The sequence below is a fragment of the Vipera berus genome (assembly GCF_964194415.1).
Source record: "Vipera berus genome assembly, chromosome: 8".
Taxonomy (NCBI): domain Eukaryota; kingdom Metazoa; phylum Chordata; class Lepidosauria; order Squamata; family Viperidae; genus Vipera; species Vipera berus.
This window is the reverse complement of record NC_138211.1, coordinates 10,250,544-10,322,270: the sequence shown is the minus strand read 5'-3', so window position 1 is coordinate 10,322,270 and position 71,727 is coordinate 10,250,544. Positions and strand designations below refer to the sequence as shown.

Here is a 71,727-nt window from a genome sequence, read left to right as displayed (position 1 = left end):
TGCACTGTGGAAATGCAGATGCGATGGTTTATGAACCAAGATGGTTTATGGCTTATGACTTTGTGTATTTAGTGAACTAAGCCAGCTGGGGATTACTCTACAAACTAAGGATAAGCAAACCATAACTTAGTGCTGGGTGAACCCAGCCACTATCTAAAATCAGTGATGGTCAGGAGATGGGAACACCTATTCTGAAAAGTGGGAAAGGAGGAGAAATAGTACAAACAGAAGAAAATATTTATAGCTGAGGATTGAACTGTGAGGTCCTTGGTGGTCTCTGACATCAATGCTGAGGTTACCTAATTGGATATTGAAACATCTGCAAGAAAACAACGAAGCTGAGAGAGCACCAAGGTCACTGAAGAGAAATGGGTTGTTCTTCTGGAGATAATGTAGACCAGGAGTCTTCAGACTTGGCCCTTTTATGACTTGTGGACTTCAACTCCCAGAATTCCTCAGCCAGGTACGCTGGCTGAGGAATTCTGGGAGTTGAACTATACAAGTCATAAAAGGGCCAAGTTTGAAGACCCCTGATGTAGATTATGGATAAGATACTTCAGGTCTGTTGAGCCTAAGGAAAACTGTGTCCTGAAGAGATGGGCAGCACAGGGTTTTTTTCCTCATATGTTGGAACTACTTTACAGTGGAGAATTTGAGTTTTATTATCAATTATTGCATGGCTTCTGTTAGAACTCAGTTTGGGTCATCTGGCTACATTTTTCCTGCAGCTGGAAAGTGCGGGATGGACTTTGTTCTACAGAAGTGCACCAAAAGGTGGAGAGGCAATGCCATGACTCATTAGTAGCCAGGTCAATCTTCAAGGGTTTCAGTTACACTGTCATGGCCCTCATACTCTGAAATAACATTCCCCCCCCAAGATAAAGAAGGTGCCCTCACCTCTGGGGTTCTGAAAAGTCCTTGACTTGGAAAGAAAACTATTTCTTGTCAGTGGACTGAACTCATCTCTTGCAGAGAATTTCGGAAGTTGAGTTGAAGGCCTGATGGAGTTGTAAGGCCACAAATTGGCCACGTCTCCTATCTACCATTCCTGACCCACCTGGCCTATTCTTTCATGGATATTTTGGCTTACTTCATCAAACTGTGTTTATCATGATAAGAAAGAGAGAGTGAGAACCCCTCCCCCCCAAAAAAAAAACGTCCTTGCTGTTTTTCTTGGGAAGATACCAAAAGAAAATTGTACAGGCAGTGTTCTACTGAATCGCTCACCGATTACATTACTTTCAAAAGGATTAGAATACCTGCATTTACTCACATTACTTTCAAATCACATTACTTTCACAAGGATTAGAATACCTGCATTTTATCTTTTGGCACATCTTCAGTGTTTCAATGCTTCTCCACCCCCATAAGCCCTCACCACAGACTCTCTGGCCAGAAGCCAGTTCTGTTCTCTCTGACATGGAACGTGCAGGAGGGGAGCATTCTTGTAAATCTAATATCCAATGATAAGACATTGAAGCTGATCCTGAATCATGCCTTTCTCCAAGTCCTTGCTAAGCCCTAATATATGGTGCCTCGAAACACTATAAACTATTGATTACACACGTTCCAGTTAATCCCCCCCAAAGGATGCAAAAAGGAAATGGCTTCAGGAGGGATATTTTTCTGATGGACCTATTGTAGGTGACTAATTTTGTTTTGATCTGAAATTAATCATCTCTATTAATTTTCCTGCTCTCTCCTTCTCCCACCTTCACATATGAAGGGATCATAATACACACACTCATGTAAGCATGATTTGAAATTGGTTGTACCAAAACCAGGGCAGAAATCCAAAGTCTGACTGGATTATTTAGATCAGGCACTGGGAATAACAGAGTTCCAAAAATGTGGTCTAAATTCCAAGGCTAAGGGAGTTGAGGATGATAAGGATGCAAAATTTGCAGAATAAAATCATTTAAGGTTTTTCTTGCAGTATCTGACAATGTGGCTCAAAGCCAGAAGAATGGATCCACTGATATTTCTACTTATTTATACATAAGATAAATCAAGTGATATTTCTGACTCTGCATGTTCTCTCACAAACACACAACCTTCCCCAAATAGGAAATTATTATCCTTGTCCTAAAAAATGCTTCCAATTTATATTTATATTCCTGATATTTCAGCTCTGCAATACATTATCATTATAATATCATATTATGGCTAAACTATTGGAGAGATGTTGTCAGCAAAAGCCATTGTGTAGATATTTCCAGAAGGCTGTGTGTTTGAACACAGGAGATTTTTTAAACTTTTTTTTTAAAAAAAGACTTCATATCTCATTTTATTATTTCTGAACCTTGCAGGATTTGTTCTATTTGAAGTTTTACATCCTCATTTCCTGTCAGTTCTATTAAAATTGATTTCCGCCATCAGAAAGAGAAAGATAATACAAAATGAGCTCCTGTGAGAAAGGGGGAAATATACTTATCCCCAGAGGAGACATTACAAAAATGTTATATTATTTGAACTTTCTTTTCCTTGTTGTTTGCCTTAGAAAAGGAGAAAATCTTATCTTTGGGCCAGTTAGAGAACAAATACAAATCTCAAGGAAAAGTTGTGAGGAAAAATAAGCCAGCATTGTGTCCGATGTCGAAAATAAATGTGATGGAATCTCTCTCTATCACAATGAATAATTGGTTTTTATTTTTGCTTACATGTTGGTTTTGAACAGGAGCTGGTTACGAACAATGCCAGTGTTCTCTGTCCTTGAAAACACAAAATACAACAAGAAATAATGGAATATTGGACGTGGAACTGAAATAGGTCAGTCATAAAGTTTGAAGGGGGACTAGTTAAAATAAAGGGACTCCATGGCCAATTTGGTCCAGCGGTGGTTAAGGCATCAGAAAGCAAGAGACTGTGAGTTCAAGTCCCACCTTAGCCATGAAAGCTGGTTGAAAGACTTTATTTATTTATTTATTTATTTATTTATTTATTTATTTATTTATTTATTTTATTACATTTATATACTGCCCTTTCCCGAAGGACTCAGGGCGGTTTACAGGGTAATTAAAAACCAAGATACAAAAGTTAAAAACAAGTTTAAAAAATTATATTTGTCCCTTTGAGCCAATCACTGGGAGATGGTGAGTTCTAGTTTCATCTTAGCCATGAAAACCAGTTGGATGTCACTCTCAGACCAATTCATTTCACAGGGAAAATAGGAGGAGGAAGGAGGATTAGTTATGTTCGCCATCTTGAGTTATTTGTAAAAACAATAAAAGTTATAGTATTTCAAAAACACTTAGCAGGAAGGGTGAAAAATAGCAGCCTTGCCAGGAGCCCTAAGGTAGGGGTGTCAAACTGCCGGCCCACTGGCCGGATGCGTCACACCAAGACTGTGCCCACCCCATTGCTGGCAGTGGCAAAAAAGTCACGATACGTCGCGACACGTCACGTGACGTCATGAGTTTGACATCCATGCACTAAAGTAATGAAAAGCAGCCATTTATTTCCCATAATGCTCTAGAAGATGTTAACTTTGGATGTTGTGGAAAGGCAAATTAAAACAGTGGCTAGACTTAGGTATCTAGGATTGCTGAAATGTCTGGGCAGTTTTTATTTTTTAAAACAAATATGGAAAGCTCGGGGCAAATGTCACTGATGTCTTGGAGGCTTCCCCGTTTTAATTAACTTTAACATGTTTATAATTCATGCACTTTATTTATTATTTATCATTACCAGACCCCAGACTGCCAAGTTCTCTACATATTCTGCAGAACGGATTAAAAATATAAATCAGCAAGAAAAAAACCACAAATATATAACCAACATGCAGGACAGAAGTGCAGCTGGTTAAGATCAACCAGTTCGGGGCCACAAGGAGTAAAACAGCATGTTTTTGACTGGAAAAGCAACAAAAAAGGGTGCCAGGCAAACTATACTAGGAAAAGTGTACCCCACAATTAGGATGACATGTCTCTTAGTGGCCACTAAATTTTTCTATCTCATCTGAAAATAGATGAAGATCAGGACAATGGAGAACGAAGAAGAACGGAAGAAATTGAGATGCTTCAAAGCAAAGTAACAGCCTTCAGCACCGTCTTCAATTTCATTATACTTCGGGATTGCCTAAGTGTGGCTATCTGTCTCAAGACAGAAAAGAGAAAGAACGAAACAAATATGCAAGTAGGAAGCAGGCCCCGGGACAGGAGGCAATGGTAGGAAGCACACCCCGCCATTTTAGTTTGAGGTAACTGGGTGTTTTGTGGCTGATCAAGTTAATGACTCGTCAGTGCATTTTGAGATTCGCAGTATGGCTGCTGTTTGGGGAATGGACCAATCCAGTCCATGGTAGCCATTGGGCCTGAGCATCCATAATATGGTCTGACATTCTAAAATGCATTGACCCAAAATTCTCAATACCTTGGAGTCCATTGAGAACTTCCTGCTTTAAGTCAGATGTTTCTAGCGCATTCCTCTTGATACATGCAAAGCGTATATGAAGTTGCTTTGGTGCTTATTATATATTTTCTGGATTTTTTTTTTTTACTTTTCCCTTCTCCCTTCCCTTCCCCTTCCCCTCCCTTCTTTTCCCTTCCCTTTCCTTCATACAGTGAATTTGCAGTTTTCTCCAGTAATTCTAATTTATGTTTGTATTACAGTACTAGAATATGTTGAATTTCCTCGGGTCCACTTACATTTAATAATATATATATATATTAAATAATATATATATATATATATATATATATATATATATATATATATATATATATATATATATATATATATATATATATATATATATATATATATATATATATATATATATATATATATATATATTAAAAAGAGTTATGTGAAACCTGCATATTGTGTGCTCAGTGATTATGAAGACACTGTTAAAAGAGGCTCCCAGACTGGCTGGATAAATTTGTGGTGCCTTTTCTCAATAGTATCACACAGCCCATCACCGTGTAGAGTTTTTTTTTTTGCTGCATTCTGATCATTTCTGCCTCTGCTTCTTTCTAATCCATTCAACAAAGACATTCATTAGTTTTATCTGGACATTGCCAGGAAAGCCGGGGCTGGACTTGCAGCTTCGCATTATACCCTTGGCAATGGCTACGATACAAGGCTATTATGAGATCAAAACAGGAATGCCGACTAGCTGGTGTTCTAAGAATATCTTAGCTGAAAACTGTGGCCTCCTGTATGTTGCTGAACAGCAATGTTTACCATTCTTCACGTTGAGCATGTTGAGTCGAGCTGCTGGGATTTGCAGTTCACCAACATCTCAAGAGCTTCAGGTTCCTCCACCCTTGCCTTAAACAGGAGACTGGAGAGAAATAGGATAAAATCCATGAGAAAGTAGCTGAATATTAATATGATGTCTCTTGTTGCAGGTGGTGAACCCTGTAGGAAGAAAAGCCTTCGGAGAAAACAATAAGGGGAAAATAGAACTGCTTAGAATTTATAATTTATGTGAAATTAAAGGCTTAATTTATGGAAAGAGAGGAGGAATGGAGTTCTTTTCTCTGTGTGTCTCCTTATCCCAGAGCTCTCTGCTTTAATTGGGAGACAAAGTGGTCCATACGGAACTCTGATTTCAGATGGCCTCTTTGAGAGTTTGAGAGACAGCCTGCCACCTCGTGGTTGCATTGGGATGGCAAAGCGGAGTTTGTCTTAAGAGAATAATTTAACGCTACTTCCAGTTAAGCACCATATCTACAGGGCATGAAATTAGTTCCAGCAAGCAGCTAATAAAAATATTTAGCAATTCACTAGGCTTTAAATCAGCAGCAGAATGTTTCTTTATTTGCACCAGTGCTTGTTTCTTCTCGTTCTAATATTTGATGATCAAGCCAGAACGGCACTAGTAAAACTATATAAATTCCCAAGTTATATCTTCATGCAAAAAAAAAAAGTTTGGAAGATATCATGTATTCCTTTAGGGGACTTTCAAACGGGGGAGAGGGGAAGAATCATTAGCAGCGCAAATACTGGGACTGCTCTCCGTTCATAGGTAGAAGGTAAGACCTCTAGCCTGAAAACATCTGATCAATGGCAGCATTCATCACCTCAACTTTTCTGAACCTGGGAATTCCCTTCAGATGATCTAAAACATACGATTCTTGGAATTCCACCATCAATAGGGGGCGATTCGCAGAGCTGGCCTCCTAACACTTCCAGAGCAGGTTGGAGAAGCCTAAGAAATGCACAAGCCACGTTAATTTAATCCCACTCTTCTTTCTTCCAGTCCAAGACACCAGTCCACAGTTGCAAACTTGTTTATATCTTTGACGGATGACCAAAGCTCACACGTAAGAGAAAGCAAAACTGATCAGTTAGTTCAGCCAGTTAAATGCCTTTTGTTCTTACCTCTTAGAGCTCTTGGTTTGAATCTTTGGATATCCAAAGATCTTTTCTTTTTTTAAAAAAAAAAACAGAAACAAAAACGGAAACACAATCAGTCTCTGCTAATGAGAAAATAGACTGTGCATAAACTCTGCAGGGATGAAATTATTTACAAGAGAATACCCGTTTGCTCTGGTTTTAAATAAGCCACGGCAGGGACAGAAATAAATTCACTCCAAAAAAAACCAACAACTGTTGTGAAATCAGACAATCCCCAGTGGCACAAAGGACTTGGTAGGTGGACTGCACCAGTCTTGTCCAATGAGCATATTATTTTTTATTTATTTATTTATTTTAATTCCATTTATATCCCGCCCTTCTCCGAAGACTCAGGGCGGCTTACAAGCTTAGCAGTAGCCTTCATTCTATGGATATGCCTGCTTATTAGGGCTTTCACACACACCCCAAGCGGCATTATTACAAAGTCAGCTTAATTGCCCCCAACAATCTGGGTCCTCATATTAGAAGTGTAAGAAAAGAGGTAAAATCTTAGTCATGTCAGATCCTGAAAAGTGGCGTTTCAGTGGTCTCTGCAAGTTTTGATCAACTCCTGTGTCTTTTTTCCCACAGCCTCAATCATGGGACTTCGTTCTAGGATACTTTTTCTCTTTCTTCTATTCTTTCTGAAGCTCTAAAACCCATCTTTTCTCTTAAACCTTTAAGTTCCTCAGTGTGGCCCTGTGAACGACCTCCTTTGTTCATCCATCATGTTCTCTGCTTGATGCGAGCTATAACTTTTTCAGCTATTTTAATTAACTTTTTCTCACAGTGTGCACACATTTCTATATACAGCTAATCCTCGACTTACAACAGTTTGTTTAGTGAACGTTCAAAGTTACAACAGCACTGAAAAATGTGACTTATGACCGTTTTTCACAGTTATGACCGTTGCCACATCCCCATGTTCATGTGACCAAAATTCAGACGCTTGGCAACTGACTCATACTTATGACCGTTGCTGTGTCCCAAGGTCATGTGATCCCCTTTTACAACCTTCTGACAAGCAAAGTCAATGGGGAAGCCAGATTCCCTTAACATCCAGGTCACTAACTTATCAGCTGCAGTCCTTCACTTAACAACGGTGGCAAGAAAAGTCGTTAAATGGGGCAAAACTCACTTAACAAATGTATCACTTAACAACAGAAATGTTGGGCTCAGTTGTGGTGAGAAGTCAAGGACTGTTGTTGTTGTTGTTAGCTGCGAAGTCGTGTCCGACCCATCGGGACCCCATGGACAACGTTCCTCCAGGACTACCTGTATTCTTTGGGCTAGTAACTTTCCTTTTTAGCTTCACCGGCTGAATGCAGTTACTCTGATTAGCCATGCTCTGCATGCCTGCAGTATTTATTTTGACAAGAGACTAGGCCAGGGGTAGGCAACCTTGGCTCTTTTATGACTCATGGACTTCAACTTCAACTCCAAGCTGGCTCAGGAATTCTGGGAGTTGAAGTCCATGAGTCATAAAAGAGCCGAGGTTGCCTACCTCTGGACTAGGCCTATCCAACCACAGACATGCTGCTATTATGGATTGTGTATTTTGGAATGGTAAGTTTTGTTCTTAGGTCCTGCAACCTATGGCCTCCAGAGCTTGCTCAACTTTCGTTCCTATCCATCTTTGCAGATGATGGTGAATGGTAGGATTTGTACTTGAAGAGCACCTGCAACATCTACTAGTCAGCCTCTGCTTTCTGATAAGGATCCATCAGCTGAGGATGTAAGAGAAACAGTTAATATTGTTTCAACACTCTGAATATACTCTGGATGTCTAGCAGCTTTCTGTCTGTTAGAGGTTTTCAGAAACTTGGGTTTCTGCTGCCTATTCCCTTGCTGTCATTTTTTTTCCCCTGATCATAAATGGCTAGAGCATTCTCCTTCCTCAAAGTCTTGTGATAACTGACAAGAACAAAGAAATCAGGCCTAGGAGTAACAGCAAAGACTTCTCTGCTTGACTTTGAAGATTTACAATGAACTCTCTCCCACGATCCCATCACCATATCAAAACTGTTTTCGTTAAAACACAATGCAGAAGGCTCTCGGGTTTTATTTCTGGCTCTCTTGCCTCATTTTGTTAAACTTACTTTGGGGAGGGCAGGGCAGGCAACCCGTCTCAGATTATAAAGATGTATTAAGCAAACAAACACACAAAACAGGAGCAAGGACAGAGCTTTTCAACAGCTCAGACAACAGCATCTCCTTTCCTTCTCTCCTTTTCCTTGTCAGGCATCAGATGCTGTTCCTCTGAACGCACACTGCTTAGATGGTAACAATGCAATTTGCTATTTTTGTTCAACTCACTTTCTTTCCATAGAATTTCAGTTAATTAAAGCATCCTTTGCAGAGATTTAAATCAGCTCTTTGATCACCTTGTGCTGATTGTGATTATATGTTTGCACATCCCCAGCAGAGTGGGAGGGAGACAAATGGGGACAGCCTGGGCTTAAGGTCTTATATGTGCAGGTTGATACTAAGTGCTGACTTTGACCGGAAGCCAATAACCACCTTCAGATCTTCTGAAGGGTCATTGTATTGAGGAGGGAGTAGACTTCTTTGTTATTCTAAACTAGTACTAGAACTAGGAGTGGTAATTAAAAGAAGAATGTTTTAGTTAAATAATAGGGAACAGTTAAAATGCAAATTGTTTGGAAGAAGGAAGCAGGAAGTCTTGGAAGAATGGTTTCTCTTCGCTAAAAGTACAGTATTCTCCAGATATCTCTAAACAAAGCATGTTCTGTGTCATGGGCTGTTGACCATCACTCATTCTTGTTTTCTCCTTTCCCTTTCTGTTGTTGTTGCAGCCCGTTAAGTGCAAAAGAAGCTGGAGATATGTCAACTCTGTTTGATGTTGGCGTCATTATTGGTGTGTTGGATTGATTTCATTGGATCTTTCTTTGCATTTTTGTATTAGAGTCTGGGAAGAGAGGAGATGTTGAAGGTGTGAGTTGACAGCCTAGAGCAAGGGTCTCCACATTTGGCAACTTTAAGACTTGTGGACTTCAACTCCCAGAATTCCCCAGCCAGGTTGGGTGAGGAATTCTGAGAGTTGAAGTCCACAAGTCTTAGAAGTTACCAAGTTTGGAGACCCTTGGATAATCAAATGTCCAGAAGATGGATGGATATTTACCAGGGAGCTTAGTACAGGTCCTATACTTAGAACAGGATTGAACGTGATGTCCAATATTCCTTCTAGAACTGGTTTTATGATCTAAGGTTCTTTACTAGCCTTCATTATGCAGAAATCAGTGATGGATAGATTCTAACAATAATCTCTTGATGGATTTTGATGCGAGAACCAATTACAAAGATATGAACTGCAGGGGAAATTATTATTCTTGTCCTTCTTTCTGCAGCTTTTTCTTCTTCAAATTTTAGGGTTGCCTTTTGCAATCCAGGTATGACATCTCTCTCTTGAATTTCAAACTTTACATTACAGCATTCTTTTATCTAGACTATCAAAATGTCACAAACTTGCATGAACATTTTTGAGATCTCCAGAATTGATTAATATGTTAGGTACAGCAATGGTTTCAGATTCTCCAGGAATATTTTTTTAAATCTTCAGGGGTAAAGAAACAATAATTGTTTGTTCTGAACAGGATATACAGTTGTGAGGCCTATTATTTAGCTGGTCTCTACTTTTAAAAGTATAAAATATATTGATTGCCTGGAATTGTCTTTGACCTTAGAAAAAATTTCCTTTGCAAGATTTTTTTTACTAAGAATTATATAACTCAAAGAGAAAAAAGTTAATTAACCTCAAATCTAAAATGCTTTAAAACATGGATTTATCAGGAAAAAACTCTTTGCCTTTTAATTTCTAGATATCCAATGAATTAGGAAAGGTTAAGCATACATTAATATTAGGATATTTGCATAGATAATCAATAAAATAGATAAAGCTTGATTTGTTAAGTAGACATATACAACAATTCTTCTGTGCAGGTCACTATAGTTAAATAGCTAAGGTAAAAGTGAAATATTCTATGGTTCAAAATATTATAAATTCAGTCCTGTGTAGATAAATCACATAAAATGTTGCAATCTGGAAATGCATGGAACAACTGTGAAATGCCATTTTAAGACGCCAACACAAGTATATTATGTTAATGCTGTATTTATTCTGCTTTGTTAAAATTAGCATCACAGTCTTCTATTTTCTGTCAGCATAAGGCTTCTATTTAGATGTAACATCAGCTGTTGTGATTTTTTTTTAAAAAAAGATGCCCAGCTTTATTTTATTATTCCACTTCTGTTCTACAGGTGTTCTACAAGCTCAGCAATTGATTAAGACCACAGAAGGAGAAGGAGAAGGAGAAGGAGGAGAAGGAGAAGGAGAAGAAGAAGAAGAAGAAGAAGAAGAAGAAGAAGAAGAAGAAGAAGAAGAAGAAGAAGAAGAAGAAGAAGAAGAAGAAGAAGAAAGATAAACATAGAAGAATCTCCCCCTCAATTGTAGCATTGAGTTTTCTTCGTTATGATGTGATGATAAATTTTTGAGCACCTTCAGATATGTTAGACCTTGTGTTGCAAAAGGAAAGGTTAAAACAAAAATGGATTCAGGGACCTGAACTCTGGTTCAGGATCGGAACTCAGTTTAAAACATTAGTTCAAGGTCTTCTTGAATACAGATAGTCCTCCATTTACAATTATTCATTTAGTAAATGTTTGACAACGGCACTGAAAAAATGACTTGTGACTATTTGTCACATAACTGTTGTGGTATCCCCATGGTCACATTATCAAAATTCCGATGCTTGGCAACTGGCATGTATTTGGGGCTCAACTGGAGTCACTCGATGAGGACTATCTGTACATCCAGTGAAGGAAAGTCACCACTTTTCTTGATTTGATTCTTGAACTGTGCTTATTCTTGGGGAGCTTTTCCTAACATTCGCCTTGAATCGGCAGCCTTGTATTTTGAGAACATTATTCCATGTCTTTCACTCAGGAATTATATTGTACTAAACAAACCTTGACCAGCGTCTATGTGAGATCTGTTCAGGTATTTGAAGGGTGCTATCATACCTTTCCCCCACTCCCATAAGCCCTTCAAGGAAGAGAAGATCAGGAAACAGACATCACACAAACTAATGTAACTCTACTTTCTTGTTATAGGGAATAATAACAGACTCTTGAAGGCCTGTTAAGAGGTTCTTGTTCCCCCCTCTTATACTAAAGACAGTCAAGATGGAGCAATCTTGAGTTTCTCCTCCTCCTCCTCCTCCTCCTCCTCTCGATCTGGGCTTATTGGATGCTTGAATTTCTTCAAGGCCACCTCTGTGTTCCTCTACAACATGATATTTTTTGTCAAGGCTAAACATTCCTAGTTTTCTCATTTTAAGTAAAAATTAAACACAGAGATCATTTTGAAGAACTATGTATATGTATCAATAGCCTTGTCCAGCTGATACCTTTCTTTACTGAGCACAACATGATAGTGGTGAGCAGACCTTTTCTGAGCCAAACATCCCTGTATGTTGGATGACACCAGGCTAATGAGACTACTGAAAAGCTGGTTCTGCATGAATACAGCATGACTGTAGCAGAGATTTTATATATATCCAGGGCAATGTGAAAACCACTGCATGGTTGCAAAGTCTCCACATTGTAGATAATCACACTATCTCCATAGATGGCTTCCTGCTTACTACAGTTGTCAGCCCCATAGATAAACCAAACTAAGAAATCAGTTCCATGGGAAGACTAAAACTACTTTTACTGAGATTGGTTATAATAGCAGAATCTTGTAAGTTTAATTTATGCTGTACCTCCTGTCTTTTCTTATACTCCTGTAAATTGGGGAACAGTTTGTCTGAGCAGCTTATAATTACTACTATCTTCCTGTTGTGGACTTAAGATTTTTTTTTAGACCTCATTGCTTTGGTAGGAGCTTGCATCTCTGTTAAGGTCATTTTCCTTACTCTCTGCAACTGTTGTCTCAATACAATTTGAGGATTTTAGAGGTGGGTCTTATCTATTCAGTTTTATATGCAAGCCTGTGGTAGGGAGCTTCGTTCCTCATCCAGCTGTAATGGCATGGTTCTTATTGTAGTGAGAGGTGATGATAGAGCATTGGTCTTCAGAAAACTGCAGTAAAACTCCAGATCTGATACTCAGAAACTTGATATCCTTCATTTTAGGGAATAGAACTTTAAATTAAAAGAACTATCTATCCAACAGAGAAATTCATCGCCTGTGTAAATTTGAAAAAGGTCAGAATAATCTTTCATTTTCACAAAGTAAAGACTTATTCTTGAAGCTGTCTTAATATTAGCATTTATAAGGCAGTCAGTCCCTTAGGGCATTTCTTATGAAGTACTGGCAAATTCACCCAGCAAGGAGGATAAATTGTTCATAGTTAAATGGATATTTGGCAGTTTTAGATTAAGTGAATTATCCAGATCTGGAAGGAGATTATTTCACTTCCACTGCACCAAATTCTAGGGATGGTTGGAAGGCAGATGAGGAAACAACTTGATGGGAAGAGAACAGGGTGTGATCAAGCAAAGTTTGGGCTCTAAGCAAGAATGGCAGTTCATCATCATCATCATCACCATCACAACATATGTCCTGCTCCTATATCCCATTTAGTAGTCTAGCCCAAGGAAGAGGTCTTCTCAGAACAAGGGCTGTATGTAGGCATGCTAGATACAAATGCAATTTGCAGCAAGAAAAGCAGCCAAGATTAAACAAGTCCCACTCCTGATTAAATTGGCTAAGATTTTGAACTAAGGTGTAAGAAGCATGGTGGTGCAGTAGTTAGAGCACTACTGCAAGCTAATTCTGCCCAGTGCCAGGAGTTCGATCCTGACCAGCTCAAGGTTGACTTAACCTGCCATCCTTCCAAGGTCAGTAAAATGAAGACCCAGATTTTGGGGGGCAATATGCTGTCTCTGTAAAGGACTATGAAGCATTATGAAGCAATATGTAAGTTTTAAATGCTATTTCTATTGCTAGTTTATTTAAATATAGTTCATTGAATACATTATAATGGCTAGCTTTGCACCTCACACTAAGCTATTCATCTTCAACAAACTAAAGTGGTTCTGTTCACACACAGCATGAAGTCATAAGCACAGTTTGTTAATGGTTGATGCAACATGCCATGACTTAACATGCATAAAACAAGATGTAAGACAGTTTCCAAATACACCAAAATGGCCCTGCAGACTTCATGAAAACAAATTCAAACTGTACTTTCTCACCAAACAAAACAATCTCAGACTTAGGAGGAATAAAATTGCAACTAAGTCTGAATCAAACTGACTTTTGAAGTTCAAACACATTTTACACTGTTTGTGCTTCATACAAAGTATAAAATACAAAGTTCTTACACATATACAGACTTTCTATTGCAGGAGAATTGACAAGGGCCAATTTTCAGCACAGAATCTCTCTTAGGGGACCTCATGATTAATTTTGCTTGCAGGATTCCCCTCTACACACAAACACTTTGGCTCCCTATCAGCCCTAAGCAGTTTTAAGTATAGGGGTTGTATTTGTTATGCCCAGGTCCTCTACCCATTCTCTTTATTGACTTTATGCTTGAATGATTTACATTAACTTTTTAAGTTTTGACACCAAGAAGGTAACTGTATCAATGCAACTCTGAAGATGGAGGGAAAAATAGATACAACAAATTATTTCACCATTTAAGGAAGGCATCAGGAGATTGCTATACGTTGGAACAAGTTGTTTGCTTTCTAGCTCACTGTTGTTTCAGTTTTAAAACATTAGTTCTTCAAAGGTCATTCCAATCATCTATTGCTTGGCCTTTCGGTAGATCAGAAATAGCAAGTCCTTGTGAATTTCTGCATACAGGCCTGGTCTACCTCTGAACTACAGTCCCACCCTCTAAATATGAGATACTTTATCAGCTTATGTTCCAATAATTTTGGCAGTCAAATCGAGAGGAAAGCTGCATTAATGGGAAAGTTTATTGGCAGCATGTTTTCACTCTTAAGTGATCACTCAGGAAGGAAGTTGCTAATCTGGAATGTATAATGAGTTCCACTTTGTAGCTGAAATGCCTTTACAAATTTCTCAGATTCTTTTCTTTCCCTGTGTTCCTCTTTGCTGTAATTTGGGTGAAAGAGGAAGGGTCTTCCTTCAAAGATTTGGAGTGTGAAAACAGCTTCCTCAATTTTATCCTACATCTTTGGTATTACTGAGAAAGCTCTAAACAGTTTTAACTCAGATTATCTGAAGAAAGACATCCTATGTTTACCTACACAAATTCAGAGATATTCATTTGAGGATCTTTCCAAAGTACCCTAGGAAAATGAATAAATGGAGAACAAAGGGCCTCTTCAGCATTAGCACCCCAAATTCTGAATGTCTTCCCAAAAGCAACACATTTGTTTTATTGGCTTATGTGGGTTTCATGGCAATTTTCATCTGTTGATTTGTTACACATGAAATAAATATGTTTTTCTTTTGCTCATCTGCTGGATTGCAACTGCTTAAATAATAGTGGTAATGGTTCAACTACCCAAGTGGCATGCCTTCCATTTCCATGCTGCCATTGATCCTGGCTCTGGCATTCATCTGAATCTGAATATCAAAGGTCTATTTAGTCCAGCATCTTTTATCCTAAATGGCTGATCTCAGATTCCTCCAAGGAACCCGAGATTGTTCTCCCATTGGTGTTCCTTTCTGCCCCCCAAATTAGCATATATTTCCAATATGCTTAATGACAATTAATAGATAAATGCAAGGAGAAAGTTAATTCCTTCCATTTTGAGGAGGCCTGGAGGTGATATACAGAATACAAGCTACTCCCGTGATCTTGTATGATTTAAATATCTGATGAAGTTTAAAACAAACCAGAAGGATAGCAATTCCTTACACATATCTGAAGTGGGGAAAAAAGGACAGATGGCAATTTTCTCAAATTGATATTACAAGTGTTTCTATTTTAGATGTTCCCCTAATGTTGAAAATAAGCAAGCAAAACAAGTGTGAGATGTTTTCCTCTTATAACATTTTTAACACATGCACACACAGAGAGAGACAAACAAGTTCTTAGAAAAGTGGGATGAAAAAAAATAATAATTGAAGAATGATCCCAATTAGCAGAAGTTTTTAACAAAGCCCTCCCCAAGAAGGGAGGGTTTCTTTTCCAAGTTAAGTTTGGCTGGGCGCTATCACCTATTCGTGTTCCTGATTTTGTATTATAGTTTGTTAAAACACCTTAAACCCCCTACAGATAATATCTACACCAATTGGAAAAAAGGAAGCTGTTCTTTTTGTTATTTCTGTTAATGCAACCTGTTCTTGCAGGTGCTTCATTTTGACTTGCCAGGATTTGGTGTGTTTTTTTTTAGCTAACCCTGAGTGCTAAATTAGCACACACTTCAGTGCCATTCCTTCAACCAGGTGAGCAAACAACTGGGCAAGGCAAAGAAATAAGTTTGTAAGGTAAATAACTTTTATTAAAGAGAGAGAGAGAGAGAAGGCGACGGGCGAATTTTTGATCTACAGTAGAAATCGTTTGATCAACAATAGAAATCCTGCAAAGAAATTCTCTAGCCAGACTCTCAAAAGCATATTCCCAGAGGTTGGGGGTTTTTTTGGGGGGGGGACGCTGACGTCACGCCGAACGGGCAAAGGCGATTGGTGTAGACGCGGCTCCTTTAAACCAATCCGTAGTCCGATTCGCGAGGGAAGGCGCGCTCGCGCTTCCTCTGCCTCTCCGCTAGGCTTCGGGTTGCCCCGAGCGACCGCCAATCCGATCCGAGAGTGAAGAAGCAAGATAAGCGCTTATTGGTTCTCTCGGGAGATATCTCGTTCAAAGCGTTCCCGGGATTGGCTAAGCATTGCAGGTTTTCGGAGGGCAAGGACTTTGGGGATGGGGTAGGTTTGTTGTGGGGGGAGGGCGGGGGGGGGAAAGAGGGGCTTCGCTCGTTATTTTTACTGTTGTTGTCGTTTCTGTCTCCTGGCTGGATCCTTAGTTTAAAAAAACAAACCTAAAACCCCAAACCAGGCAGGAATTCCACCGGGGAAGCTTTGGCCGTGATGGTCTCTGCCTGCTAGATTTACAGTCATGATTGCTTTTCATCCTGTTTGTGCTCTGGGGGCCCCTTTGGCTGGTCCGGGTGAGGGGAAAGAGAGGGAAAATGGAAGTATTTCCCCTTTGAGGCCCTCGATTAGGAGCAGGGAGAGGCACTGGTTTAAAACATACAAGAGTTGGGTACACCAGACCGGCCAGCTGCCTTTTAAGGGCACCGTGTTGTGTGAATCCAGCCCTTCTTTAGTCTTCTGTTGTACTGTGTATTGTGCAGATTCAGGGGATTCCTTTGGGAATCGTGTATAACGGGGCTCTTCAAACTTGGCCCTTTTATGACTTGTGGACTTCAGCTCCCACAATTCCTCAGCCAGCTTTGCTGGCTGAGGAATTGTGGGAGTTGAAGTCCACAAGTCATAAAAGGGCTACGTTTGAAGGGCCCCTGGTGTATAAAATGAGAATACAGCCATCGAGCTGTTTTTTTCCCCTGGGGATTAACAGAGCCAGGCTGCAAAAATCCACAGACTCTGGGCTGCCATCTCAGGATTATCAGATTTTTTTTGCAACCTGCAGTCTCCACTGAACAACCATTCATTTAGTGACTGTTTAAAGTGAAGCGGCTCTGGCTGTTTTTCACACTTAGGACTGTTGCAGCATTCCCCAGGGTCACCTGATCAAAATCCCGGTGCTTAGCAACTGACTCGTACTTATGGCCATTATTGTGTCTTGAGGCTCATGTGATCATCTTTTTTAAACTTCTGACTTTTTAAAACTTTTAAAACTGTTTTAAACTTCTGAGAAGCAAAGCTTCACTTAACGGCATTAGTAACTACTGCAGTGATTCACTTAACAACTGTGGCAAGAAAGGTCATAAAATGGGGCAAAGCTCACTTAACTCTATTGCTCTAGCAACAGAAATTTGGGGCTTAATTGTGGTCGTAAGCCGAGGGCCTCGTGTACATCTTCCTTTACTTGCAAACTTTCAACCACGATGTTATTACCTGGTTTTTGACTGACCTGTTTCACAGGTTAAGAGAATTTTATGCAGGCACTCGAACCATTCTATGCTACCCATAGGAAGAGGAAGAGGAATAGTAGCACAGAGGAAGAGGAATAGTAGCACAGCACCTAAGTAAATGAAGCAGCGAAGAAGAGTGGCATCTACTGGTTTATTTCCCTACAAGGTTGCCATGCAGCTTGGAAAGCAGGGGGATGTTGATACAGATGGAAAAAGAAGTGACCGTTTAAATACATTAAATAAAAACAACAGTGGTCTATGAAGCTTCCTTTATCTTTTCTTGACCTTCCAGAGAAAAGGATGACCGGGACAATACTTGGAGTTGGGCCTGGAGTATTCATCTTGGCAGTAGTCTGGGTCTTGACTTTACTGCTGTGTGTGTTGCTGTCTAGAGCTTCTGGACTTGCTAGGTAAGATCCCTATTACTGGCAAAATAAACAGACGGGAAGCTGCTCCTCGTATGAATTTCAGGCAAAGCTTAAGAAAGCAGGAGATTTTCGTGCAAATGCTGGAGATTCTTAACCTGAATTGTCCTAACATTAAACAAAGGAGATGTTAACAAAGAGAGACTTTTCATGGTGATGAATGCTGGTAATCTGAGCAGCAATGAGGTGTTTTTTTATTATTATTATATCATTCAACTCTCTTGAGCAGGCATGTCAAACTTGCGACGTCGTGTGACCTCGTGCAACGTATCGTGACTTTTTCCCCATTGCCGGCAATGGGGAGGGCGCGGTTTCATCATGATGCATCCGGCCTGCAGGCCGGCAGTTTAACATGCCTGCTCTGGAGTATTAGCTCTGTAAGTAATAATAATAAGTTGGAAGGGACCTTGGAGGTCATCTAGTCCAACCCTCTGCTCAGGCTGGAAACCTTATACCATTTCATACAAATGGCTGTCCAGTTCTTCTTAAAAACTTCCAGGGTTGGAGCATTCACCACTTCTGGAGGCAAGTTGTTCCACTGGTTAATTGTTCTAACTATCAGGAAGTTTCTCCTTAGTTCTAGGTTGCTTCTCTCTTTGGTTAGTTTCCATCCGTCGCTTCTTGTCCTGCCTTCAGGCGCTTTGGAGAATAGCTTGCCTCCCTCTTCTTCGGGGCAGCTCTTAGATATGCAGAAAGTGATCCAGTCCCCAGCATTTCCTTCGCAGCATTTGTTCGGCTCATTCACCAGGTTCTGTTTCTTTCCACTGCTGAGCATATTTCTGTGCTCTTGAGTTGGCTGTAGCAAAATGCTGCGGTGAACAACTGCCTGGCCCTAACAGTGAGATTTTACGTAGCCTGCCTCACTGCAGTTGCTGGTTTCTGGTCCAGTGGAATGGTCCCGCTTGATCATGTTAACTATTGACTTGCTGACCTGTGTACAAAGGTGATTCAATCCTTTCAACAGAATCATTTCTCTCATTGGGCTCCTGCTGTTTCTCATTAATGCTCCTGTTGTCCTCTGTGAATTTTCTTAATCGTATCTGGCATTCTTTGTATTAGTGTCACATGTAAAGCTTTATTTGAAGTAGGAAAGCTTTTATACAATTTCAAACCTCTTCGCTCTGTGCTGTAGCTATATAGCTATGTCCACTTGCTATTTTCCCCCCCTCTCATTCTGACTTCCTAGTGAACTGTTCTCTGAATATCTGGAGAGGCTATTCCAATGAGAATATAGAGCCTGTAATAAGCAGTTGTTCAATAATAGGTCAATTCTTCTCAAGCGAATGGAGCATTCTGACATTGCTTATGCATATTTAGCATTTCAGTAACACAGAGCCAAACTAGAGCTGCTTATGGTTGCTGTAAGTATTTCATAGTATACAAGGTTAGAAAGTAGTTGAATTAACTACTTCTTGTAACGCTGAAGGTGACTGTTAAATTTTAAAGAACCACAGTGTTCCTTTTTTAAAACCAGAAGATTAATGTATATCACTTTAATATTGTTTGGATGAAAGCATAAGCAATTTTTGGAAAAAAATTGCACTTTGTGTGGAATTCTGGGAGTTGAAGTCCACAAGTCATAAAAGGGCCAAGTTTGAAGACCCCTGATCTTATGTCTGGCTGATGAGCAAGAACTAATCTAGGTTATATATCAAGTAAAGGATGCTGCCGTTCAAATATGCTGATTTCTGCATTAACTTTCTATTTCTCTAGGTTTTCCGTCATCCTGGTTTTCTTTGCTGCTGTGATCATCACTGTAACCTTGTTGCTTTTTCCTCGTTCCGGCAAGTTTCCAGCACCAGTTACAGAAATCAAGGTAAAAGTGTCTGAAAAATCAAGGTGTTCTGTCTCAGCTGTTGAAACCAAGTCCAATGCAGTCTTTGAGCTGATTGAGCACATGAGCTAAGTATAGTCTCAATGAAATACATCACCCCAAGCAGAGAGTTAATTGCCTGTTTCTCAACCACTGTTGGAACAAGAGAAGCATTGCTGGAGGTTATGACAGTAAGAACCAGAGTTAAAATGCTAGTGCTGCCCCCAAGTTATTAAAAGCACTGGGCTGGGCTTGGCAGTTGGGTATCAAAGACTAAGAGTGGGTGGGTACTTTGGATTCAGGTTGAATTTATGGCAGGCTAAGAGCTCAAGGATAGGATTCGATTTTGGAGCAAGTATCTGGCAGTAAAGAAGGAAAATGAAGTAGCCTCTCATAGTGAGCAGTTTGAGCAAAATCAAAAATACTTGAAAGGAGCTTCTTTTGTTTGCCTGAAAATCTAGAAGTCTGATCAGACATTAAAAGGGAAGATTGTTTATCGAGTTTAACAAAGATTTAAGCCATCCGGTTTACTTGTCTAAATTGCCAGGTGATTTTTGCCATTGAGAAACTTCTGCTATTTCTTACCTAAAGAAATAAAAAAGGCAGTAAGAGGCATCTTTGGAACAGGAAAATGAAATTAAGCTCTGAAACTCTGAAACGGCTCTTTATTCCCCAGACGTGGAAAAAAATCAGCTATAAAAACTTAAGTATTTAAGCTGGAAAAAGAAAGGTTAGAAAGAATGCTTGCTTCAACCTGTTAGGAGAGAGTAAATGTTTTTACACTGAGGTTGTTTGCAAAGGGAATGTGCTTCCATGTTGGGTTATTCATAGATTTTTTTCCCCCCATTAGATACAGAGAGTGCCTCACTTTCCTAGAAGCTGGTTGCATCTTAAAAGAAACTTCAGTTATAATTGTTTGTTAAACTTTTGGAGAAACCTGTCTCATTTATGCCTCAGCTCTTTTCTTGTTTTGATGAAAAGATTCTTCAACAGGGCCACACAATTATATTTGCATTCTGAAGCTTTGATTTGGATTCATACAATTTCTTGCTTCCTGTCTCCTGAAATTCTATTCTGTCTACCTATGAATCTGGTGTGGGTCAGTCTAATAACACCTAACGCTGTAGCTTTTTGTTAATTTGGACTTCCACACATATTTGATACGATAAATAGGGATAACTAAATGCACTCCTGATGTGAATCATCAGCACTTCTGTTGTATTCATTTAAAATGCTGATTTTTCCAGTGTCCTGTTTTGTCCTATACTTCTTGAACCACAGGTAGCACATAAAAAGGTGAAATACAGTGGCACATATTATCATCAGTCATGGTTTGCTTAACAACTTGTTTTCAGGCTTTGCACATTGTTCCAAACATAAAAAAACACCTGTTCTATAAATGAAAATAGCTGGGTTTACATACCATGCCAGGCCTTGTTTCTTCCCTGTGTACAATTTGTTGTCCTCTTAGCTTTTCACGCCACTATTTTATTTCACTTTAACTGTTTTCAAAGGAAATCATAATTAACTCCAAACACCATTTTCTCCAGTTTGTTGTTAATTAAGTGACCCTAAGGCATATGAAAGGATATGAAAACAATGACTTTGTGTTATCTTTACTTACTAATAGCTGGCACTCAGTTGAATATTGTCTCTGATTATAAATTTTTCATTAGCCATTTAGCCATTATGGCTGCTGTTTATTATTAGGGTCAGCCAATCTAGGTTTGCTTTAATTTCTTTAAAGCCAGTAGTCTTTGCTATAATTTGCAAGCAAGTTCTGCTAGTATTGTATCCATCCAATATTATGAAAATTGCCCTTAATGAATTCTCTTTTTTTTTCATAGCTCAAGTCAGCGCTATTCCTTTTATGGGACTCTCCCATACCTGCCTCTTAACATAATGATGTGCCTGTCATAGTCTCAGATAACTAATTGTACAATTAAACAGGGAAATAGGTGCTTTATTATAGCTTTTATATATAAAAAAAAGTCTTCCACACCGAAAAGTTTTTAACTGTCTGAAGCTTCAGATTTTTTTAAAAAAAATATTTTTTAATCTAGACATAAGACCTACCATCTTTTGCAAAAAAAAAGTTCCATAATTAGTGGGCAGTAAAGGTGTGAACTTTGAGCACTGATAATGTTACCTAGTCAGATAATGAAACATCCGCAAGTAAATCACCAAACTCAGAGAGCATCAAGGATTTCAGGTGAACCTTAATTGTGATGAAGGCAACTTGTCTTCTTTAATCTCAGGAGCTGCTTTTTTATTTCTCAAGGTGCAGATCCTCGGCTGGGGCTTTTACCTTATTAGAGTGTCCCCTCCCCCTCCCCATCTTTTCTTTAGTATCATGTATAGTTCTATCTTTTCCTAGTAAATCACACTTTTACTAATGCAGCTGATGCTTCCAGCAAATTTCACCAATAATCAAATGTTCCTCTAGGCTTTTACCTGCTGCTAGATTAACCCTCCAAAGCAGTCTGAATTTTTATTAAGAGCTCTTTGTGTGTGTGTGTGTGTGTGTGTGTGTGTGTGTGTCTCAGATCAACTTCAGAGGCAATTGATTCCTCCTTCCCAGAGATTCCCCAGACCTAATTCTTTAAATTCTATACTCATTCTAAAGGTCTTCTGCCCTTGTCTCCTTGATGATGAGAGTGCCGTGCTTCCTTGCAGAGCTCCTTCCTGGTCACGTTCCTGCACACCTCTGCCATCAGCACACTTGAACAACACAGAGGGTTGTCTTAGCTAGAGTTCCCTTCTGAAGGACTTAATAGCAATGGAAAGCGGGCACCAGAGTATGGGGCACGTGTTAGCCACAGAATATGCAGCACAATAATATCAAGTGAGCCTCCCCAAAGGGGTGATTGTGGAAGCGAAGTGCCACAAATGAAACAGCCCTGCTCTCAATCACCAACCAACTCATCTCAGTTGTCAGGAAAACATGTAGGGCTGCTTTAGCCCCTGCCAGGACTGATAACAAAACGTAGCATTCTTTCAATTTAATGACATCTAATGCTGAAGAGGTCGTCGGCCACAGTTGTGACTTAACGGTGTTATATTCTCAGATTGTAGACACCTTCTTCATTGGCCGTTTCATCCTGCTCCTCAGCTTGAGCGTGGTTTTCCTGGGGTGCCTGTTTTTGCTTCTGAGTCACCATCTTCTGCAACCTGTGTATGCCAAGTCGTTGAGATCCAGCACTTAGAATAACCGGCTTCGAATCCTTGATGGTATATTGGTCCGTTTCCCGCTCCTGTGACTGAAGGCCCAAGATTCAGTTCCGTGAATATGAATGTATCGTTCACAAATTCAGAATTTTGTATAAGACGGCTTCTTGAGTTTCCTTCCAAGAGATGAAAAGTTTCAGATACAGTCGAATGAGTACAACCAAATGTATTGTGAATTCTAAGTTTGTTTCCTCCCCCCTTTGTTTTATAACGTCAGTTAATTGAAAATGTGTTTGTACAAAGATGTGTTTGTATAACAGTCCAGAAAATGCTGATTGAATCTCGTAAAACATGTGTTGTAGCATTGGTAACCACCCGTTTGCCAGAGCAGCATATTAAACAAATATAAACGCATTCACATGAAATGATTGAATGTCAATCTGGTTTGCAACCAGATTGTTTTCCTCCAGGCTCTGTATGGTGAAACTTCGCTTGTGAATTTCTTTTTAGTAGTTTCTGTATTTATTGGATTTAATTTAATGGATCCCCTAGGGCTTATTTATTGTCAACTCTGCCTGTGTAATACAGGTGAGAGATGCTAATGAGTCCCTCTGAGAAGTCTCTTGGCCAAATTGTTCCAGGAGGACAAAATTGAAAGAGATCATTTTTCTTCACCAACAGATGATTGGTGTTGCTAAATCATTGTTGAGCAACCCATATCATATCTTTGTTCCGATGGTTACATCTTCTGGATTTATTTGGCAGGGGCATTGTTCAGTTGCATGCCTGCCCTGATACACAAGAAGAAAATGGTGCCTTAGCAGTGTTGTCAGATGACATCCACACTTTGGCTTGGATGCAGTTTGATGTCCTCTGTTGCAGTGTTTCTCACCCTTGGCAGCTTTAAGATGTGTGGGTTCAACTCAGAACTGTCTGCGGAATTCTGGGAGTTCAATTCTATTGCATCTTAAAACTTTCCCACATTGAGAAACCCTGCTCTATTGGATTCTGGATTTCACATTGTTAGTATGTCTTGCATGAATGTGTTTCTAAAATTCCATTCATGTTAATTGCAATTATTCTCCATGAAGGAGATGTCCAGGACTTGATGTAGTCTAATGTCATCCATATGTGTTGGACTAATTCTCATAATCCCTAACCAGCGTAAGCCACTTGGTATTAAATATGTAAACTGATTGAAATCAGTGAGCTGAGGCATAACTGTTATCTTACATATTAAATTAATATGCTGCCCTCCCACTAAAAATAATGCTCAAAAGTTAGCTAACATTAAAATGTGCAAAACAGTTGCGTAATAAAAACATAAAAATTCATTAGCAAGGGGAAAAATACCCAGTGTTCATCAGACTACAACCCATGTCACATAATTTTAGAGTCTTATCATAAGCATAAGGTCTCTAGATCTGCTCCACTATAGAATGTAGAAGCCAAACCTAGCGAATTCTATATTATCATTATTTTGACTTTTTTAATGTTATTATGGATGCTTAGTTGGTTTTGTTGATCATTACTTATCATGAATGTTTTAACTGTTGATTTATGTTTATGATTATAAATCACCAGGAGTCATTGAGACATTAGAAGGTACACAAATGGAACGAAATTAAATAAATAATGTTTGCATCATGAATCTGCAAAATTGTAGAATTACATCAGCCTTAATGGTGGCTCGGTATTTATAATAGTGTCTCTGTAGGTTTGTTATCATTGTATGCCGTTGTGCATGACATTTTTGCTGTATGTCCTTTTAAGGATATTACAGACACAGATTAGATCACTTTCTCAATATTCTATTTACCTCTTTAGGGCCTATGCCTTTGCTTTGATCCTCTTGTTTGGCCATCCTCCTCAGGCAACTGCAGTGTCCATTTTGGTGGTATTAATCACAGAAAGTGTAAAGCGAATAAATTCGAAATGGAGAAGAGACTTCTTCCTTTCTTTCCTTAATGAAAGAGGTATGGGAGATGGTCAAGGGCTCTTTCCAACAAGATTGTAGATAAGATTTCCTAACTTCATTAGAAATTTGCCTTGGGAGTGAATAATAATAATAATAATAAAAACCTGAAAGGATAATTTTAAAATAGCCGAACCTTCTTTTTAACAAGAGAAATAAGTGAGAAAGTAATTGGCCAACGAAGGAATACTTAAAAACCCAGCAGGGATAACTTCCTGAAATAGATTAGTGGTGCTTCTATAACACATATTAATTGGCATCAGATGACTTGGAAAGCCATAAAAACCCAGAGGTGTCAAGACATTACAAATTTTGGAGATCGTGATTTCATTTTTAACAATATTTTTACAGACCAAAATGGCAGTGGTCTTAGTGTAAAACCACTTTAATTTCTACAGGATGGAGTTTTTAAAACTAGGTGTTTTGACGTTCCAAGAAGCTTTAATGTTGCATCTTTACTTTTAGATTTATTTTTCTGCTTTGCATGCTCTATTGAAGTGAATCGCTTCTCGCAATCTGCTTCCCCATCTTTGAACTCTTTCTTTCTGATGTTACCTCAAATGTATTAAATTCTCCATTGAGATTTTTGGAGGGAATGAATTCCATATAACTGCTAACTGCTTATTGTTTGCTTGCTTTATATACTGTCTCCAAAATTATTTAATCAATTGTATTGTTGATTATAATTACTCAGTAATAAATATCAATTATTTTGTTTTATTTATTTGTATCCTACCTTTATTTTTATTTTTTACAAATAACCCAAGGCAGCAAACATATCTAACATACCTTCCTCCTCTATTTTCCCCATAACAATAACCCTGTGAGGTGGGTTGGGCTGAGAGAAAGGGACTGGACCAAAGTCACCCTGCTGGCTTTCATGTCTTAAGTGGGACTAGAACTCACAGTCTCCTGGTGAGTCACCCAGCTGACCTTCATGACTAAGGAAGGACTCGAACTCGTTGAACTTTTAGAAGGCATCAATCTGTTTAACGACCTATAATATTATGGTCCCAGTACTACTGTAGAGACGGCTGCGATCTATTAAAAGGACTGTCCAACCTGCATAAATTTAGGAATAAAAAGCATAAAGGAGAACATGCTTGGTTTATGAAGATGTAACTCCGAAGGGACAACTTCATTCAGGCCTAGGACCATATGTGGCCGAACGGTTCTACATTCTGAAACAGTGACAGGAATCAGAGCAAAAGATGACCGTGTCTAGGACAGTTGCTATCTTCGATTCGATAGGTGTTAATTTAGTTGCCACATTTGAAAAGAGTTGGCTGGGAGAACACCAAGGAATTAGGAAAATGTCAGGCACAACTGAATGATTGGCGACAATGACGATGACACCCTACTCAATGCTTGATATCAGGGTGGGCACCTGTCATTAGGATCAATGCAAAGAGTAGCATGTTTCTGTATCTCTAGATATTTTTTGTCCTTTTGGGATAAGTGCTCGCCCTAACCAGGAACTCTCACAGATGGGGGGGGGGAAGAGAAGAGATAGGCCTGATGGGAAATCTCATCTCATTGACCTATTCACAAGACCTCCAAGGAAAACATAGTCTTACGGTCTTTCCAGCCTAAGGATGCTAAAGTTGGTGGCTCAGCTCTTCCCTTCCCTGTTTGTTTGAACAGCATATACTGCTGGTCCAAGCCCTGAGAGGCTTAATTAAATGTGTTAATTCCGCAGCCTCCTGCTGCAATTTGTCAAGTAGCTCTGTTTTAAGTCTCATAACCCTACGGTCCGAGAAAGTGTGTCTTGGGAGACAGATGTGCTCCATTGATTTCTGAAGATTTCCAGGGTAATATCCTGAATGGTTTGCTTTTTATTTTCTCAGCTTCAGACTGGTCCACTTGCTACATAAAGCACAGCTGGGGATTCCTTGATCAGAGTAGCACAGAGAACATTCTCTGGTGCAAACTGGGAATGGGTTTCATTCTCAATCTGACTCCAGAAGCCCTCAAGCCAAGCTCAAATCTTGTGGACTAGGCATCTTTACACTAGTATGCAGTTTTGCCTGGCATATTTGACTACCTGGACGACCCTTTTGAATACTAACCGGCTCTGTCTCTGCTTAGCTCTTTTCAATATTTACCTTGACAAACCACAGGTAGTCCTGGACGCATAACAGTTCATTTAGCGACCGTTCAAAGTTACAGCGGCACTGGAAAAGGTGACTTCTGTCTGACCATTTTTCTACACTTATGACCGTTGTGGCATCCCCATGGTCTCATGATCAAAATTCAGATGCTTGGCAACTGACTCATATTTATGACGGTTGCAGTGTCCCCCGGGGGTCATGTGATCCCTTTTTTTGGCCTTCTGACAAGCCAAGTCAACGGGCAAGCAAGATTCACTTAACAACCGTGTGACTAATTTAGCAACTGCGGTGATTCACTTAACAATGGTGGCAAGAAAGGTTGCAAAATGGAACACAACTCGCTTAACCAATGGCTCACTTAGTGAGAGAAATTTTGGGCTCAATTGTCGTAGGTCAAGGACTACCTATGTTCCAGTTACAATGAAACCCTGCTAGGAAACTCTTTTTACCAAAGCCACTTCTTGGGTGGGCCTGATCCTTTAGTTACTGTTTTCTGAAAAGATGGGAAGAAGGATCAAGGCCTCAACTGGAGAGGATATGAGAGAGCATATGTAGTTTGTGATTTTTGCCAAAGGTCCCCTGTCCTGACTATCTGTGCTAATCGAACACAGAACATAAAGCTGCCTGTTCTCTTCCTTGCCTGTTGTGATGTCTCCAGAAAAGCTTTTGAAAGCATTTAGCCACCCTGCCTTTTTCATAGAATGTTAGGGGGCATCCAGATGTGATAGTTTTCATCCCATTCTTCCCTACATTTTGCTTCCTATCAAAATACTAAAAATTAAAATTCATTATAGGAGTGGGAGGGGAAGCAGACTAACTATGGGGTTGGCAGCACAAGGAGATTTACATCCAAAGGGAACCTTGGCTAGTTAGAACATCCACCTTGGACAAGGCAGGGTGAATTGTCCATCACTCAGTGACATAAAGTCCTTCCTGAGGACAGCCATAATTTAGTCTGGGTGTAGAGCGGAGATTTATAATCTTTACATGTCTGCCAAGTTGACCTCTCATAGCATTGAGGTTGCTCTCACAATAATATATAGTGACAAGGAAATAAAAATGTATTTGTAGCAATAAAAATAATAATTAAAAGAAGAGCAGAAGGAGCTCTTGTAGAACATGTATAATCAGTTGCCTCTCCCTGTTTATCAGTATGGCTGGAGATGGCTCCTCCTCCTCCTTTTCTGCCTCCTCCTCTTCTCCTCCTCCTCCTCTTCCTCCCCCTCTCCTCCTCTTCCTCCTCTTCCTCCTCCTCTTCTCTTCCTCCTCCTCATTTCTTAAGATAATATTCCAATACTTTTTTCCAACACATATACAATCTTCAATCCCGAGTGCCGCGTAACAGAGTGAGCGCCTGTTACTCGTCCCAGCTTCTGCCAACCTAGCAGTTCGAAAGCATGTAAAAACGCAAGTAGAAAAATAGGGACCACTACGGTGGGAAGGTAACAGCGTTCCGTGCGCCTTTGGCGTCTAGTCATGCTGGCCACATGACCATGGAGACGTCCTCGGACAAGCGCTGGCTCTTCGGCTTTGAAACGGAGATGAGCACCGGCCCCTAGAGTTGGAAACAACTAGCACGCATGTGCGGGGGAACCTTTACCTTTACCTATCTTCTAAATACATTAATTTTTAACATAAGTTAATTTTTATGAGGTTTGTGAGGTGAAGTCACATTGATCTACACAAAGCGGATAGGCAATGAAGGGGATGCGTGTGGGGAGCTATTGCCGTGATCACTTCATAATGATCAAAGCTCAGAGACAGAACATTCACCTTCGTGTAGCGAAGGTCCCCAGGTTTTATTGTCTACATCTCCAGGTAGTAGCGAAAACCACAAGGAGCTTTTCTATGATTATTTTTTTAATCCCATCTTTATTATTTTTATACTGTAACTCGAGGCAGCAAACATACCTGATACTCCTTCCTCTTATTTTCCTCACAACAACAATCCTGTGAGGTGGGTTGGGCTGAGAGAGAGAGAGAGAGAGAGAGAAAGAGAGAGAGAGAGAGAAGGACTGGCTCAAAGTCACCCAGCCGGCTTTCAGACCTAAAATGGGACTAGAACTCCTAAGTTTCCTGATTTCTAATCTGCTGCCTTCACCCACTATATACCAAACTGGCTCTGAGATCGGTGTGTTTCAAGTTAAGGCAGATATTTGTCATTTGCATTTTAAATCAAAGCCAGCCTCCCTTCGTCTCTGCTGCCTTTCATTACTGTTTAAGAAGTAGGTGTCTTCTAGGTCTCCATTATCATTCCCCACAGCACGCACAGTCTCATACAGGAGAAATCAAGAGAGCTGAAAATGTGTTTTGGGGGTGGGGTGGGGGAATAGTAAGGAAGGTCCCCTAAAACAAGATGAATGGAACAAAGAACTGAAAGGCCCAAGCAGAAAACAAAGGTGCAAACTGTTAATTGGGAGCTGTGGAGAGTATAATGGGTTATACAGAATCTGACGTAAAGATGTCCATAAAACAAGCCAAAGAGATCTTGATGCCTTTAACAGGCAGCTTATATCCTTTATGGCCAGAAATGCTGCCTCCCGGTGGGGGGGGACCCCAGCTTCCCTTACTTTGGAATGCAAAAACCGCTCAGGAAGCCCCATTAATCAAAGTTACTTAGTATAATTCAACATCCCAAGCAGGGCACGTCTGTTGGGATAGCCCACCTTGGTTCGGGATATGATACAAAACGGGTTAAGGCGATTAGCAAGTTTGATTCTATATATAGTCTGGCTGAGTTCAAGAACTGGGATTTCCTATTTCTTGGACGTGTAGAAAGTTTAAGGAATAATGATCAAAGAGGGATCGCTGTAAGCTGCATCGTTTTTGTTTTGCATAGAAATATCAGATTGGTCTGTTTTATAGTTCTAGGACATCACAATCAAATCTATTTTCCCTCCCTTTGTACCTGGTAAGCAATAGACTAGAAATGCAACAGGCGCTTTCTGTTACAGTCAGAGGCCACATTAGTCTTTGTTGCATTTGCTATATAACAGCAAGTCCTTTGGAATTTATCAGCAATCTGTTCTCCAAGTGTATCCTTGGCAGCAGGCATGTAAGCATGCCTTATAGCTGTGGTGGTTTCAACATCGTTTGTGTTCTGCAGAACAGAAATAAACAAATAGGTGGAATGACGAAAGCAGAATAACAGAATTGGAAGGGACCTTGGAGGTCTTCTAGGCCAGCCCCCCCCCCAATTCCCAGACCATGGCTCACTACCAGGCCTTGAGCCCTTCGGAACTGGGCTATGGAAGTGGCAGGCGAGCCATCTCCTGACTCCCCCTCCCAAGCCGGTCCAGAAACCCAGTTCTAGTCCAACACCTGCTCAAGCAGGAAACCCTACATGAGGGGTAGGCAACCTTGGCTCTTTTATGACTCGTGGAATTCTGGGAGTTGAAGTCCATGAGTCATAAAAGAGCCAAGGTTGCCCACCCCTGCCCTACACCATCTCAGACAAATGGTTGACCAATTTCTTTTTAAGAGGCAGGGATAGACCACATTGCTGGATCCTCATTGGTCTACTATGGGTTCCCCATTCAGACTTTGCTTCCTCTGAAGTCTGTTCTTTTACACATCTTGGGGCACCCCCCAAGATGTTTTTTAAAAAAAATCCATTTGCATCTATGCTCACTACATTAAAACTACAAAGTCCAGTAAACAACTGTACTACAAAGATGTAACACTAGCAGAAAGCAAGGCAAGAAAGGAGGCAGAAAGTCCTGGAGTCTTCCTCATCTGCTGAAAGAAACCACGACAGAAGCAACTGTATAGGCAGGTCATTCAACAAGCCATTTATCCATGGACACTTCCACTTCATCTATTCACCTTTTTCATTTGGTCTTAAAAGTCCGTGTGGAGAAAAGTAGCCCTGAGTCCTACAGAAAATTTCTGCAGAACAGGTGCACTTTTGGAGAACTGTCACTCGAGGTATCTCTGTTTTAAGTTTTCACAATTTTCATTGCTAATATGCCCAACTCTCACCAATTGGCATAATAATAATAATTTCCTTTAAATATATCTATTTTGAATGATTTCTCCTCAGGACAATGAATTCTTCATTTGTGATTGCTGGTACATTTATGTGCTTAGCGTTTGTGTGTGTGGAGGATCAAAATGGAGCCGTTTTGTGAATCTGTTGTTTCTGCAGCTTAATTTCACTGAACTTCTCAGATTGAAAGTATCTCTGTAAAACTACCATTGACCTGCCTATCTTGTAGGAGCCACGATTTTATAACTGAAAAGGGAAGAAATAAAATAACAAATTGCAGAGACGGAAGAGGTGAAGTGAAGGCGAATCATGAATGATCCAGGGGCCAGTCCTCTTTGAAAAGAGATTACTATTTTTGGCATTATCTAATGAAAACGAAAAGAGTATGGAATTTGATCAACATTTAAGAAAAGTATTTTTGGTGTAAGGAAAATGGACAATTTTAAAGGTTATACGGTCTTTTGTAAAGGCTAGGATTTGGGGACACACAATGAAAGTAATTCACAGTAAATTTGAGAAAGACAAAAGGACACTTAAACCCAATGTATAACGAATCCTTGTTCAATTTTTCCCCCCAGATGTTTGTTACTTGGAAATGCATTTAGGCAACAAGCCTATAAGGTCTACCGAAATTCTTAAGATGGTTCTCGTTACAGCAGTGCCACCTAGTGAGTTTGGTTAGGACTGCCAATCAAATATCCATTCTCTCCATTTCTTTTCCTTGATGTGCTGCAGATTCCAAGACCTGGAGTTTGAACAGGAGCAATTTGATTGATCATCCGGACTGTTCAGTATTGCCCTGAGGTACTGAAGGATCTTAATTGATAGCTTTATTTATCAGTTATTTATTTTAAAGGTAGAAGTAGACAACCAGGGCAAAAGTGAGGATGGGATGGTCCTCACCACTCTCTTTGATATTTTTTTTTAAAATATATATATATAATTTTCTCCTGGGTCAAAATCTGGAAGGATCCCTGTTCCAAAAGGTCCCTCCTGGCACACCATTTTTTGAACCAGAAGCTAGTGGAACTATAACACAATTCAATGAATGTTTTTCTCCTCCAAACTCAAATTGTTTTTCCTCAGATACCAGAGAACGCCAATGGTCCATTTTTCTATTTAGCAGATTTGCTTTAAATAAATTACATATTAACAGTAAAGGTCTTTGTGGCACTCTTCTTCCATCTCCTCCTCATTCCTTGTTGGAATCAGGCTTAATAAAGCAGCATATTTGAATTCACTTAAAATGCTATACCCAAACCAAATAAATGACAGGCTTGGTGTGATCTATGAATCAGATCACCAAGATTAAAAATTGAAATATACAGACAAGTTAAGGAATGAGTACTTTAGGGTTGGGTCATTAGTCTCATATCACAGCAAACTCGAACAAAGTAGGCTACGGTATAAATAAAATTTATGTTGAGTCTTTACTTGTTACATGAATGGAACTAGTACATGACAAGATTTCATCGCTAGCAAGTTCATCTACATACAAGATGGTAAACATTATACAAACTATCCAGAGCTTTGTATTAATCTAAAGCAGGGGTGTCCAACCTTGGCAGAATTCCCCCATAGCTAGCTGGGAGTTGAAGTCCACAGGTCTTAAAAAGTTGCTTAGGTTGGATACCTCTGGTCTAAAGCCTATCAGAGTTGTTATGACATAAACCTTTGCCTAGTGGAGTTCATGATATTTCTTATCGGCTGATTTGACTTGGCATTGTTGAACTTATTCTCTTCTGAATTATACCAGACACTGCTCTTGTTTATCCCTCTGCAGCTTGCTTAGTTAACTTCACTCTTAATCTAGGAAAAAAAACCAAACCACCCTAATTTAGAAGGATGACATTCCCTTCACGAGGCCTTCTGTTGTGATTTGGGGTAAATTGGAGAGATGCAATAGAAACTGCAGCCCACTAAAAATACAATGACTGTACTTAAAGATAAAACACATCCCTGGCCAATTCATAACTCAGTTAAATGAAAGCACCCTGTATCAATTCCCTAGGAGGATTGCACTAGCATTTTCTTCTCCAGAGAAGAAAAAAACTTTTCCATAACATTAGACGACAAGGTTTAACAAAAGCAGAACGGGGGGCTCTATAGAGACCTAATCCTTGCCTTCCTTCACACCTAACCCTTAAGAAGTCTCTTGCAATGGATGATCTGGAGACAGGTGTTTTAGCTGGAGGTCACCTTCAACAAACTCAGAGGAACGTAGTATATCCCAGATCATGATGAAACCTCCATTCTGCTGATCTGACTATTCTTCCAAACATCCCAATGTGAATACTTTTGACACACGCTAGCATTATGTGCCCCGAGGTAAACAGGACTTACAGCAAAATACATGTGGGCCATGTTGCATGCCTCAAGAGCAGCAGCTCTCTTATTTTGGTGTGAGATATGGAAGAAGAGATTTAGACGCACAAGTCGGCCTCAATGAAGATGGGTGTTTTTGTCGAAATTAGATCCATTTGGTCCAAGACGTCTTGATCACACTTGATCAATCGCAACTGATCAATTGCAAGCAGAGGAGGTTGGAATATTCAATATTTCTTCAAAAGGAGCCTCCCAGATCTTTCAGTAAGAAGAAAGCATTGCATCAGCCTCCCACTGACTTTCCAGTTGAAGATATTTCAAGGACTGTAGGAGACGTAAAGCAGGAATAGACAATTGGATCATTTTGGTCTTCTGGCAGAGTTTGGAAGTGGCTTGTTATTTCCTTCTTCGGAGTTGTCCCTTAAATCTGCAGGTTTGACCCCTAAAAAACCTGCTTGCTGTGCCTCACTTTGTGCAACTCACTAGCCTTTCCCTCCCAAATGTTATTCCTCTCTAGAACGCAAGTCTTGCTTTCTGAGTTTAAGGATGGTTTATGGGTGATTAGTGCCATTTTCAGCTCTGCTCGTGATATTTTACATCGAGCTTCATGTCCTTGTAGTAGAAATAGCTATCACTAACATACAACTTTTAGTAAAAAAAAGAGTTTGGCTTAAGAGGAAACCTCTTTTCCCCAGGCAGTTCTTCTAATTCAAATTAAACACTTGGCAGTGGTTTTGCATAAAATAAAATAGGACTCTGGAAAAAGCAGCAATTACAAGAGGACCAAAGGCTTTTTTTCCCTCCAGGTGGAGAAATGAGCCCTGGACCGGTTCTGTTTTTAATAGTTAAAAAAAATAAAATAGAAAAAATAAAATGGAATGCACCTGGCAACTGATAGAAAAACAAAGGCCTGGCGACCCAACCTGGATCCCAAATACGTCCATTCTTTTTTCTCTTCTTGTATTTTTTCCCCCCTGTTTTCCACCGTCAGTCATTTTAAAAACCAAAAGTGTAGCCACTGATTGACCTGGCTAGCTTTTGGTAGGAGAGTTTTGTCTCTGGAGTGCATTGGAGTGTCATAAATTCCTCCCACATGAGCTGTATGGGTGGGGTCAGCAAACTCTTGGCACTGTTCTTCCTTCTTGCCTTGATGGGCTCCTATGGCCAATGCAGACCGTATCAAAATTCTTTAAAGCTGCAATACACAAGAGGATACAATCAGAAATGTCATCAGCTCAGACGTTTTAACGGTATGTGGGAACGACCTTGGGAGAACCAAGGCCAAACGGTGCCACTCACACATCCAACTCAAGCGTCGCATCCACGTTTTAGGCTTAGCATTCAAGAGGCAGGAAAAGAAGTTATCAGAGGTTTGAGGTTCAGGTCTTCCTTGACCAAGGAAAGCGTGCAGAAAGCCCAAGAACCCTAATCATTGTACAAGGCTCTTTCTCAGACGTTTTGATTTTTTTCTCCACCACCAGATACTCAAGAAATAAGATTCCAAGAAGGTGTAGAGGATCAAGAACAATCTTTAACCATTGGAACCAAAGACACCCAAAGCCAAGAGACCTATCAAGGGGCTTGGAACATAGACTTACCGGGATTTATGGCCCCAGAGCATGAGTGTTCAAAAAATGGTGATTGACCTGCAAATATAATCAACATAAAGTGGACCCGAGTTTCTGGGAGCAAGGTGGAACAAAGTGTGCAGAAGACATTCAGAAAGGTTCCTTGCTTTTAAAGTAATGGTTCTCAATGATTGTTCTAATTGTTCCTAGCAAAGGGCAACACCCATTGATCCCGGTCTGTTCTGGGAACACTCACCCAAGCAACATCTTATAGGAACTTTCCTGTTTGCCAAAGGTTTTGAGCTGGAACTGTTGGCTTTGCTTAGGCCTCCTTAAGTAACAGCTGCCTGCAATTAGTGCAGGTTCGAGTCCCACCAGGCTCAAGGTTGACTCAGCCTTCCATCCTTCTGAGGTAGGTAAAATGAGGACCCAGATTGTTGGGGGCAATAAGCTGACTGTAATAATGCCGCTTGGGGCCCCCCGAAAGCCCTAATAAGCAGGCATATACATAGAATGAAGGCTATTGCTAAGCACATTGATTTGTGCTTAGATTGTAAGCTGCCCTGAGTCTTCGGAGAAGGGCGGGATATAAATGGGATTTTTAAAAAAAGTGACCTTCAAAGGGAGGGCCTTTCTTTTGGTGGTGCTTTGCTTATGGATTAACTTTAAACTGGAAGCAGGGCCCATTTAGTAAGTTATGCCCTGATTGAAAGAGTAGCTTCAAATCAGATGCTCCTAAACTAAGAACAAAAGTCAAGAGTTGAAAAAAATGGAGGAGGGACAATATGCTATCACTGTTTCTAATAACAGGTTCGGAGAACGAGTGTTGACAGAAGTGTGATGGGAACTGCTAGGTGTTGCTTTTTTTGAAACAGGCAGTATAAAAATATAAGAAACAAACAAACAAACACGAGCCAAGGCAAGATCACGGCTGAGCAAGAAAGCATGATCCTGCTGCAGGGAAAAATCTCATTTTCCCTTTCGTCCTTCCTTTTCCCGTTTACAACGGAATTGCAATCCACCTCCAAACCTCTAAGTATGCTCACTAGCCTCAGATTATTAAGTAAAAATAGGGAAGAGGACTAGAATAGAAGGCACTTGGCTGTCTGGCTTGAACCCTGAACATTAACACAATTAGGAGATAAGGATATAGAGTGTCAGATGCACCTAGTAAGATATGGAAGGTTTTTGAAGTTCCTTAGTGTCCCTTAGGATGGAAAACAGCCAGTATGAAAAACAATGGGCAAGCAAGAATGGAACACACACAATACAGGACTGGGAAGTTTGATGATTAAGATGGTTGTGTCTAAATATCTAATCCAACTAGGACACTGTCTTCCATAAAGACGATCCATGCCTTTCTTGGAAGGATCAAAATTGAGAACCACTGCTTTAAATTACTCAATTTATTCATCTCAGTTGCACACCTAGACAATAACAATCAACATTCTTTGATAGGGGACTTGTAGGTACACAAAGCATAATCATGGAACACTGATGTTTGTGCAAAGTCAAGTCCACAGTAATGCTAATTATTTCCCACGACATCTTGCTGTGAAGTTTTTTTCAAGTTGAAATTCACTGAATCCATTCATTTATCTTGGGTGAACTAATTATTGGGTAAAGGAGGATACCAGCATCTGTGAACAGGCATGGCTTAGAGTACACTTCCCCAAATCCTTGCTTTCCAGTTATTGGACTTTTAACATTCATCCCCAAACTGTTTTAAGTTTTAAGGGAAATGAAGCTTATCACACCTATTGAGCAACAAGTTGGGAGTGATGGTTTTAGCAAAACAACCTGAAAATTGTGACCTACAATTTTGAATACAAATTCAACATATGCAGACTTGTGTTGAAAATACAACAGCACATCTGACACCACTACATTGTGTGTGTGTGTGTGTGTGTGTGTGTGAGAAATCTACTATCAAAGGTTATTTCAGAGTTGGCCACATTTTCCACGGATTGCTGCTTTACAACAGACCATCCTCGTTTAATTCAGCAGTGCCTCTGCCAGAACGTCTCGAATCTTCTTGCCATTTTAGCTTGTTGTTTGTATTTTTTTAAAAATATAAATAGGCCACCAGAAGCATATTTTGCTCACAGAATTAATATGCTGAATAGTATCCAACTTTTTTCACAACTGCATTGAACTCTGAGATGCCATAAAAGAGAAGGAAAATTATTGTGGCAAGGAAATAATACCCTTGAGATTTGGACATTTTTTTCTCTATTAAGCAGGAAGAGTGAAGTAGTGAATACACTGGCACTCTGTAAGTTATTTTGTATCCAACACTATTGGTGAGTTAATGCCAAACAAGAGCTGTAATAACACACGGTATTTGTTAAAGGGACAGCACGGGTTTGGAAAGGGATTTTTGTCTATCTCATGGCTAGAGGATTAGGGTTAGGTGTCCATGAATTCAGAAAGCAAGATGATTCATAATGTTGAAAATCTAGGAATTTTGTACTGGAACTTTACCAAAGGATTAGTACTCAGCTTATCAACATCTGGAATATGGCTTTTTCAAACACTTACCCTCTTTTTCTTGTATAGCAGCCACACCAACCTCGAATTTCTTTGAACACCACTCGTGAAAGGAGCTGAAAGCAGAAGACGTACTCAAAATTACTTTTTCCATGAATTTTATAGGTCTGTGCGAAAGTTTACAACGGATTACATTTACTTGATTTATTTTAATAGAAACGTAATGCAATCATGCTCCTCAAACCAATCCACTACCTTCTATTAATTGCTTCTTTCCAAATTTCGTGATGCAGGTCCCCAATTTGTGCGTGTGGGGTTTTTTTTAAAAAAAAATGCAACGGGAGAGAATTCACATTTTGCCATTCACATTTAATTAAACAATTGCTAAGTGGGAGCAGAATATTCCTGAAAAGGTACTTACCAGACACGCCAAAACATCAGCTGAAATCAACATGTAGAAGACATTGTCCCAACCAGAGCTGGAGATCAAACCTGCTAACAAAGGCCCAAGGGCAGCACCTGAAAATGGAAATCATGCAAAAGATCAGCAACGCAGGAGCCCAGATAAAATCCCAGCTCATCTCATGTAGATCAGAGGTCTCCAACCTTTTCAGGCTTGCAGTCTGGAGGGAAGAAGAGCAGCTTCAAAATTGGTGTGTGCGTGGCACTGGCGTGGCACTAGTGGCCCCATTCGTGCATGCAGAATGGGCTTTGCGCTATGCGCATGCATGAATGGCCGCGCAACCTCCACCATGGCTAGGGGCTCCATGCATGCATGCGCAACGGGCCGTGCAACCCACTGGAACTAGTGGCCCCATTCGCAGCTGTGCGCATGCACAAACGGAGCCGTGGGCGCTAGCACAAGTGGGAGGGAATGTGCGCCCAAGTGTGTGCACACTGGCCAGCCATTTCTGCGGCCTGCTGGCCAAGAGCCCATGGCCCGGGACCAGGCCACGGTCCATAGGGTGAGGAACCCTGATGTAGATGGTCCACACCTTTTAGCAAAATGGAATTGGGAGTCCTTATTTAGTAGCTGTCCCCAAGGAGGGCGAGAAGGGGAACTGAAGTAACAAGCATGTGGTTACAGACCATGACATAAACTGCCAGGTGGGAACAAGGTCCTCAGCTAGAATTCTGAAGGAAAGGATGGACCATGAGATAGATGCTTTTGGGAAGCTTCTGGTTGGTATCCAATCAGGACAGCAATTCTTAATGCAGAGAGTTACTTGATAGCTTCAACTAGAGAAGTTAATGTGTTCAAGATGTTCTTTCACAAGTGCAGGCAAGGGTGTCAGTCTGTGTGTCACATCCCTGCATGTGCAGATCTTTGAACATTCCAGACAAGGAGAACTTTGTGTCAGCCATTCATAGAGTGGATTTAGACTCAAAATGGATCACACTGTATTAGCAAGGTACAGGTAGTCCTCGACTTACAACCGATTGCTTAACAACTGTTCAAAGTTATGATAAACTGCCCCAGAGCTATTTATGACTCAGTTTTGATGTTCTGTGAATTTGAGTCGTAATTGGAGGACTATCCGTATGAAGCAAAGACTCTTGGCAAGGGTTAATATCCATTTCTCATTGTTACGATCCTTGGAGACAGAAAAAAAACCTCTCAATTTTACTGAGATCTTTACTAAGCCTAACTAAAGTTTCTTAAAACACAATCAAGGATTAAATTGGCAGCCATCTGGCTACTGACCTACAGATCCTGTTCCATCAATGATGGCTGTGACTGTGGAGAGAGCTTTTGCGTTTCCCTGGAGACTTTCGTGAGTACCCTGGAGAGGACAAGAAAAAAAAATGAATAAACAAATGCGAAGGAAAAATAGTACTTGAACAGATTACATAAGCGTTGTACAGGTTCAATTTCACAGAGCTCCAAAATACCCTACATTTTATCTTCCTGATTTGTCCATGGGTGTAAAACAGCTTTAGTTTACTTCAGGACTGGCAAAGGAATGACTTCTGAAGGACCCGGGGTGCAAAAAAAATTGCTAAAGCTGATAATTTATTTATTACATAGTGTAATTTCTTTGTTTTTCTATGTTTTGTCTTTCACAGCTTCTAGTGAGAATTGCAAGTCTTGCTGCAATAAAAATCAACTAGATAATTTATCAGTTTCAGCCAAAAACGGGAATAAAGGTTCCTTTAGTTGAACAGTTACCATGGAGAAGGGGAAAATTTTGCAATCAAGAAACCTTTCCAGAATAGCTGCTGGATAAATGGAATTGCTTTGAATCAGGTCTTTTCCAAGTTCCAAACCCCTTCCAAGTTTCAGCTTCTATAGGTTGCTTTCAGCTAAGAATTTCCATTCTCCTGAGATTTCACTGATCCAAGGTGTCATGTTTATACTGGATGGAAAGAAATGTCTTAGCTGTGCCCAAATAAATGAACCACTGTGCTGTGCTTGTGAAATCTTATTCCGCTAAGTCTGTCCAAGCCCAGAAATTTTAAAGCAGATGAAGACGCAAAATATCTAGGCACAACTATGAATATCAGCAGGCAAGGTGTTTCATGTTTGACGCCAAATGAGGGATGAACTACCATTTTAACTCACTAAACTACAGTTGTGCAAAGTATCATCTCCCTCCTGGGGGGTAACTGAGATAAAAAAAATCCTCAAATGCACACACACAGGGCTGCAAAATTGCACCTGAGTGAATTAAAAGTTTCACGTTGCCAGCGTTGACTCAGATGACAAGCCAAAAAGTAGTAGGGCTGAATAAAGAGCAAGTTCATCCTTACCAAATCAGCTGAAACAGCAGTTGTAATGAGAGCATAGGGTCCATTGACGAGGCCACCACAGATAATGAGCATTGCTAAATAAAAAGAAAAAAAAGAAAAGAAACGTCAGCTCTACAACCTAACCAGGTTATTTTCCAGCTAAGGACAGGTACGTCCTTGGCTTACGAACAAAAAGGCTGTCTGGATGAAACAATATATATTGCTCTCCAGGTCAAGCTAATGTGTGGACCGCTCCCAATTTTCTTTTGGGACGTTTACATGGATTTGTAGCAAAACATTTCCAGAAAGTAATGCATTCTTACCGATGGAGGTACCTAGTCCATTTTGGCCAACGTAGTTGTACAAAAAGAGCTGGAATCAAAAGCAAAGCAACACGTAAGAATTTGCCCGTAAAGAAAAAAAACAAAACACCAGGAACCTGGAACACTGCTTCCTTCTCAAACAGGTGGTGGCAACTGAACCTTTTTATACTGCTAGCTATGTCTGATAATACCAACTTCATAAAACATCTGGGCTTCTTTGGACTTTCCATTAATTTCAAGTAGCATGGCCAAAGACAAAGGACTGTGGGAACTTTGCTTCAAAACATCAAGACCCCCTAAGGTTGACTGGCATAGAAGCAGGACAGGGGCTTAGAAAAGGCTACCTGGCGTCTAAAATATTGGCCGAGGTCACTTGAATTGTGCTCAGCTTGTTGTACAATCCCAGCCAACTATGGCTTCTTGGGTAACAAGTTACCAAACTATTGACAAATCAGATTACAGTAGATAAAAAAACCCTGTCTAAACTAGGTGAAATCTTTTGCTTAATTCAACACTGGCTTTTCTATCAGTGGTCAACCAGAATACTGCACGAAGCTAAAGATCTTCTTACGTAGTTACTCCTCCCAAAACGATACAGAACTCATGAAGCTGAGGGTGATATGGGACTACTCACCATGGGAGCTGCCAGGATAAGCATCGCACAGCAAGTGGTGGCCCTGCCACCGGTGTAGTCTGAAACGAGACCAGCCACGATGCCCCCTGTGTGACAAAGAGGTATGGTTTCATAGTAGAAGATGCCAAAGCTAAGAACAGGCAGGAAGGCAGGTGCCGATCCTACACTCAACCCAGAACTTTGTTTTCCAAACTGAACTGAGCTCCTGAGCCTCTTACACAAAAAACTCATTCCAGCTTTTCCTCCTTCCAGCTACTTTCCATTAGAGCTACTAGATCTGCCTGCAAAAATGGAGGGGCATTAGAAACACAAAAATAGGGTAACTGTTGGCTGACATCTAGTGTTAGTCCAGATTTTTCCAGTCAACATCCGGTAGCCTTGCTTTCCTTTCAGCAATCTAAACTTAAAGGCAGGGAACAAATTTGATTGCTTGGAGTTGAAAAAAATGTGATGTGATCTGCAAATCACTGAAGGCTCCACCCAAAGATTACAAAGTACTTCCTGCCACTGCCTATTCTAGATCAGTGTCCCCAACGTTTGCGGCTTGGTGGCCCGGATGGAAGGGGAGCGAAGGGAACCGGGCCGTGCAAGCTGGTGTGCATGCACATATACATCAGCCCATTGCTCGTGCAAGTGGAATTGCACACGTGCATGCCGGTCTGTCTCTTGCATGGCCCAGTTCCAAATAGGTCATGGCCCGGTAGTGGTCCGTGGTCCAGGGGTTGGCGGCCCCTGCTCTAAGCCTGGCTGGCTGAGGAATTCTGGGAGTTGAAGTCCACAACTCCTAAAGTTGCCAATTTTGCAGACCCCTGCTCCAGGCTGTCAACTCACACCCTCAACATCTCCTCTGTTCCCAGACTCTGATACAAAAATGCAAAGATCCAATGAAATCAATCCAACGCACCAATAATGCCGCCGACATCAAACAGAGTTGACATATCTCCAGCTTCTTTTGCAGTTAAGCGGGCTGCAAGAACAACAGAAAGAGAAAGGAGAAAACAAGAATGAGTGATGGTCAACGGCCCATGACACAGAACATGCTTTGTTGGGCTGTGCAATATGTATGACTCAAGGTGGAAAGGAGTCTTCAAGAAACATACAGCGTTTCTTTGCAAATCCTCAAAAGTAGCCAAGTCTGATAAATACTATGTGTGCAACTCTACATGCTCTGAAGAGCATTTTTCTCTTTGGATCTGAAGCACCACGCAGCGACAAGGCATTGCATGCATAAGAACCCAATTTTAAAAAAAACAAGATCTTCATTAACAGTATTGGGAAGACTACTGTTGATAATTTGGAGTCATGGCCATTCAACCTCAGCAATAATAAACTGGGTAAATCTCCAACTTATTTAGATCTAAAGAAGCTCTGTGTGTTCCAAAATAGCTGACTTGAAAATCTTTAGAAGACGAGGATTTATGTAGCACCAGAACATTACTTTTCTCATATAATATTCTATCAACGTGTTGGCCAATGTTTTGCCAATCAGGGGTCACATTTAACTTGTTTCTTCTGCAAAATAAGCCAGACTGTGGGATAATTGTGGCAGAGTCTGGAATTTTCCATGCTAGGAGATAGACCCTGTGTTTTTTTTTCTTTTTGAATTTCTTAATCCTGATTTAGAGTTGACACAACAAGCTTTCAAGGTCTTGCAGTTGTGCCATTAAATTTAGCTGACAGGCGACTGCTTAAATTTGATACGTTGGGCAGCTATGTGTCAAAACAGTCCTTGGAAATACCATAAATCAAACTTGCTTAAGTAGGTCAAAACTTCCTGGACCAGTATTACCATTTGGGTATCAGAAGTAACTTGCTCCTGACTCACCAACGTTCACGATGTAGAGAGGCAGCCAATAGAGAAAGGTGTAGCTGACTAGTTTGGCAAACAAAAGGCAAAACGAAAATTCGATCACTCCCTACAATGGTGAGAGAGACGGAGAAAGGGATTAGCCATCAGCAAATGCTGAAAATCAGTTGGAAGGCAGAAAAAAAGCAAGATCTAATGTAGGACAGAAGATCAGTGACATAACTTTCCTGATTTCCTGTTTCACCTCTCTTAAATGAAGCTTGTGAGTTTTGAATTTTAATTTGGGGAACAAAACGTGGGGGGGGGGGGAAACCCAAACTAGCCTTGCAGGCAGTTCTTTGGTTCATTTATTTTCATTAAGAGATGCTCTAATTTAGATGAGGACAACCACAGAGGAGAAGCGATCCAACCATTTGCCCTCTATCATGTTTAAATTCCCTCCTCTGACTTGCACTCAACCAAGAGAAAACTTGCTAAGAGTGATTTTTTTTCCTTTTTACGACCGTGTAATCCGTTGCTTTGGAGTGGAGTCGGGGGGGGGGGACTGAATGGAGCTGAGCGTTTACTGGCTGGATCCTCTTCCTGATGCCTATGTGGAGTTCTCAGCAAATATTTTTCTCTTTGCGCCCTGATAGAGAAACATCCGTCGCTGCCTAAGATTGAACTCTCATCCTTCCAAGTGGGAGGTGAGCATCTTTACCTCTAGGCCACCATGCCATTCACTGAGAGTGAATGTCTTATTTGGTTCAAAATCATCAATAGTATGGCAGTTGCTATTAGATCTACTGTAGTAAAGATGCCAGCACGATCCTTTTAAACTGGTTGCCTGCTGGGAGTAATCCCAAGGAAGAAAAAGATAATGGTTGAGAGCTGGGTCTGTACTGTGTGTGGAGAGAAAGGGTAAGCATACGCTCTGCACTTGATTTAGACCAGGGGTAGGCAACCTTGGCTCTTTTATGACTCGTGGACTTCAACTCCCAGAATTCCATGCTGGCTCAGGAATTGTGGGAGTTGAAGTCCAGGAGTCATAAAAGAGCCAAGGTTGCCTACCCCTGATAGACCAAAACCATGCATAGGTGTTGGTGTGGAAGCAGATGAAATCCCCAGGTTAGTACGCAACTATTTTTAACTACATCATTTGCCTCGTGAAGATGCCATGGCACACTGATCTCACTTTAATGTCATGGTGGATTCTAACTTGCATCTAGGCTGCTAATCCCACTACTGCAAGTTGGGCATCCGTTTTTTTCAGATGTCTCTGGAGATTCTCAGTCATCCAGGTCACAGTGGTCCCAAAGATGCTTTTTCAGGAGGCAACTGGACTTCCTTGTTTTTCTTTGAAGATCTTTTGCTTCTCACCCAAGAAGCTTCTTCAGCTCTGACTGGATGGTGGGGAATGGAAGGATTTATACTCCTTGCAGACAACACAGACTCATCCCCAACAGCCTGCACCTGTCCTCAACAGCGAACAGCCGTCTGCAAGGAATATAAATCCTTCCATTCCCCACCACCCAGTCAGAGCTGAAGAAATTTCTTGGATGAGAAGCAAAATGTCTTCAAAGAAAAACAAGAAAGTCCAGTTGCCTCCTGAAAAAGCATCTTTAGGGCAACCGTTCTTTTGGCTTTCTCATCTAGCCAACAGTGTTTGACAGCTTGGCATCCAAGCAGGACCACACTCACAGGTATCTTCAGGGCATCAACGAAGCTGATGGCTTCTCGGTCTTCCCCAGAATCTTTGGCATGTTCCGCCACATCAATGATGTTTTCTCGGCTGTTGGTAGAAGTGTTGAGGCTCCCGTCACTGATGGAGTGTCCTGCCTCCAGACCTTTCTCATCTGAACTGGTCTCCTGTATATAAAAAATAATAATACACAGTTAGTCCTCGAGTTGCAACAGTTTGCTTAATGACCGCTTGAAATTACAACGGAGCCAGAAAAAGGGACGTATTTCACACTTACTTAACAACTGTGTTGCTAACTTAATAGCTGCAGTGATTCACTGAATAACTCAAGCCCTGCAATGCCATTTACAACCAGACAGGGCCAGTCACTAAATGCCCTCAAGGGGTGGCTTCCTTTCCAGATGCAAACTCTCATCAGGGAGAAAGGCACCCCCCCCCCCGTGAGCTTTCCTTAAATGGTTTTCCTCCAGTTCTCCCAAATCACAGAAACTGAATGGCTGACTCCTAATTAAAAGGCTTCGAATAAGCACCATTCAGCCAAGGGGCTCATGATTTTCATTTCAGAATGTTTTGGCTGATAGGTCCTCCAAGGCCAGTACAAAAGGCTAACATGTAAATCAAAAACAATCAAAATTGGGCCAGTTCATATTCCATGGCAAAAAGAAAAAAAACAACACCCACTGTTTTTTCTTATCTAATAAAACGACTAGCTCAGGGGTAGGCAACCTTGGCTCTTTTATGATTCGTGGACTTCAACTCCCAGAATTCCTGAGCTATTAAGCCAGCCATGCTGAGGGGAAAGGGAGAGGTTTCCAAGTTGAGCCATGCTGGCTCAGGAATTCTGGGAGTTGAAGTCCACGAGTCATAAAAGAGCCAAGGTTGCCTACACCTGGCCTAGGCCTAGGCCGCTTTATGACTCGTGGACTTCAACTCCCAGAATTCCTGAGCCAGCCATACTGAGGGGAAAGGGAGAGGTTTCCAAGTTGAGCCATGCTGGCTCAGGAATACTGGGAGTTGAAGTCCACCAGTCATAAAAGAGCCAAGGTTGCCTACCCCTGGCTAGCTTCAAAGCAAAAATAAGAAACCCTTTGCAAAAATTTTAAAAAACCAAAACAAATACAAAGAGTATAATTTCAGAAGTTAAGTTTCATTACAGTTAAAGGAATTTATTCCCAGATAAAACTCACATGGTGAAGAGGAGGGCTGCAGTCAACATCTTCTGGATCTGAAAGACATGGAGACAAAAAGCGAATTTCATTTGAAGGGGGGAAAGCGTTATTAATGATTTCTCCAACAGTCTCTAAATTAGGGGGCAATAGGTGTAGAGGTACTTATGGTAGATAAAGGAATGATAAATAATAAACAACAAATTCAGTTAGGGCTAGGGTTACATCCCCATGAATTTGGAGAGCAAAACGGACCTCGCCGATGGATTTGGAGCGAATGGGTGTGCTTAGGAGGGCGCTGACGTTTTGAGCCTGCCTTATTTACTTTTCCTGGTAAAATACATGTATCATAGTAATTATCCTTTCATTTGCTGGGGAAGAATGCGATGATGTTGTTACCTGCCACTAGGTGGTGACAACCACTTAAATGTGGTCTATGAAACAAGGAACATCAGAAGCCCTCATTAGCACATAATTGATATTTCTTCATGTTGATGTTATGACGGTTATGGCTTGCACGATCCAAAATGTGAGAATTGCTTTACTTTAAATCTGTAGCATTTTTGTTCAATTTTGTTTTTCAGTTCGAGAAACTGATATGGTCACTTCGATTAAGTATTATTTACCCATCATTTCTCTAGCAAAAAACCCTAAAGTTTTGGCTAGATGACATTCATTTGAACTGGATTTTTTCTCTCTTCTGGGTCGAATTAAGATATTTAGCACTGCAGATATTTTGGCTTAAAAAAAAGTAATTTTCAGGATCAATCTCTGCTGAAAGGAAAAATTAAGGGTTTTAACCCCATTCCACATATTTTTCACTTTGGGAGTGGGGAGGAAGTTGTTTACAATATACCATCTTGGGAATCCTGACTGCTAGAACTAAAGTTATCTTTTATTCAAAAGGTTGACTCAGCCTTCCATCCTTCCGAGGTAGGTAAAAATGAGGACCCAGATTGTTGGGGGCAATAAGCTGACTTTGTAATAATGCCGCTTGGGGGGGGGGGCGAAAGCCCTAATAAGCAGGCATATACATAGAATGAAGGCTATTGCTAAGCACATTTGATTTGTGCTTAGATTGTAAGCCGCCCTGAGTCTTCGGAGAAGGGCGGGATATAAATGGGATTTAAATAAATAAATAAATAAATAAATAAATAAATAAATAAATAAATAAATAAATAAATAAATAAAAAAAAATAAAAGACAGCAGGCTGAAGGCAAGAAATATTAACATCACTCTGAATAGGCTTTGTAACAATATCACAAAGCACCATTATGATAAAGCTTAACCGAGCAAGTGCAATATTCCTACTGGGCACAGATATTTAAAAAACACAACAGCAAATCTTTGACCCAGCAACAAATCCCAATAACAGACCACTGTTACTGTCCATCACCATACCAAATCTGATTTCCTATAATGCAAAAAGCATACAAGACTTACATTCAATGAGGAACAGGAAGCAGATAACACCCATCAAGGCTATAATGATTCCAGGTACAATGAAGGACAGTCCCCACGCCTCTGAAACCCAGATGCCAGCAATCAAGGATCCCAAGATATTTCCAACAGACGTGTGTGAATTCCAGATGCCCATGATTAAACCTCGCCTGGCAAGAAACAAAAGTCCTGTTGTAAATGTCTGTCTTTTTTGGCTTAGTTTTCAGAGGCACATTGGGAACCCACACATTATGGTTCAACACTTTGTGGGAATCAGTTTCATGAGATCTCTGCGGCAGTTTGACCAATGCTTCAACTTACAGATAAACTTTCCAGAATTGTTAGCTGACAGCTCTCACAATCTCTTACCACTGACCATGCTGGTTGGGGCTGATGAGGACTGATGCCGCTAAACATCTGGATGGCACCAATCTATTCATTTTCCCCCTAACTGCTACGTCACAAGTACACATTCTGACCTGGGGATTATGTCATTTCTGAAGGACTTTGGCAAACATATTCACTTTGCATTAAATTAAGTTAAAAGAAAAGCAAATGTGAATTAAATTAAGTATCATTTAATTTGTGTTCTGGGCCCAGCTCCATTTTTATCCTGTATCCTATATCCTTTGTATAACATCAAAAGTGCCAAGTGCAGTTCTGGGGGCTGAAAAACTGGGGCAGCCCTGCACCTTTTTTTGAAAGCCACGCGCTACAGTGGACAACATGCAAGCTCGGCTTGGATTAGAGCAATCCCGGTTCAAATCCCTGCCCAGCAATGACGCTGATCAGCTGGCTTCCAATGAACTGTGGAGATCAGTCACCCAAACCAGTTCACAGTCACTGCAGAGATGAAATTGGGCATCTCTCCTTTAGGGCAGGAGTCACAGGGCCAGCGTGCAGAGCATCAGAAGATACCAAGCAATTAATCAAACCACGGTCCCATTTAAATGCGCAGGGTTGCATTTCCTGACAGTGTGGGAAGAAATGAAAGGCTTCTTCCGGGGATGAAGATGAAGCAACCGAGATTGGAAAGCAAACAACAATCTGCAGGGCGTGAAGAAACCAAACTCACTTCCCCTTTCCGAACCAGTTGCCGACACACGTCACCACCGATGGCCATCCAGTTGTCTGAGCCAAGCCGTTCAAGATCTAATAGAGGGCCCAAGACAGAAGAGTAGTTAACTGTTGAAGGACATGCTATTCGCATGAATGCATTCACTTTCTCTCTCTCTCACACCCACACCCACACACACGTTAACTATACACGTAGTCCTCAATGTATGACCACATTTGATCCCAACGTTTCTGTTGCTAAGTGAGGCAGCTGTTAAATAAATTTGGCCTCATTTTACAACCTCTCTTGCCACAGTTGTTAAGCGAATCTCTGCCCTTTTCAAGTTAATAACAAGGTTATTAAGTAAATCTGGCTTCCCCTCTTGACTTTGCTCATCAGACGTTTACAAAAGGGGAATCACGTGACCCCGGGACACTGTAGCCGTCATAAATATGAGTCAGTTGCCAAGCGTCTGAATTTTGATCATGTGATCACCGGGATGCTGCAACGTTTGTATGAAAAATGGTCGTAAGTCATTTTTTTTCGGTGCTGTTGCAACTTTGAATGGTCACTAAATGAACTGTTGTAAGTCAAGGACTACCTGTAGAGCTGATTCTAGAGAGCAATTTTTTAAAAAATCTTTTGCAAGGAAAAAGCACCCTAAATGTCTTGGGACATCCTAAAGATTAACATGCGATGACTACATAAACTTTCAAGAAGCAAGAAAGAAGTTATGCAATGCGCACCAGAAATGCTGTTGGAGGAGACAAAAAAGGAATGTGGGAAAAGCAAAAATGAGGCCAATTTCTCTCTCTCTCTCTCTCTCTCTCTCACACACACACACACACACACACACACACACAGAGAGAGAGAGAGAGAGAGAGAGAGAGAGAGAGAGAGAGAGAGAGAGATGATCCTGAATGGGAAATGAGACATTAGCTAGTTAAATAACCAGACGGAAAATGTGTTTGGAAAAATGTAATCATGCGAAATCACTAAGAGAGTTTTTGGCAATGGGGTGGAAAAACTTGGGACTTTCTTTCTCAACAGGCCACAAAAGTAGCGGGGGGGGGGGCGGGTCACTCCGTCACAGCCCACTCGAACTCATGGAGTGATGTTCTGGGGGGGGGGGGAAGGAAAGGAAGAGTGCTGCAGATGCCACCTTGATCTCCTGAAGGAAAGGCAGGAGATCTAGAAAACAAGTAGGAGGTGGGCAGATCTCCAAAGCACCAGTTAGATCTTGTCCTCTTGCTCTTTTGCCCCAGATGTTAGATCAGGATGTTATTTAGCTGGTTTGGTTATTAGCTAATTCTTCCTCCCCCCCCCCCCCACACACACACACCCCAAGAACTTAATCTGACTGGAAAGGGAGCTTGCTCAAAGCCACAACATTGGATTCCTCAGGGATTTCTAGGTGGTTATCAGCCTGATGAAGCAATCGTGGCAGATCTGGGGTATAACTCTGAGTGCCTACATAGTCCCTGCTTTGTGGTGGCTGCAGCATTTATTTCTCATCTAGCTTCTCCAACAGCTGCGGTTGAGTGACTCAGCAGAGGCTCTTCCCCAGCAAGTGACAAACGTCATCCTCTTTCTCAACAAGCCTCTGTCTTATGCTGCCCACTGACCCCGCAAGCCTCCAGCTGATGCCTTTGTCAAATCCTCAGTTCCTCCCAGCTTCATGGAAACAAGAATGCGTGGAGTCTGCCCTTTTTAAGTGTACAGTACGGATGGCCTAGGCCCTGGATCGTGCATAAAGCCATCCATCCATCCATCCTCTCCTTTAGAGCTCAGTGTAAAAAGAACTTTGCACCTCTTTCTGTTCTCTCGGAGGTCGAAGAACCTCCTCACCTAACAGGTCTAGGAAGCATGACTTCTCTGTTGCAGTGCCTGCCTTCTGGAACAACACCCCTCTTTCCCCACTCCCCTGAGATTCATTGGATCTTATTCCAAGTTCTTAAAACCTCTAATGGTATGTTAGAACAACCAGCGGGAGGAGGAGACAGATGCCCCCCAATGATCAGGTAAAACTGGCGGGGAACCCACAGCTACGTAATGGCAGAGGGCAGAGAAATCAACTCAGGAAAGATCCTTCCTCATTTATCAGGCTGCAAAAAGGGATGGCGGAAGATCTGTGCTTTCAGACTTGCAAGATCCTGTTTCATGTGGTTGTGTTTCCTGTCTGCTCTACCTGGAAAAGCTGACAAAGCTTCCAAGCCTTGAGTTAAGAGTGGGTGGCGGGCAACCTGTAATTTATACAGGGCTATTTTAGAGTTTGAGGGGGGTGTCTGGAGGCTGTTTTTTCTTCTGTTTATATTTTTAAATAAACAAATAAATAAAATAAAATAAAATAAAATAAAATAAAATAAAATAAAATAAAATAATAATAATAATAATAAATATAATAATAATAATAATAATAATAATAATAATAATAATAATAATAATAATAATAATAATAATAATAATAATAATAATAATAATAATAATACTGGTATTAAGGTAGCATGCATGCTTCCCGGAGTCACAATGGAATTGGATGGCCTTATACATATAATACATAACATCAAATAGGTAGTTTTTAAGGAGGAGGACAGCAGGTTTTGATCTGTCTTCCTAAATAATTTCAGCTGCAGGGTTTGTGATGACAGGTAGCAAAATCTGGCCCACATCTACAGAGTGAAACAGTGAGGTGAAGTGATGGGTTGATTCATGGGAATTATTCAAGGACAATAGTCTCAGCTGTAATTCTATGGAAAACCGGTTATGGGACACCCAGAAGTATTTTAATTATGGGATGCATACAAACCACATGTTTGGCTACAGTTACTATCATGAATTAGACTGGGCAAAATGGATTATTTTATTCAAGATGTGTGTTTGTATATATATATATGTATATGTATATGTATATGTATATGTATATGTATATGTATAAGTATATGTAAAAAAGGGACGCGGTGGCTCAGTGGGTTAGGACGCTGAGCTTGTCGACCAGATGGTCGGCAGTCTGGCAGGTCAAATCCCGAGTGCTGCGTAACAGAGTGAGCGCCTGTTACTCATCCCAGCTTCTGCCAACCTAGCAGTTCGAAAGCACGTAAAAATGCAAGTAGAAAAATAGGGACCACTATGGTGGGCAGGTAACAGCGTTCCATGTGCCTTTGGCATCTAGTCATGCCGGCCACATGACCACGGAGACGTCCTCGGACAAGCGCTGGCTCTTCAGCTTTGAAACGGAGATGAGCACCGGCCCCTAGAGTCAGAAACGACTAGCACGCATGTGCGGGGGAACCTTTACCTTTACCTATGTATATGTAGGGCTTTTTTTGTCATAGAACGCTCAGAACGGAGTTCTGGCACCTTTTTTGGATGGAACCTTGTAGGATAGGCAAGTCAGGTTGTATGATGTGTGTGTTCCGGCATCTTTTTCTTTTACAAAAAAAAAAAACAGTGTGTGTGTGTGTGTTTGATCACCATCATCTACTGCTCAGTCATTATTTCTTCTGTTCTTTTTCCCTCTCTAAATATAGAACTTTTTTTCCAGCTTGAAAAAACAAATCCATAAAGGAAGAGAAACAGAGAAAGAGTGCCAAATTGCCTCTGATCACAACCTATCATTCAGTTTCATCTGAATGAGGAAAGCAGGCAGATAAATTTAGAGAAAAGCCACAGAGTCACTCATGGCTCTCACAGACAGGAGGGGACATAGAAGGCATATTCCTGAATCATGATTTTTTAATTATAAATAAACACGGGACTAGAATGGCTAGACACCATCTGGAAACACCTCATCTGGGGTGAGCATGTGTCTCATGTACACAAGTGGGTCTTGGATGGAAAAACAGATTCCATCCCTTCCCTAATTCTTTCCAGGGGCTAAATATATCTGCCTTCTGTTTGCCCAGCCTTTAATACACCCACAGACCAGAACGCTTCTGTGTTCCAGTTTCCTATGACACAGCAGAGATAGGGAAAACACATGAGAACGGAACCAAGCTGCAACCCAAGACATGGAACCAAGAAGGGGAGAGAGGAAGTGCGACAACCCCGTACCGAAGAAAGGATTGGACAGGCATTTGTCTGAAACGGTATAGGGTTTCCTGTCTGAGCAGGGGGTTGGACTAGAAGACCTCCAAGGTCCCTTCCAACTCTATTATTATTATTATTATTATTATTATTATTATTATTATTATTATTATTATTATTATTATTATTATTATTTATTATTATTATTATTATTTCTTATTATAAATTTTTTATTCATTAAACATGAACCTCAGTCAACTGAACACTCAAATTGACTGGCACTAGTGGTTGATACAAGTTGCTGCCAGCATCCTAGGTATCAACCAGGTATCTCCTTAAAATGTAAGATGTTCCGAGTAGCGCAGTTTTTAGTAGCTTTGCTGGAGTTATTGCAGGAAGCTGTAATTTCTTGATGTATTTTGCAAAGTTTTTGGATGTAGTTCCCAGTGCCCCAATGACAATAGGTATCACTTTATACGTTTCATCCATAATCGCACAGTTTTGATGGCCAGGTTGCGGTATTTCATAATTTTTTTCAGTTCTTTTTCTTTGACTCTGGCATCTCCTGGTACAGCGATATCAATCAACTGTACGCTTCAGTTCTCTATTATTATTATTATTATTATTATTATTAGTAGTAGTAGTAGTAGTAGTAGTAGTAGTAGTAGTAGTAGTATTGGCTCTGGCACTGTCTTGGATTGTCAGAAGATACAAAAGAACCTCAAAAGAATGATAGCCACTGATGGGCATCAATCTCTGATAAGAGACATGGTAAAAGAAAGAGAAGATCATGTCTTCTTGAATGCTAGACTTGTTTTGGTTCCTGATGGGAAATTGAAACAGAGACTCTTTGTTGCTTGTTCTTTTTTCTTTCCTTCTTAATGGTAGAAGAAGGAAAAGGCGTGAATGGGAAACCTTGAATAAAAAAAATGCCTCAAGATGTTGCTGCACAGTTTGAGGAGGGCTGACCAGAGCCTGCCCACCCCATATAAAATATGGAGAGAACTTGGTTAGCAAATGGGATCAAAGTCTTTACCTGTACAAATACGAAGTACCATAACTGGTGGATATTCCAGTAGTAGCCCAGTCCAAATAAGGCAGTAAATAAACCACTGAGCAACATGCCTCCAGAGAGGTAGTAGCGCAGAGGAAGTCGCTCGCCGAAAATCCCACTGTGGGAGAACAGAATAGACAAGTTGTTAAATCACAGTTTGTTGCCTCCTATCAGTGTACCATGATAGAATCCCGGAGCTGGAGGAGGTTTGAAAGTCATCAAACCATAGCTACACAGAGTTGGGTTGATGCTCGCTGCAATGCCAGGACTTATTTTAATTAGGTTTATTGAAAAGCCATAGAGACCTGGTTGTGACATTACTGTAAGCAACATTTACTAGCCAAAAAAGTTGGGTTTACCTATTACACTAAGACGTTGCATGATTCATTTCATCTTGGCTGGGTATAATGTATGGCCTGAGATACCCTGACTGCAAGAGAGGGATTCAGATTTTGAACTATGGGGGAATATACAGCTTTCACAAAAACTATGGTGGAATGTGAATCCAGTCATCATTAGCCCTTGGCCTTATTTTTCTGAAGTTGGCTCTCCACTCCTTCTAGAGTTTGTCCCAGGCATTTGAGATTTGTTTAAATCCGTTAAGGACATGCCCTAACTTCACCCGTGCTTTCTTTTTGTGTTAGAGCTAAAAGCCAAACCGTTTTGGCTTTGGGGTTAAGGAATTGGCCTTGTACAAGTTAAGCTGGAGAGAAGGAAGGAAGGAAGGAAGGAAGGAAGGAAGGAAGGAAGGAAGGAAGGAAGGAAGGAAGGAAACCTCGAAGACAAAATGAAGATTAAAAAACACAACACAATTTGAACTGCAGCTGATGAGAATGGAACTGGGTTTACTGTACACAATGAAGCCCTTCCATCTCTGAGCTGAACAACTTTCTCTTTAATCAGCCTGCACACAATTGTGACCTATCAACAGCCTTCCAAATACCCTATGAAGCTCTTTAATAACCACTTAGGTGACCAAAGGGTCTGTTTAGTTCTCAGTAAACAGAATCTATCATCTTGACAAGAGTCCTGTTGACATTTCAGGCTTTCCATTAGTGGATTTCTTATCTGTCTGGCATTGTAATCCCAGTTAAGGGAATTCTCTATCTCTGAACTACTTCCCTGCAGGGTGGAGAAGTGGGCAGATTGCTCCTGAACATGGCCAACAGTTGTCATGTTTTGCCAGGGTAATCAAACATTATAGATACGTCCTAAGAGCACCTCTTAGATCACAGGATGTTTTGAAACCATCAACTTGAGCTGCCAAGCCAAGGTGCCAAGCTGCTGACGCTCTCCATGACAAATTGTTGAAGCAATTGATTATGGAAAGGCCCTATCAGTAAAAGTCAACCAAAACCAAACCTTGATGACAAATGACGACAAAAAACAACAACAGTGAAACTGCCTTGCTAAAGCAAAGTCCAATACAGATGTCTTTAATGAAGGAAAACACCAGCCTGAGTGCAGAGAGCCTCCAGACCAATGTTTCTCAACCTTGGCAACTTTAAGATGGGTGGACTTCAACTCCCAGAATTCCCCAGCCAACAGAAGGGATTCTGGTTTTCCACCCTGATTCTATTTGCAGAAAGAAACCAGGTGTCAAATAAAGTCTGCAGTGGAAAACAAACCTGAGACCCATAATGAATAGTGTTGGCGGAAACTTTCTTATTCTTATTTCACTCCTTGCTTCCTTGGTCTTACTATGCCTTACTGCTTTTCTGGCCATTGCAGAGTGTTGCTTCCCCCTTGGTCTTACCTGATATACATCCCAATTGCATAAGCCACCAAGAAAGCATTGTCCAGGGCTCCAAACAGCTCCTTGTAGTTATCCTGATCTGGAAAAAGAGCATGAAGTGCACTGAAGATCTTTTACCAAACAACAATTTATAGTTTTCAGAACTTGAACAGGTAGTATTTGGGCAGGATGGGGGGGGGGGAGAACTCCGGGAACAATGCTTGCCTTCCAAAGAATTGGGGAAAAGATGGGATAGAATTCCCACAATGAAATGCATCCATAAAAAGCCCTTGTGGTCCTGAGCTTTTTCTTCTAAAGCAGGGGTCTTCAAACTTGGTCCTTTTATGACTTGTGGACTCTAACTCCCAGAATTCCTCAGCCAGGCACACTGGCTGAGGAATTCTGGGAGTTGGAAGTCCACAAGTCATAAAAGAGCCAAGCTTGAAGACCCCTGTTCTAAAGTCTGATTCCCAACTGCGAGCAAAATAGATTTGACTTGCGCCTGACTTCCCCCACTTTGAATTCAGCAATGAACACCTAGCTGCCAAAAGACATTAGGTCAATTACCAACCTTTCTCGTTAAAAAAGGATTAGAAGATGAGGAGCCTTTTTTTAACATTCCTGGGGCTGTAGTTTAGTTTTACAGGATTTGTTTCCTGATCCCAGTTGATTATAGTATTACTTGATTGGATGAAAAATAGTAATCAATCCTCAGGTCAAATCCGGCACAATATTAAAAAGGGGTGCAAACTGGTGAGATGACTCTAAAACCCTGAATGAATAGCACCCAGAAAAAAAGCTTCAGATCAGAATATCTATTTGAAATTGTGTATCCCTTGAGCTACCAACCCTTCTGGTTTTGGCCTAATTCATTCTGGGAAGCTGTTCGAATTGCTGATAACATGAAAGGAGTTAGAATTGGAATGAATGAATGAATGAATGAATGAATGAATGAATAAATAAATAAATAAATAAATACTTGCTAATCTCCAGCTCTCCAAAATCAAGGACATTTTAGGTGGCTCTCAACAATATCTCAAGTCAAGATTCAGATCAGTCATTGCATCAGAAGCACAGACTCTACAGGGACCAATGCTAAGGTTGATCTGCTGCCGTCTAAATGAGCAGTCTGACTTCTAAAAAGGATTTCTGCTACAGTCCCAGAAAGTTCCAAGACGGTGCCTTGGAAAGCAAAACGCCTCTCCCATTTTTCAGACAGGTGGAAGAAGAGCTTTGAAAATTATATTGAAAAGATGAGAAGGGGCTTCTGTTCCTTCTCACCCTAGCTGGAGATGCCAGAACTGGGTAGAATGCAGAGAAGAGGCTCTTCTCTGAGCTACAAGTCCTCCCCATTTCACAGTACTTTAGTCTTGACGTATCCGGCCTACTCTGCCCTACGGCATTTGGATGGACCAAGATGATGGTGGGTTTGATGGGAAACAGATATTAAGAGCATCTTACCGAAGGGCTTCCAGTCACACCAAGTGGTGCTGTTGGACGCATTGTTTGGCCTGGATCCCCGTGAAGAACAGTTATGATGCAGTTCGCTCTGATCAAACAAAGGACAGAGAGCAGATTGCCATCACTGACCGTGAATTTTAGGAGTGTAAAAGGACAAATCTGTTAACAAGGAATTTATAATCTGGGAAAGGAGAAGAGAAACAGGGGAGGCGACATGCATTGTAAACTGCTGACTATTTCCTGGGAAGCAGTACTTTCTCTATTCTAGTGTTTCTCGACCTTAGAGATTTTAAAATGTGTGGACTTCGACTCCCAGAATTCCCTAGCCAGCGTGCTCTTATTTAATGGAGATTGTTGACAAATATAGTAAAAGTCTTGATCGGAATAGCCAATGAGTCTCTCGTCTTTACATGCCTAAAATATACTCTTCCACCCTGGGTTTTACTTATACCTACCTTTACAATGCTAATGGGCTTCCGTGAGAGATGGAAAGTAGTGTAGCACAGGAACGTTAGCACCAGAATCAATCCCCGATACCTATGGAAAAATGTACATGAGGATGAGAGACACATTGCAGAAGGGATGTAAATCAGTGACTACTTCATAGTAAGGCGGCCTCAATTCACAGAGCGCAGGAGTGTATAACTTGTGAGTCTTGTAGGAACTTGGGCTGCCAGGTCTTAAGTCTTAATGGAACAAAAGTGATAACAGGTACTAAATATTTGTTTCCATCCTACCCGGTTCTTTGTCCTGACTCCACACACTTTTTAGAGCCTGGATTTACATTCAAAATTGCAGCCCCTGGTCCCTTGAATGTTGTGTACCAAGAAAGGACATGGCCAAGATTCTCCAGAGTATCTAAGGCAAGTAGTCCTTAACAGAGGCATCTGCAAGATTAAGGTTTCCCTGGCTTCCTTAAGTCCTCCAATAGTAGGACAGCTTGGATCCAGATTCAATATGGCTACCTAGGGTACCGTGATGCACTTCAAAGCATCTCAGGCATGGTAAATGCAAGTGAAATTCTAGAGCTAAGTTACTCAAAAGCAGGGGACAAGTGATTTTTTCCCCTCTGTTCCTATTGGGAACTGGAAGCAGTTCATGATCTAATGGCTATGCCTCTTTGCTGCCTTGAATTAGGCCCTGAATTGTCCATCAGTTGTGCAGTGCAAGCAATGGCCAGAGTGCAGGAACATGCCATTTTCAAGACATCTATATACTACCAAATATTCCTGGGGAAACCTTTCTGAAATTTACCAACCATTTAATCACTCATCATTTTGACACAGGGGAAACCAAAGGTCTGACTTGGCTTAAGACAGCGCTCTATGAAATAATTAAGTCCACTGCTGACAACAAGAACGAGGTCACAAATCTCTGGCCCATGCTGTCAATCTGGTTTGCCAGGCTGGTCCATCCAGACTATGGGTCCTTGATTCTTCCCCCCAAAAACACAACCCATAAATCAATTCTTTAGAATTCAACATCCCAGGTCCACTGTTTGTTTGCTTCTACCATGCCCTGAAATGGCTTTTCTTACAGCCATCTTTTACACAAAATAACTTACTTCAGCTTTATTTAAGCCCCAACTGGTTGAAAACCAACAAGCAACATCCCAGATTTTGAACTTCCTCAAATAAAGCCACCACGACAAATATTCTTTTTCCCCACTCAGCATCGTTGTTATTTCCCTTACTTGAGGTCTTGCCATCTATTGAGACTTCCTTGCAATGACAAAGATGTGGTAGCCTTACCATGAAGGGAAAAGGGGATTTTTTTTTAAAAAAAGAAGTTATTTTGGGGGATGGAGGGAATAATTAAATGCCGCTTCTTAGATGTTCTCCCTTTCCAAGATAAGGAATTCGGAATGCCCGACACTAACAGGTAGAACATCCCAAAAATCTGTTGCTTCTTTAGATGGGATAAACACGTGGTTTGCATTAAAAGTCTTTATTTGGCAAGTAAAGAGGAGAGATTACAAACAGTCAGCATCTGCCCCTTCCTGTTTTCGAACAGGAAAAGCAATAGAGTCTTTCCTTGTGAGGTCTTTGGTGTTCTCTGAGCTTGATAAACCAAGCTCCGAGAGCACAAAAAACTCCACAGTTCAACGCTGAGTTACATATCCAGTATTTTATTCCACTGGAATCTTTCCATTCTCCAAAGCAAGCCAGGACAAGCAAATGTTCAGTCACATGGGGAGTGACGATGGAAATTAAACGCTGCAAGGAAAAGTTGACTTCAGTCTTCTGTGCACAAGAAAAGGCTCGTCCTTGGACCAATTTCAGCCTCCTCTTGTGAGATCTTGCTTATCAACTTTTTCAGCAAGATAACCAAGAGGCGATCTCTGAAAGATAAGATTCAGAGAAGCCTCCCAATCACATGCAAAAAAAAATTGCACTAAATTGTTTTTATTTTATGATTATTTTTTATCAGATAGTGCTAACAGGATCTTTTCAAGTGGAAGAGCCAAATGGGAAAGCAAAAAAAAATCAACTTCCTGTATTTAAATGACCCTCTGCTCTGGATCATATTACTGCTTCGTTTTTTTTTTGTTTTGAATAATGGGTTATAGGAATTTTTGAAGTGCCTCTTCAAAACTGCCTCTTTGTATAGCTTTGCTGGCTGAGGAATTCTGGGAGTTGAAGTCCACAAGTCACAAAAGGGCCAAGTTTGAAGACCCCTGGCTTATAGCATTCAGTTCATTCAAAGTCAACATTGCTGGAGTAGAGGGTGGCTAATGACAGCATTGGATTCGCTATACATTTAAGAGTCTCTCTTTTTTTCTGCGTTGGGGCCATTAGTCCTATCTGGTCTTCTCAGGAAATTACAAGCTTGGTTCTCTTTCTCATCAGAATTGCTTTCACTTCTGCCTTGAGGCCAAATTTGAGGAAAGATTCAAATATTCTGGAGAAATAGATTCTACAGAGAAGAGCCAGAGAAAATCCAACTCAGGAAGGATGTGGTTTTTGCATAGCGGTGTAGTTTGAAACTTCTCAGCCACATATACCTGCACATAAAGCCAGTTGCCACCATCTGATCACTGTTATTGTGACTGGAGAGGAAAAGTATTAAATGCGTAGGGTGCAGTTACACGGAGGGTGTTTAATCCCTGAAAATATGTCTATATTGAAAGGCCAATGAAATAAAACCCAGGTTAGTTTTTATGCTATCCCTGTCCGCACTTAAAGATCACCTACAGAACTCTCATAAACAAAGTTGACATACAGATAGTCCTTGACATACAGCAGTTTGTTTAGTGACCGTTTGAAGTTACAACGGCATTGAAAAAAAGGGACTTATGACTTTTCACACGTACGACCACTGCAGCATCCCCAGGGTCACGTGATCAAAACTCAGATAACAACAACAACAATAATAATAATGTTGGAAGGGATCTTGAGGTCATCTAGGCCAACCCCCTGCTCAAGCAGGAAACCTATACCATTTCAGACAAATGGCTGTCCAGCCTCTTCTTAAAAACTTCCAGTGTTGGAGCATTCACAGCTTCTGGAGGCAGGTAGTTCCACTGGTTAATTGTTCTGACTGTCAGGAAGTTTCTCCTTAGTTCTAGGTTGCTTCTCTCTTTGGTTAGTTTCCATTCGTTGCTTGGCAACTGATTCAAATTTATGACGGTCGCCTGGGTCAGGTGATCCCCTTTTGCGACCTTCTGACAAGCAAAGTCAATGGGGGAAGCCAGATTCACTTAACAACTGTGTTACTAAATTAACAACTGCAGTGATTGACTTAACAACCGTGACAAGAAAAGTCATAAAATGGGGCAAAACTCACTTAAGAACTGTCTCACTTAAGAACCGTCTCACTTAGCAACAGAAATTCTGGGCTCAACTGTGGTCGTTAAGTCAAGGGCTACCTGTACTATGTACTATAACTTCACCCCAAGAGGTTGTTAAAACCACAGTTTACTAAACTATGCTAAAAGGCTAATAGGTAAAGGTAAAGTTTCCCCCGCACATGCGTGCTAGTCGTTTCCACCTCGAGGGGCCGGTGCTCATCTCCGTTTCAAAGCCGAAGAGCCAGCGCTTGTCCGAGGACGTCTCCGTGGTCATGTGGCCGGCCTGACTAGACGCCAAAGGCGCACGGAACGCTGTTACCTTCCCACCGGAGTGGTCCCTATTTTTCTACTTGCATTTTTACGTGCTTTCGAACTGCTAGGTTGGCAGAAGCTGGGACGAGTAACAGGCGTTCACTCTGTTATGCGGCACTCGGGATTTGACCCGCCAGACTGCCGACCTTCTGATCGACAAGCTGAAACCCTCAAAATATCCAGCAAAAAGCCCTGAAGTGACTTGTTGGATGGATGATAACTCAACCCAGGCTCTCCAAATGAATTGATCTCTATTTTCATCCACTCCAGTGACACTCATGTTTCTTACAGATGATGGGTCTTTCTCTTATTACTTGACTGGAATGCTGGAGAAGAGTGGTGTGTTTAGGCCAGGGGTAGGCAACCTTGGCTCTTTTATGACTCGTGGACTTCAACTCCCAGAATTCCTGAGCCAGCACGGGGGAACTATGGCCCCTTCATGACTTGTGGACTTCAACTCCCAGAATTCCTCAGCCAGAATGGTTCTTTGGTCTGAAATGGTATGGAAACCTCTCCCTTTTCCCTCAGCTGTGCTGGCTCAGGAATTCTGGGAGTTGAAGTCCACGAGTCATAAAAGAGCCAAGGTTGCCTACCCCTGGTTTAGGCCATCTTTTCAGTAGTTCCAGGCTCAAAATTATTCCTGGTTAGTTTGGTTTCCCATTAGCTATGTGCTCATGCAGTATAAGCCTTGTAGGAATCTAGGTCACTATAACTGGGCCATCCTGCTGCCTCTGGCAGCAATTGTTGGAAGCACAAACATTAAAGCTCCATTCATAATTTCACAGCACGGCCAAAGCTCTAGAACTTCAAAGGTTCGGCATCTTCTCTGTCCAAATACTTTCCTGTAGTCTTATTATGGACAAGGGGACCATTCATGGATTTGAGGTCTATTTACCTCTCTGTTATCTCCTCTTTTACCTTAGAATATTAAGAAATCTTGCTGGTTGTATTCCATTAACTGGAGAGAGAGAGAGAGAGAGAGGATGCAATTGTAATGAAGAGAAACTTTTTTTTAAGAAAGTGCCTTGATTTCAGAGGAAGTTTCCCCCCCCCAAAAAAATCCAATTGTTTGGGGAACATGCCTTCCAAGCTTCCCTGGTATATGGGGTTGACCTTAGGAGATAGGAGAAAGAGTTGCAGATTGGACAACTGGCAACATATCTCTCAGCCCAAAGAAAGAGAGGGGGATGTGGAAAGCAATTCAGAAGGGACCCTCCCTTAGTTTTCTGGACAGTAAAAGGAGAGGAGAAATACTTTCAGTCTGACAAGATTCTGTTATTGGAAGCTTGTAATAAAGATAAGAGTTAACACTCGTGATTGGGCATCTTGTCTCTACTACTTCAACACAGCCAGACAAAACAATTTGTTGCAAAGCTTCAATCAGAGGAAATAAACAATCTCATGCAAACTCTGAATGAGGCTATATGTCTGGAAGAACTTCAAAAAAAAACCAGCTTTATATACAGTACTGAGAGTTCAAATTTATCATACCATATTTACTTAAATTCAATTTATTTAACCTTTGCGAGGTCTCATCAGGAGAAAGGGATGACCCTACTTATGGCACAATTTTGATCCATGTGCCTCCATGCTTTTTGTGGGCAACGGGTCTTTTTTCAAACAAGAAAAAGAATACAGCCAGCTCATTCTGTTTATCTTGAACTTTAAGGCGATCTGCATAAAGTAGAGAGCAGTAAGGCAGCTAAGGTTACATTCCTGTTTAAACAGGCAAGAAAACTCAGTTTGCCATGTTTTTCCTTGAAAGAGTTGTCAAAAGTATCAATGTCCTTAAAAAACATAGCAATCCACTCTGTTGCTTTCTGTTTTAATCAGTGGGTTAGGTGAACATTTTTCTCCACTTTAATTAGTCAGTGTCCCAAGAGGTCACAAATACATTATTACACTTTACAGGAACAACGTTACAGATAAGATTTTCCCATTTTGAAAAGAGATCTTCTCTCTGGCAGTAAGTAGATATATTTGAAACCGAGTGTGATTTTAAAAATTCACCTCAAATTGCCTGCCAATTTGATAAGAAAAGTTGTGCGGTATTTCAGTTAACTAATTGTAACATTTCCATAACCTTCCTTGTGTCCTTGTAACATGAGACAGGTATCAAGAGAAATAATACACGAAACAAAGAAAAATGTCTTTAAAAATGGTTTAAAGTACAGCCCACAAAAGCTTAAAATGAGAAATCAGCGGCTGATTATAGACATAGAATAGCAGCTGGATACAGAACATCTCCAAAAGGTAGACATAAATTAAAAAAAACCCATTCTAATGAAATTATGGTAAATGTTTTCCAAGATCACAAAACTGTGTCTCACTTATTTTGGCCATGTTGTAAGGGGGAATTCACTGGAAAAAGCAGTTATGTTTGGAAGAGAGTTAGCGGTAAAAGGAAAACAGGCCACCAAAGAAAATGGTGGCTGGATTACCATCAAAGCTGACACCAGCCAGAGCACTGAAAAAACTCAAAGAAGCAGTGCAAGATGGGAGGATTGGATATAGACCTGGTCCACAGAATCACCAACAGTAGGACACAATTGAATGGATATCATCTTCTTCATCATCATCATGTTTTCCTAAAATGCATCACTCTGCATTATAGGCTATTATGGAGCATTGCATTAAGGAGGATATAAGAAATATACAGTAGGCATAAAATGCCCACATTCGTAAATGTAACACAGGCAAAATCTGTGCATTGTTCTAGGTGCTCTGTAAATTTTCAGTGGACTTGGGCTTCTGACTGAATGCAGGAGAAGCTGACAAAAAAAGCATGGTTTAAAAAAAAATCATCCGAGTATAATGATAAGATTCCTTAAGAACAAATTTTGCTGGCAAGCTACTTTAGGAAGTGGATACCAGTACCTTATCCCTTTATCAAAGTAAACCATCAGAAACACAGGAAACATGAGAGGCAATAACTGAAGTAACACACCATGCTAGATCATCATGTGGTTTTTTTGGTTTTGACTGAACAGGTTAGTGAAACCACTGTGATTTGTAAGTCGTTATTTACAGGTCACTGAGATCTGTGAATCGACAACTGTGGTTATTTAACCAACCAGATTTCAGCAAATTATAGCCCAATATAACATGGGACCCATTCAACACTTGGCAATTAGACAAACCAGGTCATTGGTGTTGCTTAATACTTTTGATATTCTCCTTGACTATTCGTGACATTTAAGGCAGAGATTCTTAAGCAGAAGGGAGGAACTGATTTAAATATTCAGATCTAGTATCTCCAGTTGACAATATTAAATGGAAAATAAATTTAGTTGATAATAATACGTAAATGCCAAATAATACAAATATGATTTGAAAGGTTGGAGTTGATAAAATGGATTAATAAGCTGAGTAGACAGGTTGCTCTAAGACATGATGACATTAACTATCCTTTCATTACAATAGCAGAACAGCTGGGTTCATACATCACTAAGACAAGCCAAAGAAGCCACATGTTGCCTTAGTTTAGAGTGCACAGGTAGCCAGAGTTTTCTTTATGGACTCTTGTGCAATTGACAGTCTAATTATGGAGCCTTCTGTAAGGCAAAGAGAGGTCAGTGGGCCTTTTAGAATCCAGAACAACTGCATCACACCCTAACCTAACTCCTATTAGATTAATAAAGAAATGAGGGTGTGATTGTGTTACAGCCCAAGATAATTGGATGGATTTAGGCTGGGACAAAAACTCTCCTGACTGCTTTTAGTTGATCCTAAGAAAATAGACACGATCAAATTTGGCTAGGAAAAGGAAAAAACAATAATCAAAGATGACTTTTCTTCAGGTGCTGTACTGCTGTGGGGCTATAGGCCCTGCAGAGGGGAGGGAGAAAGAGCAGCTGATGAAACATGTGTCGCAACACAAGCTCTACCCTTAGGCACTTCCATGTGCTATCATCACACACATATTGACATTTGGGGGGGAGGGTGTCACAGTTAGGAACAGACCTATCTGTGAACATCCTCTGAAAGAACAGCATGAAGTAAGAGTCAAACAATTCATAGCGGAAATTAAATGTATGGAAATGAATCTACAAGTGTCAGCTCTTCAAGTGTGTTGAACTTCACAGAATTCCCACCAGCAGTTTTGATGAAAAATTGGGACAGACTGGGGAAGGTAAGAACAGCAGCAACCCAGTTTCCTAACCTTCCATCTCTCCATGAGCTGGAGCCTCAAGAAGAACTGCTAAAAATAAAGCCAAACAATCCAAATGTTAAACGAGTCATTTCATGCTTGAAGGAACTCAAGCGCAAAAGTAGAAGAACTGGATCTCAGCACTGTATTCGCAACGCTTGCCAATGGGGAGAAGAAGAACATTGATTAGTCTGCAAAGAATCACAGCCTTTGGCGCCTGTTTAGAGCTTCTGGTTGGGCACTATGCAAAACAGGACCTGAAGGAAAATAGACCTTTGGTCTAACTCAGCTTCCACACATCACTTAGCCTTGCCTAAGAGCTCTGCACGCAAATGTACTGATAAGGCACTAGGGATCTAAGTGCTTAAGATTGGCAGTGATCTTGAAAATCCAATCTGAGCCCGGAAGGTCTAGAATGACACAAATGGGAGGGACAGGTCGATGAAATTCCCAATAAAGTTTCCGTGATATTAGCTCTTATTCCATGCTGACAGTGTGGCTCGGTGGCAGCTGAATGCACCTTCTGCCTCATGTTTTTAAGAACAGGAGTTGGATCCCCCTGCAAATGAGTATTTGTATAAAAACAGTTCCTACACTGACAGGCTCAGACTCTGAATAGTAGGTTACACAATGACACGCTTAAGGAATTCTCTGAAAGATAACTGTTCAACAAAAGTATAAAGATATGCAGATATACTATGGTATATGCTCTTTGCTTCTTACTCTCTGTAGAGCAGGGGTCTTCAAACTTGGTCCTTTTATGACTTGTGGGCTTCAACTCCCAGAATTCCTCAGCCAGGCACACCTGGCTGAGGAATTCTGGGACTTGAAGCCCACAAGTCATAAAAGGGCCAGGTTTGAAGACCCCTGCTGTTAGAGGATCCCAGTGTGGAAGTTGCAAAGTAAGGATGACTGCAGTCGACAGTGAGAAAGGAATCTGATCTGCAGCAAAGAAACTACATCAATGTATAGTGAAAGAATAAGACAGCCTGGAAAGAATCTAGACCCTGAAATGAAATGATAGGTCCTCTTGTCGAATGATCTTTGGAATAACATCTTCATGGAGAAGGCTCTGTTTTAATAAGACTAACAATCTTTGGGCATTATGTAATTTTTAGCTTTGGAAGGGCTGGTCGATTGTTCCATTCCTGCTCTTGGATACTACTATACCAATGGCTTCTAGTCTTAAATATGTTAAGTTACCTTTAGAATCGGTAAAACATTTTGACTCTAGATGGTGGTTACTGGAGAACAATGATGGGGAGACCACCGTCTATGGCCTTCTCGGGGCATCTGGCTTGTTAACATAGGAGCAAGGTGAGAGGGATCTCGGAGTCTTAGTAGACAATCACTTCAATATGAGCCAGCAGTGTGCTGCAGCTGCCAAAAAAGCCAACACAGTGCTAGGCTGCATTAACAGAGGGATAGAATCAAGATCAAGTGAAGTACTAATACCACTTTACAATGCTTTGGTAAGTCCACACCTGGAATACTGCATCCAGTTTTGGTCACCACGATGTAAAAAAGATGTCGAGACTCTAGAAAGGGTACAGAGAAGAGCAACAAAGATGATTAGGGGGCTGGAGGCTAAAACATATAGGGAACGGTTGCTGGAATTGGGTATGTGTAGTTTAATGAAGAGAAGGGTGAGGGGTGACATGATAGCAGTGTTCCAATATCTCAGGGGCTACCACAAAGAAGAGGGAGTCAAGCTATTCTCCAAAGCACCTGAAAGCAGGACAAGAAGCAACGGATGGAAACTAGTCAAGGAGAGAAGCAACCTAGAACTAAGGAGAAACTTCCTGACAGGTAGAACAACTAACCAGTGGAACAACCTGCCTCCAGAGGTGGTGAATGCTCCAACACTGGAGGTTTTTAAGAAGAAACTGGACAGCCATTTGCCTGAAATGGTATAAGGTTTCCTGCCTTAGCAGGGGGTTGGACTAGATGACCTCCAAGGTCCCTTCCAACTTTATTATTATTATTATTATAGGAGACAAGTCACTGAATTTGTAGGAACACCATTCCTGCTGGCGTAGTGGTTAGATTGCCGTATTGCAAGCTAACTCTGCCCACAACCAGGAGTTCAATCCTGATGGGGCTTGAGGTCGACTCAGCCTTCCGTCCTTCCAAGGTCGGTAAAATGAAGACCCAGATGGTTGGAAGAGAGAATATGCTGACATTGTAAACCATCCAGAAAGCACTATGAGGCAGTATGCGTATAGTAAGTCTAAGTACTATTGCTAATCAGATCTAGCAATTTTTAAGCATGTTCCTAATCCCTAATAAAAACAAGTTTGGTTATATATGACTTCACTGTTTGGAGAAGGCCATGCCCAAGTGTTACAAGCACAACCTGCTCTCTTACTGGTGTGTGGGTGCTAGATTTGTTGACAACAAATGATTGTGAGATGAAAGGGACGCCCTTTCTAGTGTTATATCTGTAACAACTTGATCCCATATGCAAGTTATCTCACCAGTCCTGCTGTCATCAAGATGGAACATGCATACTCAAATTAGCAGCAATTGCTCCCTTAGAAAAACCTACCACCAATGTCTCAGTTCTTTCTTTTTGCCTGTTTTGTCTGGGATTTCTCACTAGAAGCTTGATCTGTTCATTCTATAAAACAAGACCAGGGAGAGATGACCTGATTGCTCTATGCTGTCGTACAGAAATGTTACAGAGGAGGGACCTGTCAATCTTGTAAACACAACACAACTCAGAAATGCCTCTTGCAGGCAAAACTAGAACAATCCAGTCTCAGAAGGCAAGGATAATTTCCATTGCAATTGCTTACCAATACAAATCACCATCACCGTGTTTGGCAGAATTAAATGGAGAGATGTGATATATTCGGACAATTAATGTGATATTGCTAGGCTCAATCAAATAAACCACAATAACCTGTTCCAGTCCAGGGCACACAAACCCAGAATGTATTCTCCTTGTGACAAACTTAGGTAAGACTTAGCTGGCCCAAGAGTAGCAAACAAAGTTGAGTTTGTATAGATTGCAGGCATTAAGTAAAAATGTCACACGGCTGGAAATGGCAAAAATCTGAGAAGGGAAGGAAGACTATGATGGTGGGCATTACTGCCACCGAGAAAATGTCAGCAAGACAGAATGATACTTCTTATTACTTTGCGGCCAAACGAGCAAAGGGTGGTAATCACATTAAGACAGATCCTAAAAAATCTTTTAGGAACACAAAGCAAAACCATCCTTATCCACCAGGGACTCAATTACTGCTCTGTTTGGGATATTTTCTGCTTAATGGTTTTTATCACCCACCCAATCATTTGGAATAATTTCCAAATATGTGAGAAGCGACATACTGGAAAGGCAGCCTTCTTATATTTTGAAGTAAAACCCACAAGTAATAATTAACATGAATGTTATGATCCGGTTGAAGATCTTTCCTACAAAACCTGATGTAGCACAAGCTTTGCTTTCCCATCCCCATCACTCCATGGTTTTAGTCCGGACTGCCTGCCTATATGCTAGAGCAGGGCTTTTCAACCAGTGGTACGGGTACCACCTGTGGTACATTGGCACCTGGCAGTTGGTACGTGACCATCCTAGAAAAGTGGTAGTGGGGGAGGGGAATGAGCTGAACTGGTGGCAGCAGAGCACAAGCTTGAGCGAGAGACGGCTGGAGCTGCAGGGCTGTCAGGGCTCAGCAGAAGCGCCAGGATCAGAGCTTCTTCGGGGCTGTCAGGGCTCAGTGGAAGCGCCAGGATCAGTGCCAGGCTCCAGCTGGAGCTCGGTGCTGATCCCAGCGCTTCTGCTGAGCCCAGAAGAAGCGCCAATTAGTTGGAATGTTGCAGCATCTCCAGGGTCTTGTGATTTACCTTCAGATGCTTGGCAACCGATTCATTTTTTCAGTGCCATTGTAACTTCAAACAGTCACTAAGCGAGCTGTTATAAGTCGAGGACTACCTGTACTTCATCACTTTTTTTCTTTTTTGTTCCTCATTAAGTTTTTGACACCTTGCTAGGTGACTGGTGGTACTCGGATGTTGCCATATCCTAAAAGTGGTACAATGGGTGAAAAGGTTGAAAAGCCCTGTGCTAGAGAGTATTGTCTCCATGGAAACTGACATCACTATTTGTCTTGCACATTGCAAAGACTGAACATAGAGCGCAGCAATGATCTCTGGCTGCTCGTTTCGTGTATCGGAGCTCCCACTCTTTGCAGCTGGAAGATGCCTTGACATTTGAGGACTAGTTTCAACTCACCTGAAGGCCTAGATTGGGGAAGGCGGCCCTGTCTTTTCTCCCAGAGAACCAAGTATGTGAAGGCACTGCAGGAACCAGGTAGCCAGTCTGCTTGCCTTTCAATCGTAACATATAACGTAATAGGCAGTGTTGGGATTCAGCCAGTTCGTACCAGTTCGGCAAAACCGGTAGCTAATTTTTTTTGCTGCTCAGGCCCAGAATGGACTTCCGGAAGCGGCATCCACACACAGAGAACTGGTTGTTTCCCCTATTTCAGGGGTAGGCAACCTCGGCACTTTTATGACTCATGGACTTCAACTCCCAGAATTCCTGAGTCAGGTCGGCAGTTTGGCGGGTTGAATCCCGAGTGCCGCGTAACAGAGTGAGCGCCTGTTACTCGTCCCAGCTTCTGCCAACCTAGCAGTTCGAAACCACGTAAAAATGCAAGTAGAAAAATAGGGACCACTCCGGTGGGAAGGTAACAGCGTTCCGTGCGCCTTTGGCGTCTAGTCATGCCGGCCACATGACCACGGAGACATTCTCGGACAAGCGCTGGCTCTTCGGCTTTGAAACGGAGATGAGCACCGGCCCCTAGAGTTGGAAACGACTAGCACGCGTGTGCGGGGGAACCTTTACCTTTACTTACTGGTAATAACCATACGCCAAAGCAAAATTGCAACACCTCCACCCCACCCTAGTCTGTTGCCACAGAACCACTGGACCACCCCAAGGCAGGCTCTTGAACTCAGCTCCTCCCAGTTGGATCCACCGCATAGATCCGAGTCAAATTAAGGATGCCTGATCTTTCTTTTGCAAAGAAAGTCCAGTTGCCTTTTGAAAGAGAGAGAGAGAGAGAGAGAGAGGGAGAGAGGGAGAGGGGAAGGAAGGAAGGAAGGAAGGAAGGAAGGAAGGAAGGAAACAAAAAAGCTCCTTTGGGAATCTCCCCAGACAGAAAGATGCCTGAATTCTCTCTGCCTTCTGCGCCCAAGGAGAAAAAGCAGGGGATACCCAGGAAGGGATGGCACTGGATGCGGAGGCTCCGAGCCAAGCCCTGCTGGATCCCAGATCTTTTCCCGGGAATGCTTTCAGGCTTCTCTCCGGATCGCAGGATTCTCCAGAACAAAAGAAGGGAAAGCGGGTCCAGGAGCGTCGCCCGCCCTCCCCTCCTCTACACCCGCGCTTCCTCTGCCGGCCCTCTAAGGCTGGCCTGCCCCGATTGTCCCTCAGAGAAAGCCCGGCGCTTAAGCCGGCCAGCCGGGCCTCGCTGGCACGTGCCCCGCCGCTAGGTCGCACGCGGCGCTTCTCTCCCGCCTCGCTCGGCCCGCCGGCAGCTGGGGCTGCGTCCCCGCCAGCGGCTCTTTCTCGGTTCGAGCCAGGCGGGCAGCGGCTCAGGCCCGGGCCGACCGGGGCAGACCTAGCGGAGATCGAAGGGAGCCAGGCAGCCCTCCTGGGCCTCTCGCCCGGCCAACGGAAAAGCCGGCGGCCCTTCTTACCAGCTGTCCCTGGAGAAGGAGCGGACGAAGCGGATCCCCGGCGCGGGGATGGCCCGCATGGCTGCTGCGGCTGCTGCTGCTGAGGGAGAGGCGGAGGGGGCGAAGCAAGAACCGCCGGCCGGCCGGGGACTCGATTGGTTGGCTGGTGCGGGAGGCGACCGCCCGGGTTCCTCTCTCTCTCTCGGAGCGGGAGGCGCCCGATCGGCCCGGCTCTTGCTTGGTTCCGCCGGCGGAGGCGGCGGAGGCGGCTGGCATTTAAATGCCCCGCTGGAGGCCAGCCGCCGGGCACCCGCCGGTGATTCAAGGCCGCTGCCCCCCGCCCCGCCCCGTGGCGGGCAGGGCCAAGGCGAGACGGCCAGCTGCCCGCTTGGGCTGCCCCTCCCTTCCCGAGCCGCTCCCGATGGGCGAGTCGGGGCGCCGCCGTCCAGATGCAGCGCTTGCAGCCTCGACCTCGCCCGGCCAGGGACCCAAAGAAGGGAGAAGCCCTTGCTGCCTTCTGCCCGCCGAGCCCTGGGGAGCCTTTTGTTCCGGATGGGCTGCTGGGTCGCCAGCAAAACACACACACACACACACACACACACACACACACACCCGGTTTGAGCTTCTGTTGGTGGGGGCACCGGGGGGGCTTTTCTCGGCCAAGTCCCGCCAAGCCCCTGGGCGCCGAGAAAGCCCATGTTAAAAAAAAAAGTCTGTCCGTAAAGGATCGTTTCTTAAATCACCGTTTGGACCAGGGGTAGGCAACCTCGGCTCTTTGATGACTCGTGGACTTCAACTCCCAGAATTCCTCAGCCAGAATGGTTCTTTGGTCTGAAATGGTATGGAAACCTCTCCCTTTTCCCTCAGCATGGCTGGCTCAGGAATTCTGGGAGTTGAAGTCCACGAGTCATAAAAGAGCCGAGGTTGCCTACCCCTGGTTTGGACTGTTTGATTGCCGTTTTGAGCCATGACTGAAACATGGACAAAGTAAGGGAAAGTCAAAGTCACCTTAAAAGGCCGAGGATCTTCTCTCCCAACCAACTGTAGGGAGTTGGGGGTAGAGATCTTGGGGTGGCCAAAGTCATCCAATGAATGTCCTTAGTTGGGGGCAGATTGGAGTCTGGATCTTTCCAACCCTACTCCGACTGGCATCTTCATTCCAACCCTACTCGGGCATCTTCATTCCAACCCTACTCGGGCATCTTCATTCCAACCCTACTCCGGCATCTTAACCATTACATCACACTGACTCTGTTAGATTGCATAGGTAGTCCTCGACTTACAACAGTTCGTTTAGTGACCAACGGCACTGAAAAAAGGGACTTATGACCATTTTCACACTTAAAGACCATTGCAGCATCCCCATGGTCACTTGATCAGAATTTGGATGCTTGGCAACTGACTCATATTTATGACCGTTGCAGT

General features: G+C 41.6%; 2 protein-coding genes across 4 annotated transcripts; one reads left to right on the top strand and one right to left on the bottom strand.

The window, feature by feature from the left end:
* Nucleotides 1–16,023: 16,023 nt before the first annotated feature.
* Nucleotides 16,024–25,512, top strand: TMEM218 (transmembrane protein 218). 2 transcript variants are annotated; one of them, XM_081333624.1, is made up of 4 exons: nt 16,024–16,184; nt 17,677–17,794; nt 19,523–19,625; nt 22,691–25,512. In XM_081333624.1, the coding sequence occupies exons 2-4, from the start codon at nt 17,685–17,687 to the stop codon at nt 22,826–22,828; spliced, it is 351 nt and encodes a 116-aa protein (XP_081189750.1). In that variant the 5' UTR covers nt 16,024–16,184; nt 17,677–17,684; the 3' UTR covers nt 22,829–25,512. The 2 variants fall into 2 exon arrangements, with proteins under 2 accessions (XP_081189750.1, XP_081189751.1); XM_081333625.1 differs by having other exon boundaries at nt 16,162–16,215.
* Nucleotides 25,513–32,284: 6,772 nt separating this feature from the next.
* Nucleotides 32,285–70,629, bottom strand: SLC37A2 (solute carrier family 37 member 2). Of its 2 annotated transcripts, XM_081334003.1 has the most exons (19): nt 70,324–70,629; nt 56,815–56,896; nt 56,360–56,447; nt 54,920–54,998; nt 53,146–53,281; nt 48,105–48,181; nt 47,033–47,199; nt 45,610–45,647; nt 44,422–44,589; nt 42,760–42,850; nt 41,839–41,901; nt 40,935–41,020; nt 40,301–40,349; nt 39,999–40,072; nt 38,953–39,031; nt 37,669–37,766; nt 37,299–37,363; nt 34,788–34,835; nt 32,285–34,384 (listed from the first exon to the last, which is right to left on the bottom strand). In XM_081334003.1, the coding sequence occupies exons 1-18, from the start codon at nt 70,380–70,382 to the stop codon at nt 34,817–34,819; spliced, it is 1,518 nt and encodes a 505-aa protein (XP_081190129.1). In that variant the 5' UTR covers nt 70,383–70,629; the 3' UTR covers nt 32,285–34,384; nt 34,788–34,816. The 2 variants fall into 2 exon arrangements, with proteins under 2 accessions (XP_081190129.1, XP_081190130.1); XM_081334004.1 differs by lacking the exon at nt 34,788–34,835.
* Nucleotides 70,630–71,727: the final 1,098 nt, after the last annotated feature.

What these genes read in the sequence shown, in the direction of transcription:
- TMEM218 (XM_081333624.1), top strand. Translation starts at nt 17,685, where the DNA reads ATGACCGGGACAATACTTGGAGTTGGGCCTGGAGTATTCATCTTGGCA. An exon ending in AGAGCTTCTGGACTTGCTAG is followed by an intron (nt 17,795 to 19,522) that starts GTAAGATCCCTA and finishes CTATTTCTCTAG; the next exon opens with GTTTTCCGTCATCCTGGTTT. An exon ending in CACCAGTTACAGAAATCAAG is followed by an intron (nt 19,626 to 22,690) that starts GTAAAAGTGTCT and finishes TTATATTCTCAG; the next exon opens with ATTGTAGACACCTTCTTCAT.
- SLC37A2 (XM_081334003.1), bottom strand. Translation starts at nt 70,382, where the DNA reads ATGCGGGCCATCCCCGCGCCGGGGATCCGCTTCGTCCGCTCCTTCTCC. An exon ending in TCCTTCTCCAGGGACAGCTG is followed by an intron (nt 56,897 to 70,323) that starts GTAAGAAGGGCC and finishes ATTTTTCCATAG; the next exon opens with GTATCGGGGATTGATTCTGG. An exon ending in GCAATTGGGATGTATATCAG is followed by an intron (nt 53,282 to 54,919) that starts GTAAGACCAAGG and finishes GTTCTCCCACAG; the next exon opens with TGGGATTTTCGGCGAGCGAC.